This window comes from Dipteris shenzhenensis, chromosome 24 (assembly GCF_047967505.1).
Source record: "Dipteris shenzhenensis isolate YYH24624 ecotype China chromosome 24, Dip_SZ_1.0, whole genome shotgun sequence".
In the NCBI taxonomy this organism is placed as follows: Eukaryota; Viridiplantae; Streptophyta; class Polypodiopsida; order Gleicheniales; family Dipteridaceae; genus Dipteris; species Dipteris shenzhenensis.
Genome location: NC_141619.1, coordinates 500724 through 572812, shown reverse-complemented (window position 1 = coordinate 572812; position 72089 = coordinate 500724). Strand labels below are relative to the sequence as shown.

Sequence of the window (72089 nt, the reverse complement as noted above, 5' to 3'; positions counted from 1 at the left end):
TTTCTTGCAAGTGAGGAATTGCATCAGACTGATACAATGCACCAAGACACTGATTTCAATCCCAAAGAGGATTTCAGCTATCAAGTCGACCAAGTGGAACAGGATCCTTGGTACATCGACAGCGGTGCATCATCTCATATGACAAATCATCAGGAATGGTTCACAGAAATGAAGCCATTAGAAGGTCAAAAGAATGTCATCTACACAGCAGACAATACACCGAATCCGGTTCAAGGGACAGGTGTTATCCCTATGAACAATTTCACTGGTACAAAAGGATTAGTCAAAGATGTGCTCTATGTTCCGAAGCTCAGCAAGAACCTTTTGTCAGTAGGTCAAATGACGGAACACAACTACAAAGTCATCTTCGACGGTGATGAATGCACTATCAGAGACAAATCCAAAAGAGGTCAGCTAGTAGCAAAAGGTGTCAAGGAAGGACGCTTGTACAGGATGCTAGCTATCGTACCAAATAAGCATGCCATGTCAGCTCAAATGCAACAGATGCCACTATCTGCAAAATGGCACAAGAGATATGGTCATGTCAACTTCAAGTACTTGTTAGATCTAAGGAATCAAAATATGGCAATTGGGATTCCGAAGCTACAGTTTCTTGAAAAGGTTTGTGAAGCATGCTGCTTCGGCAAACAAAAGCGAACCAACTTTGTCAGAAGTACCTCTCGTGCACGAGGTATTCTTGATTTAATTCATACAGATGTATGGGGTTATGCCCAGACCCGCAGCATCAATGGTTCACTTTATTACTTGACCTTCATCGACGACTACAGCAGATATTGTTGGGTCTACTTTCTGAAAGAGAAATCTGAAGTGTTTGCCAGATTTCAAGAATTTAAAGCCATGGTAGAAAACCAAACAGGCAGAAAGATCAAGGTCATGAGATCAGACAGAGGAGGTGAATACATGTCTTCAGCCTTCATGAACTTTTGCAAAACACACGGCATTCGAAGACAATTCACATGTGCAGATACTCCTCAGCAAAATGCAATAGCTGAAAGGAAAAATGGGACTTTAGCAGACAGTGCTAGAGCAATGCTTAGTGAAAAGCATCTTCCGAATCAGTATTGGGCAGAAGCAATAGCTACAGCTAACTACTTGCTTAATCGGCTTCCTACCGAACCGATACAAGGTATGACTCCTTATGAAGCATTCACTGGACACAAGCCACGCATTGGGCATCTCCGCATATTTGGTTGCATAGCATATGCCCACATACATGATGATCATCGCAGGAAATTGGATGCTAAGTCACGCAAATGCATCATGGTTGGCTACAGTGAAGAAAGTAAAGCATACAAATTGTATGATCCCATCAACCGCAAAGTCATTATCTCCAGAGATGTAATCTTCGATGAGGAATCAGAATGGAAAACCTCACCTACACAGGAGATAGAAGCATCGACTTCACAGTCATCTACAGAACAGGTTGATGAAGAAGAGCAAGAATTGCCAGCAACACCCCAATCAGCGTCACAGCAGCTCAGACGGTCTACTAGGGAAAGCAGACCACCAGCCAGATTGACATATGCTCAGAAAGGCAAAGCAATTCAGGTGGAAACCACCAACTATGCTCTTATGACTACCATCATGGCTACAGAAGAGCCAGTGTACTTCGAAGACGCAGTAGATAAGCCAGAATGGCAAACTGCCATGAATGAAGAAATGGATACTTTGTATAAAAACAACACTTGGGAATTATGCGACCTTCCACCAGGAAAGAAGGCCATAGCCAACAAATGGGTATACAAAGTGAAGTACAATCCAGATGGCAGTATTCAGAGATACAAAGCCAGATTAGTTGCAAAAGGATTTGCACAACAATATGGCCAAGATTATGATGAGACTTATGCTCCAGTAGCAAAGATGGATTCCATACGGTTCTTGATATCACTAGCGACACTCAGCAAATGGAATGTGTATCAGCTCGATGTCAAGAATGCATTTCTCAATGGTTATCTAGACGAGGAAGTCTACATGCAACAACCAGCCGGTTATGTTGAACCAGGACAGGAGAACAAGGTTTGCCATCTCAAGAAAAGTCTCTATGGCTTAAAGCAAGCACCCAGAAGTTGGTACAGCAGAATTGACAAATATTTTGCTGATCTGGGCTACATGAAGTCCAATGCAGATCATACTCTCTACTCCAAAGTTCAAGGGGAAGATATCACTATTGCACTTTTGTACGTAGATGATCTGATTGTGACAGGAAGCAAGGATAGCTTCATCAGAAAGCTAAAACAAGACTTATCTGCAGAGTTCGACATGAAAGATCTTGGACTTATGCACTATTGTCTTGGAATGGAGTTCTGGAGAGATTCAGATAGCACATTCATGAGTCAGCTCAAATATGTTGACAGTCTCCTGAAGAAGTTTCATATGGCAGATTGCAAGATTGCAGCCACTCCCATGGAACAGAGTTTGAAACTTACTAAAGATTCAGAAAAGCCTACAGTCAATGACAGATACTACAGGCAACTCATTGGATCTCTTATATATCTGACAATCACACGGCCAGATATTTGTTATGCAGTAAGCTCACTAGCACAGTTTATGGCAAATCCAAAACAGTCTCACTGGAATGCAGCCAAAAGAGTCTTGAGATACATCAGAGGTACAAGACAATTTGGGATAGAATACAGAGGAAGTCATCCACGGTTGCATGGATACTGTGATAGTGACTATGCTAGAGATCATGAGACCAGGAGATCGACACAGGGATATGCATTTTTCCTTGGTCACGGTGCTATATCATGGTTGTCAAACAAACAGCCAACTGTTTCTTTGTCTTCAACTGAAGCAGAATATAGGGCACTCACTACAGGTGCATGTGAGGCTATATGGCTCAGAAGACTATTGTCAGAAACAGATTACTTTGATGAGTCAAAGCCAACAACAATATACTGTGATAATCAATCGGCTCAAGCATTGGCCAAAAATCCAGTATATCACTCCAGGACAAAGCACATTGATGTCAGAGAGCACTTCATCAGAGAAAGAGTGTTACTTGGTGACATCACACTGCAGCATTGTGATAGCAAAGAAAATGTTGCAGACATCTTTACCAAACCACTCGGTAAAGAGCTATTCGAGAAACACCGACTAGCTCTTGGTTTGATACAGAGGAAGGACATTCCCATTAAAGGGGTGTGATGGAATGTAATGCTCAGTCCTTCTTCGATTCCCCAGAATCATCATCTTGAGGGAAGGCCTACTTCATGATGTTGATCTTGAGGGAAGGTGTTGAGAGTTCACGCTCAACATCATGTGATCATGTGTGCATAGCACCATCACGTGATCATATGTGCATAGCACTAACCTTATAGAGTGCTATAAAGAAAAGGGTTAGCTCCCCTAACCCTAACCCTAAAAGGGTTTGTATATATTCTATTTTTTCAACTAATTCTAGTGTACAGTTAGTCATTTGTGGTGTGCTCTTTAGCTGTGCCCTCTCTCCTCATCTCCACTCTTCTCCTCTCCCCTCTTCATATTTTGTCAGATAGCTTCATTAGAAAATTGAAACAAGAATTATCTGCAGAGTTCGATGTGAAAGATCTTGGACTTATGTACTATTGTCTTGGAATTGAGTTCTGGAGAGATTCAGATAGCACATTCATGAGTCAGCTCAAGTATGTTGACAGTGTCCTGAAGAAGTTTCATATGGCAGATTGCAAGATTGCAGCCACTTCCATGGAACAGAGTTGAAACTTACTAAAGATTCAAAAAAGCCTACAGTCAATGACAGATACTACAGGCAACTCATCGGATCTCTTATATATCTGACAATCACACGGCCAGATATTTGTTATGCAGTAAGCTCACTAGCATAGTTTATGGCAAATCCGAAATAGTCTCACTGGAATGCAGCCAAAAGAGTCTTGAAATACATCAGAGGTACAAGACAGTTTGGGATAGAATACCGAGGAAGTCATCCACGGTTGCATGGATACTATGACAGTGACTATGCTGGAGATCATGAGACCAGGAGATCGACACAAGGATATGCATTTTTCCTTGGTTAAGGTGCTATATCATGGTTGTCAAACAAACAGCCAACTGTTTCTTTATCTTCGACTGAAGCAGAATATAGAGCACTCACTATAGGTGCACGTGAGACTATATGGCTCAGAAGATTATTGTCAAAAACAGATTACTTTGATGAGTCAAAGCCAACAACAATATACTGTGATAATCAATCGGCTCAAGCATTGGCCAAGAATCCAGTATATCACTCCAGGACAAGACACATTGATGTCAGAGAGCACTTCATCTGGGAAAGAGTGTTACTTGGTGACATCACACTACAGCATTGTCATAGCAAAGAAAATGTTATAGACATCTTTACCAAACCACTCAGTAAAGAGCTATTCGAGAAACACGGAGTAGCTCTTGGTTTGATATAGAGGAAGGACATTCCCATTAAAGGGGTGTGATGGAATGTAATGCTCAGTCCTTCTTCGATTCCCCAGAATCATCATCTTAAGGGAAGGCCTACTTCATGATGTTGATCTTGAGGGAAGGTGTTGAGAGTTCACGCTCAACATCATGTCATCATGTGTGCATAGTACCATCACGTGATCATATGTGCATAGCACTAACCTTATAGAGTGCTATAAAGAAAAGGGTTAGATCCCCTAACCCTAACCCTAAAAGGATTTGTATATATTCTATTTTTTTAACTAAATCTAGTGTACAGCTAGTCATTTGTGATGTGCTCTCTAGCTATGCCCTCTCCTCATCTCCACTCTTCTCCTCTTCCCTCTTCATATTTTGTCAAGAGTGCTCTCAACAGAAGCAAAAACAGAAGAGGGAGAGAGAGAAACAGAGAGCCACACAAGTTTTAGTGGATGCAGAACCACCCTAGTCTTCTTTTTCATTCATTTATATATGTGTTTGAATATTGTACATAACCGGGGTAAAGGGACAGTGACCTTTAACCCCCACAACCTCCCACTTAAAGGACAATGTGCCTTTAAGGGAGAACAACCAGGGAGCATACTATCCAATGCTTATCAATACACAACAATACTCAAACCGCTGACTAGGTAGACTCTTCGTCAGCATATCTGCAGGGTTATCTTCTGTATGAACCTTCACAAGCTCTATGTGCTTGTCCTCAAGTGCCTCCCTGATGAAATGGTACTTGACCTCAATGTGTTTGGTCTTTGCATGAAAGACCGGATTCCGTGCTAGCTGATAACACTCATGGAATCACTATGCAATGTCGGTACACCTGTATGAATCCCCAAATCTCCCACTAGCCAATCAAGCCATACAGCCTCCTTGCAACCCTCTGTGGCTGCAACGTACTCAGCCTCTGTGATAGACAAAGTAATGCACTTCTGTGTGCAAGATATCCACGACACTACACCACCTGCAAAGGTGAACACATAACTAGAAGTGGATCTCCTACTATCCATATGCCCTGCATAGTCTGAATCTGTATACCCAAGTACACGCATGTCTCCTCTACCAAAGCAGATGCACATCTCCTTGGTACCCTTCATGTACCTCATGATGCACTTAACTGCCTCCCAATGCCTCTTTCCTGGATTAGCCATATACCGGCTAACAACTCCCACTGCAAATGCAATGTCTGGTCTAGTAGCTATCATAGCATACATAAGACTCCCAACTGCTGATGCATAAGGAACCTTGGCCATCATGGCCCTTTCCTCATCTGATTTGGGACTACCTATATGACTCAGTTTCACATATGGAGGCAATGGAGTACTCACTGCCTTCCCCCCCTCCATATTGAAACGCTGCAATACTTTTGTAACATACTCTTTTGTGAAAGCCAAAGGAGTTTCCTACTCCGATCACGCGTGATGCGCATACCAAGAATATGACCTGCAAGTCCCAACTCCTTCATATCAAAGGCCTCGTGCAACTTGGCCTTTAATGCATCTAGCTCATAAGTATTCTTGCTAGCCAATAGCATATCATCCACATATAGTGCCAAGATTATCAGGCTATTATCCTTAGCCCTTTTAGTGTAGAGACAGTGATCAATTTCACTCCTTCTAAAACCTAGAACTGAATGAAAGCATCAAACTTCTGATACCATTCTCTAGGCGCTTGCTTAAAACCATAGAGACTCTTCTTCAGCTTGCGAACTAAATGCTCTTTACTCTTTTCTTCTAAGCCTTCCGGCTGCACCATGTAAATTTTCTCATGCGAATCCTATGCAAGAAAGCTGTCTTGACATCCATCTGCATGAGCTCCATATCCTCTGATGCCACTAGTCCAAGCATGCATCTAAGTGTGGTCATCTTCACAACCATAGAGAATATCTCATCAAAGTCCACACCCTTCTCTTGCTTAAACCCTTTAGCAACCAAATGGGCCTTGTACCTAGGCACATCATCACCTGTGACCTTCATCTTGTAGACCCATTTATATGGCAATGCTTTCTTTCCATGTGGCAAAGAAACCAAGTCCCAAGTCTTATTCTTTATAAGTGAACTCATCTCTGATTGCATAACATACTCCCACTTGCGTTGATCCTCGCGCATCATAGCCTCTCTGTAGCAAGAAGGCTCCCGTAATCAATAAGCATCACATAGTCTACCCCTGGAACAAACCTATCAGGCGGTCTAGACACTCTAGATGATCTTCTCAAGGGCATTTCAGCTTGTTGTCCCACCTGCATATCAACCACATTTGGTTCATCATCTCCACCAATAGACGATCCATCATTTACCCTTGATTGTATACCTGTGGGAGTACTTGGTGATACCATTTCTTGCACATTTGGTGCATGGACAGCTTACTGTCTATCAACATATGTAGGTGGATTCACACCCTGGAAAGTGATTCTCCTCATTTCCACATCCCTCATGGGTGCCTTATGCATCTTTTTCTCATTGAAGACTACATCATGGCTGCGTATGATCTTCTTTCCTTCTGGATCCCAGAGACGATAGCCCATCTCTCCACTTTTACCATAACCTAGAAAGATGCATTTCCTAGACTGAGGATCTAGCTTCTTTCGAAGCTCTTTTGACACGTGTGCACATGCCTCACACCCAAATATACGCAAATGAGAGTAAGAGGACTTCTTGTCACTCCATGCCTCTTCAAGAATACCACCATCCAAACTCTTATTAGATGATCTATTGATCACATGCACTGCAGTCTTCATTGCCTCAACCCAAAAACCACGAGAAAGACTTGCGTGATGGGTTGAAATGCCCTGATGGGCTGAAATACAGCCTTGATATACACTTCAAAGGTCGATCAATTGGTAGAAACAGATCATGTTCAAGGAGGAATTCCAAGAGCAAGTCTAGCTCTCCGACTTGAGTTAGATGTTTCTATTGTGGAAAGTATGGCCACATGAAAAAGTACTACTGGAAATGGCTAAGAAAATGCAAGAAGAAGAGCAAGGTTAAGAATGACAGGGAGAAGGAGAAGAAGCATGTTGAGCTTCAAGGTTTGGATACCAAGGTTTCCACTGACAGTAGCAGTGATAAAGGCATTCTTTTGTCTATGTCTGACACCTCCTTCTTGGCCATTGATGTACCCATTCTCGGTGATTGAATGTTAGATCCATGTGCTTCATGTAATATGACCCCTCATAGGTCATGGTTCAGTGCATATCAGGAATGCATTATGACGAGTGGTTTGATGGGCATTGATCATTCTATGGATGTCTATGGTTATGGGGATATCCACCTTGTTATGCCTAGTGGCTCTATTCTTGTTCTACATAGGGTTAGACATATACCAGGACTTGCTACGAGCAAGATCAGTACTGGACAGTTGGTTGAGGCAAGTTATCATGTCTCTTTGGGTGATCATGCATAGAAGATTGCTAGAGGCAATCTGGTTATGGCTAGGGGATCACGGGTTGGATTCTCTTATGCATTGCATGTATCAGGTGTCCAGGATAAGATGCTTATGATCCATAAGCAGCCATCAGTTAGTTTATGGTATGCCAGACTTGGACATATGTCTACTGCAGGTATGGAAGCCCTTACAACATTGAGATACATTCATGTTATGGATGTCTCTCAAATTTTATGTCATGATTGTGATGATGGTCAGTAGTCAGGGTCCTCTTTTGTGAGGAAGACAGTCAGTGAGAGGTATGTTGGCCCATTGCAATTGGTTCATAGTGCAGTTTGTGGACCTATGCCTACTATTTCCCTGGGTGGCGCCTCTTGTGACATTTATTGATGCTGCTACAAAGTACATATGGGTATATCCGATTCGGCAGAAGCATGATATATATGATACATTTTAGCGCTTCTTGGGTAATGCTAAAAATCAGTCAGGAAAGAAGCTATTGAGCTTGATGACTGACGATGATGCAGAGTTTACCTCTTTTAGATTTTAGCATCTATGTGATACACTTGGTATCAGGAGGGTATTGACCACTCCTCATCTTTCTGCTCATGATGCCTTGGCAGAAGGCATAAATTAGATTCTATTGGACAGGATTGGTAGCATGCTACGATATGCAGGTCTTACCGAATGCTATTAGGCTGAGACATGTAAGACAGCTGCATACTTGCTTAACAGGTCACCCAAGAGATCTTTGAATGGTAAAGTGCCATTTGACTTCTTCACAAGCAGGGCACCATCATGTTATGAGCATTTACATGTGTTTGGCTGCGAGGCTTATGCTCATGGTTCCCGATCGAGGACGTGTATCTTCCTTGGATACAGTGAGTCCAGTAGGGACTACAGGTATTGAAAAGCATCCATTGCAACCTTTCTTGAATGGTACGGTTCATCTTTTCTGCAACTGGATTTTGCTCTGGAGTACGAGGGGATGTGAGCTCCCTCTTAATCCCACATGTATCACAAAAATGCTAAAAGTCATGAGAGAGATACTCTCCACCATTGTCAGTCCGTAGGCATTTAAGCGTTCTACCTCATTGATTCTCAACCAAGACCAGCCATTTCTGAAATACCTGGAACACATCACTCTTCTGAGATATAGCATAAGCCCACACTTTCCTAGTTGCATCATCAATGAATGTCACATAGTATTTAGTCCTGCCTAATAATCGTGTAGGCATGGGACCACATACGTCTACAAACCTTAGCGCCCCTTTCGGTATTTCTTTATTATTTGGGGGACCCTGAAACTAGGTTACACAATGGATTCAATTCCACTTGCATCAAGGGCATTCCACATCCCATTTAGCATCAATGTACCATGCATATTCCTTGCTATGCACTACTCTCACCAAGCGCATCAATTTCTGTTGCAGAAGGCTTACACTAAATCTGGGATTGTTCCTAGCAACCTGCAATGAAGGAGAAGGGGTAAATTTTATGAAGGGCCAAAGATGGCAAAAAAGGAGGAGAGATAGGGGAGAGGAAGGAGAGAGAGAGAGAGAGAGGTTGAGAGAGAGGAGGGTGAGGGAAAGAGAAAGATAGAGAGAGATTGGGGAAGAGAGTGTAGGCAGCATGTAGGAGGAAGGAGGTGGGAGTAGATAGGATTAGATGTCACATCAAAAGTGTACAATAGGGGGTGGATGGGGACTTATATAGTCCCTCCAAATTTTTGACCTAAAAGGCTTGTAAATTGGCCCTTTACCCCCCTTCATTACATCCCTCCCTTCCCATAGAATTTTGCCCTCAAAATTTCACATCCTGGCTATCCAAAAAGTGCAGCAAACAGCAACCACTAATCAGTCCGGTAGTAGGAGATAGGGGACAATGCTCTCTGGCTGCCATGAATTCTCATCCTCAAAGAGTCCCCACCACTTGATGAGATACTTTATGTAGACCTTGTTTCGGAGTACATGGTCTCTAAAACCCATGATGTGCTACGGGACATAGAGGATGTGACCCATAGGTGGTAGCTTAAAAAGAACTTGGACATGTTGTCCTACACATAGTTGCATCCATACGCGTTCTCTACGGCCGTACGTGACTTTTTAGGAGGAGGGGGGATCGGGATCCGTACCTTAACCTGATTTGACGTCCTATTTTCTATTCCGTACGTGTCGTTTGTGAAGGCTTCCGAATCCGGAGAAAGGCCGTACGCCCATGACCCAACTCTCCCGCCTACAAACCGACCTTGCTGCCTCAAGAGCCTATATAGGCAGCCCTTTGCCCTCTTCTTCAGCACACAACAGGTGTCTTCTATTATATTGGGTGCTTCATTTTGGCAAGATGCAAGAGCCTATATAGGCAGCCCTTTACACCTATTTTGAAGATCCTTCGCCTAGCTGATAGGGAAGGGGCTACCATGGGACTTGTATATGAGCTCACTCATCAGATGGTCGAGAAGATGGCAACTATTGATGAGATTGACTCCTCAAAGCGGCTGATGTCAAAGCCTTGTGTGTTGAAAGGTGGGATATGATGCATTCTCCATTGCATGCGGCAGCTTTTGTTCTCCATCCTATTTGGAGAGAGAAAAATCCAGATGGTGACAAGGAGGTGCACGATGGGTGGATGGATGTCATAGAGCGGTACACTAAGTATGATGTTGACAACCAGGGCACCTTATGTAATGAGTTGGATATTTACAAATCCATGTCAGGCACATTTGCTCGTGCGATTGCAAAGGATGAAAACAGAATGCACCAAGGGGTGAAATGGTGGGAGACATTTGGGGCTCACCCACCAAATTTGCACCAGTTAGCTCTTCAAGTGCTCTCGCAAGGCACATGTGCTTCTCCTTGTGAGAGGAATTGGGGCACATTCTCTCTTATCCATACTAAAAGAAGGAATAGGCTGCTTTCAAAGAATACCGAGAAATTAGTATACATCCATACTAATTTGTGTCTCATTTCCAAAATCAAGGAAAGGGGATTTGAGAAGATAGAAGTGACCTTGAAAATGATCAACAAGGAGGATGATGATAGGCTGCTAGCGAGGCAAGCTGATATAGAGGGAGAAGACATTGCAGCCCCTATTGTTACACTTACATGAACGATGGATGTTGCTGCAGCTTCAAGCAGCTCTACGCTTTTGGAGTTCCATGGCGAGGCAGATGAGGATGATAGTGATGAGGAGGAGGAGGATGAGGCCAAGGACAACATCTATTGGGCCCATATCCAATACTAAGAGATCACCTGCAAATTCATAATCATCAAAGAACTTGATTCGTGCATCCTGGCAAACAGATCTCTTGATCATATGCTGTCCATTTGCCACCTCTACTCTCAGCCAATGATCTATTTCAGTAGCAACCAGTCCCACCTTCTGTAAGGTTTTGCAATTAATAAAACAGTGAGTGCTACCACGTCCACCAACACGTGAGCAGTCCTGCTATTAATAATCCCTTTCAATTTGATAGTTTCAGCACTTTTGGCACCCATCAAGGCATGAAAAGAGATAGCATAAATTGTTTGTTGCGCATCCCAATAGATCTCCTCCTCGTCCACAGGAGCATTACTATTAGCATCCTCAGGTGCATAAAAAAGTATAGCAACCTGATGCTCCACAAGAAAAGATGTAGGCCTACAACCTCACATGCCACGAGTGGGCTGAATGTCAAGTGATTGCATATCATGAACATCATGATTAGCAGTACCACTCGGATCGAAAGGAAAATCAGTTCCCTTCATGGCTCCAGTGTCTGGAGCCTCGTCCGAATCATGTGTTCTTGCCATCTCATCATGAGAGGCATCCAAGGACTCTGGCATCAACTAAATCTTCATCATCAGAGAGATCAATGAGCATGCTAAGCTTGGCTGAGCTAGTGTTCCACATCTTACACACATCCCGATGTACAGCGGTCCATTTCTCGCCACACTTAAAGCACAAGTTTACTTTCTCCCAGCTTCTCATTATGGCCCTGGTATACTGCTGAATTGCTGATTTTTCATTTCCAGCAGTAGGCCTGGTTCTTGGCTTGGCATCTGTTGGTTTGTATGGCTTAGCATAGGGCATTTTACTCCCTAAAACAGTAGGAAACCGTAGAAAAGGTGCTGCTGCAGATTTCGTATCATTCCAATCAGTCACCTTAGGCTTCACTAAGCCTCATTTGCATTCCCATATGCGCTGCCCACTACCATCTTATACTTGCTGGCATACTTGGGCTCAAACACCTCTGCAAATTGGGCTGCATGCTCAATTGTTTGAGAGTTCTATTCCCTCACATCCGCAGCCAAAGAAGGATGCAACCCTTGGATAAAACGCAGCAGCTTTCCTTCTCAGAAATATCCTACACAATCAATGATAGTCTCCAGAAGCGCTGCAAATAGTCCTAGTCTGCTGCAATGCATAAAACTCAGCCAGATATTGCTCCCGTATGAGTGGGGATACAAATGTGGTGATCATCAACTCCTTGAACTCCCATGTGGCTAGCCTCTGAGGCGAGTCCCTCATATAACGCCACCAAGTATGTGCATAGTCATGCATGTGCATACCCACAAAGATTATGCGGTCCTCATCCTGCTTTGGGTAGAAACAAAAATAATCTTCCAACTTTGTAAGCCACTCCTCCAACTCATTAGGTGCGCAAGTGTTCCCTTTGAACTTATGCACTGTGTGTTCGTCCTTGACATCCTTGGCTGCAAATTTGCAAAAGAGTGCAAATAAGGCATTGGGCAAAGGAACAATTTCCAAAGAAGGCTTGAATCCCCTGCAGGCTGTCCTGTTATCTGGCATCAACTAAAGAGAGAGCACTTGTTGCAAAACGAGAAAAGAGAGCAACCGTTGCAATTACCTTGAAGTTTGGAGCAGGTAGAGCGTAGAGGCTACGGGCTGCAACTGTACGGTGACCACTGACCTCCAAAGCAAGTAGAGGCTGCACAAACTCAAGAGTGAAGGGCTGAGGGGACTCGGGACTCGGGACTGTGTGCTGAAGAAGAGGGCAAAGGGCTGCCTATAGGCAGCAAGGTCGGTTTGCAGGCAGGAGAGTCAGGTCATGGGTGTACGGCCTTTCTCAGGATTCAAGAGCCTTCACAAACGACACGTACGAAATAGAAAATAGGCTGTCAAATCAGGTTATAAGGTATGGATCCCGATCCCCCTCCCCCCTAAAAAGTCACGTACGGAATGACGTATGTATGGCCGTACAAAACGCGTACGAAAAAAACTATGGTTCTGCATAGCCTGGCCACTCTGCTGCTCGAGCTGCTGTCCTATGTGGGCAAGAGTTGTATCCTGCATAACCATGGCTGTGGTAAGCTGGTGGCTGAACTCCTGTCTCATCTAGCAAAAAGCACCCTGGAACATAGAAGCAAGGGTATCCAATTATTGTGTCTAGGCTGCCTACGCTTCTCAAGATGCAAGAGAGAGAGGCTGAGTTATAGGGATCTCTATACCACCATTGGATGCACCCACTGTGGAAGGCATTTGCTCATGTTGAGCAACCATCACTATCATGCGATGTATCCCGAGGGGCACGCTTGGATATGCTAGCTATTTAAGAGAGAGAAGCTCAAATGCAGGCAAAGAGATGAAGTGGACTCAAAGGAGATAGCAAAACCTTGCTATAATGAGCACCTGATAGCGTGTGTAGAACCACTAAAAGGGTCGATGGCAAAGTTCGAGAGTACAATCAATGTAGAGGCTTCAAAATGGAGTCAAAATGGCTCCAAATGGGATTGTGAAAAGCCCCTAAAAAGAGGCTGAAAAGTTGACTTTTACTCCTCTTTTTTTTTGGGGGGAAGGGGAGACAAGTGCCAAAATCGAGGCTCTGATACCAATGCAATGAAGGATAAGGGGCAAATTTGGTGAAGGGCCAAAGATGGCAGAAAAGGGGGAGAGAGAGAGAGAGAGAGAGAGAGAGAGAGAGAGAGAGATTGGGGAAGAGAGTGTAAGCGGCACGTAGGAGGAAGGAGGTGGGAGTATATGCCATATCAAAACTTTACAACAGAGGGTGGATGGGGACTTATATAGTCCCTCCACATTTTTCCACCTAAAAGGCCTCTAAATTGGCCCTTTTTCCCCCTTCATTACACAACCCATACTAGGTCACAATTCAAACTGCTGCCCCAAGTGCCCCACTTGACCTTCTTATTTGCCTAGAGCAAAGAAAAAAAGCATAGGCTCTCCAAACAATTCAAGTAGGGTAAGGTACCTTGTGAGCCTAGCTTGGCTCCAGCAAGCAATAAGGGACGTGTGAGCAAACTTCCAAGGCCAGCCACGTAACCATGGTAGAGGGTGTCCTCAAATGGAGCTCAACGACTAGAGCACCCAGTCCAAACAGCTCACAACAGTAGGGGTCTAAACAGCCCCTCATGAAGAACTTTGCAGAGCTAGGCGTAGCTCTTGTGGGGAGCCCGGCTCCCACGACCAATCCATGTCCGGCCTTTGAGATCCACTCCACGTTTGGGATTCGGACCAACCCCAAGTTGTGTGCTCAGCCCGTGCCTCTAGAGAGGCAACGACCCCAATAGTTCATGAGCCTTCTAGACAACGTACGGACGAATTGCGGCCTTCAGCCCCTAACAAACATTGCCGTATGGACAGCCATGTTCCAGAACGGCCATCATGATGACCAGCCACGAAATCCCAACCAATTGCTAGTTCATGACAGCCCGCAATGCGACCATTAACTCTTGACAAGAATTGCTGTACGAAATGAATCGTACCACTCCTCGCTCATGCAACATGATCCGTCCATCCAGAAGCCTCCTGACTATTTCCATTTCCATGCACGTCAGGGGTTGCATTTGGAAAGTGACACGTACGTTTCAATTGCCCCTAGCCCCCTCTTTGGGCCCTCTTTGGACAACCACAATGGCCCAACATTTAATCCTAGGGGTCCTTTGCCCCCTCTTTGGACCAAACAATTAATTCACTCCCAAGGCCATTAATTCCTAGGGGGCCTTTGCACACCTAGCAACCCATGGTCTTGCCCACCATGCACGCTAAAGGTATTCACTAGTAAATCTCACAATCAAAAATCCACGCCCTCCTGACAATGGGTGTCACCTCAAGTGCGTTGGTTAGAGGTAACATCTAGTTTCTCGCTGTGCCAGCACAATGTATTGTCCTTTTCAGCGTCATATGTTTCCGGCATCTCAGCATGTCACTATCCCACTGCTGCAAACGTACACATTGTTTGGCTCTGGTCAGTCCACCAGCTATGCTCTGGCTTCTTGCATGCTTGAGCAATCTTTCCCATTATCCCAACCTTACAAGTGTTCTCCCGCATGTGAGCATCAGCATATATATTTGCCATCAACACATACGCTGGAGGAAGTTTTTCATCTAGTCTCAAAGCACTTTCAAAAGCATGTCTTCCAATCTCTACATTGCTCCACTTTTGACAAGCACCTAACAATGTCAACCACACAATGGCATTAGGTTCAAAAGGCATCTTCAGCACCATCACCACTGCCTCGTTTACTCGACCTACACGGCCAAGGAGATCAATCATGCAAGTATAATGCTCAATAGTTGGGATGATGTCATATTGGTTGCTCATAACCTGAAAATACTCCTGGCCCTTGCCCACGAGGCCCACATGGCTGCATACAGTGAGGACACATTGAAATGTGACGTCATCTGGCTGTATCTCTTCCCGCCTCATTCTCTCCAAGAAATGGAACACATGTTCAGTTTCCCCCTGGCGAGCATATCCTGCAATTAACACATTCCAAGCTACAGTATCCCTTGTAGGCGATGCATCAAACAGGAGCTGGGCATCAGCCATGCTCCCGCATTTAGCATACATGTGAAGAAGGCTCGTCATGAGAATTGCAATATTCTCAAAACCAACCCTGCTGACTTGAAAGTGCAGTTCCATTCCAGTTTCGAGAGCTGCTACATTGCCACACGCTTTCAGGATGGCAACAAAGGATAACCTATTCAATGATAAGCCTTGTTCTTGCATTTGTTCAGAAAGTCGAAAAGCCTCCTCACTATCTTCTTGCTCAGCATACCCTAGGATCATGGCAGTCCATGTAACCACATTCCGATGAGGTAATTCCTCAAAGACATGCCTTGCATCCTCCATGCTCCAACATTTTGCATACAAATTCACCAAGGCGTTTCCCACAAATGGATCTGAGTCAAAGCCTCTTGTTATTACTTTGGAGTGGACGACTCTACCTTTGGCAAGGCATCCCATTTTCATGACTTCCCTTTCGACTTGCTTGCCCTCTTCCAGCGCTGCCAGGCTACTGCAAGCCTTCAATGCACCAACGAACGTTCGATCATCTGGCTGGATACCTTCCCGGTGCATCCGCACGTACCATTCCAAAGCCAGTGCGCCATCTTCTTGTTCAGCAAAACCCAGTATCATGGCAGTCCATGTAACAACGTCACAATGAGGCAATTCGTCAAAGACACGCTGTGCATCCTCCATGCTCCCACATTTCGCATACATATGCACCAAGGTATTTCCCACTAATGGATCTAACTCAAACCCACTTTTTATGAGTTGGAAGTGGATAGCTCTACCTTTTGCTAAGCAACATGTTTGCGTGTATTTCCCTTTAACTTGCTTGCCCTCTTTCAGTGCTGCCAGGCTACTGCAAGCCTTCAATGCGCCTAGGAAGGTTAGGTGATTCAGTTGTACACCTTCCTGGTGCATTCGCCTATACAATCCCAGAGCCAGTGCGCTCTCTTCTTGCTCGGCATACCCGACGATCATGGTATTCCATGTAGCTACGTTACGACGGGCCAACTTGTCAAAGACACGCCGTGCATCCTCTAAGCTCCCACATTTCGCATACATAGCTACCATGGTCGTTCCCACGAATGCATCCGATTCGAAGCCACCTTTAACCACTTGGGAGTGTAAGGCTCTCCCTTTCTCCAGACACCCTGTTTTCTCGAATTTCCCCTCAAATTGCTTTGCCTCTTCCAGCAATCCCATGGCACTGCAAGCCTTTAATGCGCAAACAAATGTTCGATCATTCGGTGGGAAACCTTGCTGCTTCATCTGTCCGTACAACTCCAAAGCCCGCATACCCTCTTCCTGCTTGGCATACCCGAGAATCATAATATTCCACGACGCCACATTCCGCTTCGGCATGCTGTCGAACACACGGCTAGCATCCAGCATGCTGCCGCGCTTTACATGCATATGCATCAACTTATTTGCCTTAAACACTGGAAGCGCATCTACATGTACCCCTGCAAGGGTATGAACATCCGCGACTTCCTTGAGCTGAAGCAACCTCTTTTGGGCATCATCGTCTGCATCCTTGCCAGCACAAAAGGAATGACTGCAGAGAGGCAGCCAAAGCTGTGAGCCCATAACCGATGGAAGACGCCAGCAGAGAGGTCTTATTAGGCATGAGGAAGACTCTAATTTGCACTAGCCAACAAGGAGACTGCTAGGTACATCTCTCTTGGAGGGCTTCAATGCATTGTGAACTTTGAATCTCATTCATGTGGCCTGCCCGAGAGATGAGAGAGACAAGAAGAAGAAGAAGAAGAAGGCTTTCAAGGGATACAAATAGCAATGAGTACTCTCATCCGGTAAGAAATAGTTTCCTCAAGTCTATGAGGTTTGTGCATTTCACTCGTCAGGCGGCGAACAACATGCTTTTGAAAATGGACGTGGCATCCAAGTCATGCCCAAAAGAAGCAAATTGTTGACCGGCAGCCCAAGGTCGCCCAACAACTTGGGAAGAGGGGAGAAGCCAATCAAAATGACGGTTTGTAGGCATACAATTTTCATAAGTCTGTCCATCGTTTGTGAATGAAAGAATGGACGACGTCGACTTTTTGCTTTAACAATCTCCGAGCGTCCACACCTTCAAATGAAAATAAAATTATTTTGAATTTTTCCTTTCACAAATTTAGCAATAACAAAACGTCACTATACCCTTCCAATAAATAACAAAGAGCCTTGTCCTTTTAAAATGAACAAGAGTGCATATGGGGACCGAGTGTTTGATCATGATTTCTACATGGCGTTCCACCCACCGTATGAATTCATGCCATGTACGTCATTGGGAAGCCAAGTCACTCAGTTTTGTAAATCATTTGGAAGGATTAGAGCAAGGCATCATAGAATCTCTGAGCAGAGAGCTCGTGAAAGTATTAACCTTGCATTTGATCACAATCCACAAGATCTTGTTTGCTCTTGAGTTTTACCTTGAGCTATTAAGCACCAAAAACTTGCTTCATCTCACATTCAGGCTAGACTAGGGAAATTGTCTCTCATAGTTTTTCTTCAAGCATCTGAAGGAAAGGAAAATTAAGGAGGGCATTGCAATAATTTAAAAGAATGAATTTCATTCAATGGGCACACCTCTGATTTTTGTTATATTGATTTGTGGAATTGTAGTGTAGATAAGGGAGTGGTTCGTAGTTGTAGTCAATATTGAAGTCTCTCATGATGTAAGTTTTTGTGCTTTGTAGTATTTGGTGGAGCTGTTCCTCAATTGATTAAAGAAGGGCATGTACACCTACATTCGGCGATTTGTACACCTCAATTTAATGAAAAAGGGCATGTACACTTGCCTTTGGTGATTTGTATATGTTAATAACAACTATCCTTTGTGCTTTGTAGTATTTGGTGGAGTTGTTCCTCAATTTAATGAAGCAGGGCATGTACACCTGCCTTTGATTTGTATATGTTAATAACAACTATCCTTCCTATTGGTGCAGAGTGGAAAGTTGTGAGTAGTGTCTCGATGTTTTCATGGTGAGGTAGTTACTATGCAATAGCTTCATTTCTTCTTTGTAGAACATTGCAATCCCTAGTCCTTGGATGGTAGGACAACCTCCAATCCGTGTATTGATGTAGTTGTTGCTTGTTTGTTTCGAGTTTCTTGGAGACAGAGTATTGTTGATGCTAGTATCCTTTTGCTTGAGAGAATGTCTTGTTCATGTGATTTGTAAACCCTTGTGTTCAAAGATTATAAGTGATATGTTGCGAAGTTGACTTGCTATAATTTCCACGAGTGGATAGCGCGCATGCGGTCAATCTCTTATAAGACGATTGTGTCCGCTTTGATGTGTTTTGGTTCTATTGTCTCCAAAATATAAAGGTTTTCGGGTTCACCTACTCGCAAGAGTGCTGTGTAAACTAGTCCATGTGACTTTATGTTGGATGGATCAAATGCTAGGGAGTCCATGGATAGTCCTTGTGATCAATGAATTGTTATTGATGTTGCTAGTTGTATTGGGAATTGATAGCGAGATATGGTGTTCAGGGCATTTTTGCCTACCTGGAATTCACATGCGATTTGTGTGATGGGGGTCCAACTTCATGGTGTGCTTTTGGAATATAATGGGATGCTTTGATCCTTGTTTGCATTGGTGTTACGGAATTGAATCCAAACCACTGGTGGGTTTTTGTGGGTTTCTGACTTCTTGAGAATTCCATTAGCTCCATTGACCAAACCATCAGCTGTGTCTAACGTTATTGAATAGATCTCTACTGTCATTCCTGGTTTTAGTCTTAGCTTTGTATGTAAACCTCCTATGGTACTAAATGTGGTGTTCCTTCAAGTGTATGGAAGATCTCATCATTGTGCTTGTTCTTTTTGGTATTTGCTTGCTTCACTGTTGACAAGCGGTAGTATAGGTTGTTTAGTGCTTTGAGGTTGTTTGATGTTTGTGCACACACTCTTATCTTATTTAGGACTTCTATGAAGAAGAAATTTTTTTTGTCGCATTGGGGTGATTAGTTCGTAGTATTGAATGTGTTCCTTCCATATAGAAGGCATCATCACAAAAGAAGAGCAGGTTTCTAAGAAAATCCAACTATCTTTAGTTGAGTTGGCTTGACAAAGTATGCAGTCCATGCCCTCGTCGAAAGGCTCCAAAATTTCTCATAAGTGCATGTCAACTGCAATAAAGGTGTTGTGTCTTATGAGAGACACTTCATCCAGGACAACGAGCTCAATGTTTTCCTAAATGCTCAAGAGTCCTTGTAGCTTGTCTCCCATCAAGCCTTTGTATGATGATGCCAATAGATGTAGATGAAGTGCTGAGTGTATGGTTGTCCCTCCTATGTTATGTGCTGCTTTCCCCGTGTGTACCATGAGGAGTGCTCTGGGAAAATCAATGCATGTGCTTTCATTGTGTGAGTAATGGCACAACAGTCCTTGTACGAAGAGTAATAGTATGAATGTTCATCCTCTACCGGGCATTTCCTATGATGAGGATGTGTATGTACTGAAGGATGCATATGTTATTGCTAACGATAATATTTTATTGAAAGCCTATCTATTTGTTTCAATTTTATGTTTATTCTCATTGTATGTGTCATGCCATATGGGAAATTCATCACTCAATGTGTGCACTTCTTGAATGAATGGCAAAGATAGCAAGCATAACTACCTATAATGATTGTCAGGGTCTTTAGTGTTGTTGTAGTTATTAAATCTTATTATTCTTAGTTTTCTTCTTTTCTTAACATGTGTGTTTGTTGTTGTGTATTGACTACTATATGCAGCTAGACATATGTCATTGAGATCATTTTCTCATACCTTGTATTTTGTTATGATGTTTGTAAAGAAATTGTCATCACTTTGTGGGTCCATCCTCTCTAACTATGCTAGTTGGTTTAGGAGAAATGTTTGCTGATCATGCGGGCTTGTGTTAATGTAGCAAAATCCCCTAAAGCTACTTGTGAGGGACGACGATGCTGCAGCTTGCTACGTGTTCAAGATTGCATTTCCAATTTTGTGTACCTACTCATTCGTAGGGGCATTTGTCCAATTTTGTGTACCTACTCTGTATGAATGCAACTTTCGCAACCTCAATTTTGTTCTTGTCCATTATAAAGGTCTCGTGCCTGTTGTACATGTCTTTTATGCTTTCTGCATTGTGTTTCATGACTACCTTCAATTGCTACTTCATTGGGAGCATTTTGTGGGGCAGCCACATTCACATTTTCTATGTGTAAGGTATTTGTAGTATTTGTTTCTTTGTTATGATTTGCTTTGACTCTGTATATTTTCTTGATGATACAGTGAAGGAGATATCTGGTCTTGGATTATCTAAGATTGCAGCCTGCTTTGCTGTGAGGCTAGGTGAAGATTGCAGCAAGCTCAATAGTTTCTATTCATCATGCGCATTCCAGGACTTGTATGCTTTTTGCCCTCCTAATCAAGACTAAAGGTTTCATCAAGTAAAAGTGTGTGTGGATGTTTATTAAATTTGCTACCAACATTAAACACCTTGGAATATCTTTTGTCCCTAAAGATTCACATTCAAAATGCACATGAAAAACCTTGTCCGAAGTGTTCCAAGTAATCATGTATCAATGAATCACATAACTTAGATTTTATGTATCATTATTGCCTTAGGTTGTATGGAGTTGCTAAGTAAAGCAGACCATGGTGATGGTTTGTTGTAACTATAATTCAAGATAGAATTCCATAGCATATGTATGGGAAGGGAATAACTCAAGTACACAACTCAGCACATTTGCGTTGTTGTGGTGATTTCTTTTTAATATTTCATTTCTTGCAAATTCGTATTCCTTTGCAATGAATGCTTCCATTCTTTGGGATTCAATCAACATTACACAGTCATATTAACAAGAGTTATGGAAATGTTTTGCTCATATGATGTCAACAAAGAATTTAAAGGATAGTTAATCAAGCACTTGTACATGAGAAGAAAATAGATAGAATAGGACACTTAAATGTCTTTATTTGAAATCAAAGAGAACAACTAATGGAGCTATGCACTATCCTCAAAGCCAATGACGTAGTCAAACCTATTGAATGAAAGAGAAACAACTAATGAAACTATGCACTCTCCTCAATGCCAATGATGTAGGCAGAGCTACTTATGGTAAAATGTCTTGATTGTCTGGTCTCCATGAGTATGTTTCGTGTGGCCACCACACTACATGGATGAAAGTCTAGAATCAGCAAAGCATGCATAGCAAGTCTCCCTCTGACCTGAACATCAACATATGAACCATCACAAAGCAATACACGTCCCTTCAATGAGGACACTCGAACAATTTGTTGGGCAACGTTGTAAGTATAGCAGAATGGCCTGATGGGGTCTGAGTGACTCGAGTGCCACCACAACTCGAGCAATGGTACTCTACGAGTGGGGCATTGATATTCACAAACTACAGCCCACTAGTGAATTGCAGCAGCAAAGTTTGCGATAGAGACGTTAGTATATGTTAGTGACATTGCAACTAAATACCTTATGCCCGTATCCTAGATCGGGCACGTGACGCTTGAAGGCATCTCATAATGTGTCACAAAAGCTACCCTCAGGAACATCTCCCAAGGTGGTGAAATCAAACGCCCAAGAGATTCGGGCCATCTGTAACAATGATTTGGTCAGATGATGTAGGTCCATCGAGATCAACTTTTACAATGACAAACACAATGGTGTCCATCCTTGATGTGAAAGAAGCTCCAATAGATTGCAATTTTGCTGGCCATGGCATATACACACTGATTGGCATGTCAAGGTGGAAGCAAATATTTCCATCAAATGGCTTAGCCTTCAAGATGCCGGTAGTGGCATCAATCCGTAAAGATACATAATAATTGCCACTCTCTCTAGAAACTTTCTTCTTATTAGCAGGTCCCTCTATCTTATAAAAGCCATCGAGTTGAAGAATATCCTTCCTCTGGAGGATATGCATGAGGGACATGCAAGGTTACTGTTTCACAACACTCCTTATCAATTAGATCAACCCTCAAGTAAACAACATGGGAGGGATTATTTGCCTTGTTAGCTAGATCAACCCTCATGTAAACAGCATGGGAGGGATTTTTTGCCTTGAAAGTGCCATACTTGACTAACACGTTCCCCTCAAATGTGAATTAATAATTAACAAGCTCTGTCAAATCCCTAGTGCATAACACAGGAAGGGCATTTGAGTTCGATGCTTTAAAGTAGGTTGGCAAAAGGACTCATGAACCCCCGATTGCACTATGTGTTGGCTCCTCATAATTTCTGTAAAGGGTTCTTTGTTGCTCATTATGGCTTGTGCTTGCTGAAGTAAAACATTGACTTTGGAATGAAAATGTGTATTGTATTTAAAATGTGAACAATTACATGTTTTCATCACATCTTAACAAGCATTTACAAATGGATTCAATAGAATTGCAAAGGCTAATGTTTGCCATTATTACATTTCAACAAAACATTTAAAAAATATAAATGTGTGATTAATCACATGCTATGGGATTATAAAGTGACATTCCATTTAGATTGGAATGGGAATGAGCCTTGATGTTTAATGTTTGCTGTGTGATTCACAATTTCCTAATCTAAACAATTATTAACAAAACACAACAAGAATTTCACCTTTCAATGATTAGCAACTCACAAATACACACCTACGTGAAACAAACCAATATATGCAAGAGAGACTTAGAGACAGCAAAGTGACAGAGCACATATTGCTCTTGAAATAAAAGGGAGAGCAGGAGGCAAGAGCACATAGGATAAAGCAAAACACACCATCTCATAGGAGGAGGGACGGTGACATAGGGGCAACTATTGAAAGTCGCCTCCCACTACATAAATAGTGTGCCATCCAGTCCAAGGTGGGTTGATTAGCAAAATCCCACCCTTTGCATCATCATCTTCTGGCAAAAAATTTGAGAGTCTCTCCACTCTCAACGGCAGCTTCAAGCTAAGTAACACATAAATGCTAACTTCCATTGTTACCATTCTATCCATTTCTTTAGCCTACCTTACGAAACTTTAAAATTTACACTTAAGGATGCTAGCAGCAAGCATTTTCATGTCGCATCGACTCCAACATCTCATCTTCTTAAGCATCATAAACCCAATCTATTTCATAAGACTATCCAAGAGACCACATACGTAGTTGCTTATATGGGAGAAGAAATCCAAAGAAACATTGATTGGGGCCTATCCATGAGAAACAATGGGGATTATATAGTATAAAGTACAACGTTGAACCTACAGACTATCTGTTCAATCACTACGTCTCAATGTCTCTGGTGCCTACCAACAAATACATTTGTCGCTTCCCATCCCAATTCCCTATTTTATACACAAACCTTCACCACATTAATTTAGCAACAAGACAAGAAAACCACAAATGAGGAACAAAACAAGGTTCTCTTCAGTGTTTAGCTAGAAGCAAATGAATAAATCAACAACAAATACTGAATCGCCCTTCCTCCAACGACAATGCCTCCTGCACGCATGAATAATATATAGAACAATAGAGGGACAACTTAGTATTCTCGTAGAAGTAGCATGCGAACAGTCACCTCAGTCAAGGAATAAAACAACATCTACTCGGCCTTTCACACAAGTCAATGTTCTCGACAACACAAGTAAGGAAATTCTATGGGAGCACTAACTTTCGGCATAGGCCCCCCCTCTAATAGCCTGAAATAGTTTCCGCAAAGACCTTGTACGACTTTTGTTGATGGTTGACTACTTCAGTAAACTAACTTTTCCCTCGATGATTTAGTGGGAGCACGCAAAACGGCAAGTTCAATCAAGCATCCTGATTGTCTTGCAGAAACTGCCTTTGGTGGCGATCGTGATCTTCTAACAAATGTCTTTGACGGATGAACCAAAACCACATACACTTAAGATTTTAGGTCATTGCTATGGTCAACGACTCCTACTTCCATTTGTTTAGCTTTATCATCAAAGTGGACATCTTTCCCACATCTTTTTGCAAGCTTTGCATGTAAACCACAAACTATTAGGTGAAACCAAAGACTTGGTGAAGCAAAGCAAATGAAACCGAAGACTTGGTGTAGCAAAGCAAAAAGCATGCTCACAAAATGGAGAAAGGAAGTATGAAAGAAAGAAATCAAAATCAAGAAATCATAACAGCCAAACCTCGACCGAGGCTATTACTGCCTGCGCCCATGGACTCGTGAGAGCCTTGAGATGCCATCGTGTTTCTCAAACACTCCAACAAGAACAATGAGTGAACAATTGCCAATCAAAGGATTGTCGATGATTTGAATACAATAGGCAAGCCATCATTATAAACACCTGTGGAAACCCAAATGAGAAAATCGCAAGATCATGAACATTGTGAATGCAGTCAACAACTGACAAACCAGAGCCATGCAACAACTTCCTCCATGACATCAGTGGAGGGGCATGCAGCTAGAAGTTAACTAGAGAGGACACAAGAGCCATACTGCACATGTGGTCCAACCACATCAAGGACAAATGCCACATGGGCATGCCAAAAATTAAGCATGTGAAGGAAAGGGAATTTAAAAAATTAAGATGGTTAGTCTACGGTACAAATCTCACGCTACTTTTGAATCATTGTTGAAAAGTCCCCACTCAGTTAATTTTGGAGTAATCAAACTCATTCCTAAATCGGTAACTATCTATCCCTTGTTGACTGGTGACCCCTTACTATGTTGAATGGGACATACAAAATCTTGGCCAAGGCTTAATATGGCTTAACCTATAAGCAGATATACATGATGTTGTCTTTAACTTGCTGCTATCGATTGATTTTGCCATGGTGCAAAATCAAAGGTTTCTCCTTCTCAATCTAGACATGGAAAAAGACTTCAATCGTGTTAATTGGATTTTTAGCAATGGTTTTTGTTACATGACAAAGGTCTTATTTTCCAATGCCAAAGCATATATCTCCATTAATGGTTATTGCTACAACACTTTGCCTCTAAAACAAATTTTTCACGATGGATGTCCCTTCGCACCACTTTTGTTTGCCAAAGTTACTGAGGCCCTGCTTCATCGATTGGATTTTCATGTTGCTCGATGTTTGTTAGGAGGCTTGCCACTTCTCCTCACAGTTTTTACTAATGATAATATTTTGATAGCTAATCAAGAAAATCTAGACACCCTTATGGATATATATTTCAAGTTTGCCCAAGTGTCAGATTCGAAGATCAATGCCACAAAGACAACTATATTGTACCTTGATTGGCATCTGACTCTAGGCTTTCAAACTAAGCCATCATGAAATTTCATTAGGCAACGCTTTCCATTACCTTGGATGCCCTCTGGGTCTTGGGATCATAATGAAAGAGTGCTTGGATTGGGCACTCACTAAAGTTTGAGGTAAGTATCATAAATGAAGAGACAAACGGCTCTCCTTTCTTAGTCATGTTACTATCTTGAAGCACATCCTTTTTGCAATGATGGTTTACATTTCAAAAATGCTTCCCTTTTCTCAGCAAGGATTCTCAAGTGTCAAGTGACTACCTAAGGAGTTTTTATGGAATAAACAATGGCACTCCTTTGCATGGGAATTTGCTACTACTCCTAAATCTATAGGTGGGCTGGGGTCGGAATCTCTCAAAGGCAAGTGTGATCGCCTGTGTAATAAACATGCATTGAAAGTGTACTCCCATCAACCATGGGGAGTCCTTGCTTGGTTTTGGATTGAACAATAGGGGGTTTTGGTCATTCAAATGGAAGTGTGAAATGGCAGGAGGTGCTATTATAACTTCTTGATTAAGATACCACAGTCTGAGATACTCACTCAATTGTGGAAAAAGCGATTGTGATGGTGCGGTTCTTAATGTCTAAATGGAGATGGTTGTTTGGGATTTAATATCTAGATTAATAAGTTCCCATTTTGCAACAATGTAGCACCCATTCATATCATCCCATGATGCTCACAACCATAACAACAGAGTGTGTAGATGGTTGAGCTCATGGAATCAAAGATCAATGGCTAGTATAATATCCATGATCTAACGAAGTGATATCACCTTTTGTTGAGGGAGTAGAACTTCTTTCCTTCGTGCTAACTTTTCCAGATTGAAGCCATCTTGGCCTACTCTTATTTGGCCATGGGATTTCATAGGTTGGTTTGACTACAAAGGAAAAGTCTTGCAGAGGTTGACCCATGTTGACCCTTAAAGACCTTTTTTCTCCTCACTCAATTGTATTGCATCTGTAACAAAATGGGCTAGGACCCTTACAATAATTATGCTGTATGGGTGCATCATCTTCGCAATACCTAGACCACCACACCTTCTCACTGGCTCAATTTTATGTTATGGCATTCACTGGCTTGAAAACTTTCCACCAAGGATCGTTTCACTAAGTGGAAGCACATATCTCCCTTGTTTTACAAGTTCTGTGTGGGCTCAATTGATTTCCCCCCTTCGTTGGATGCAAGTTTAAGTTTTCCTGGGTGATAGAGGTGCACTTAATGGATATCAGCTTCTAGTGTGTCACTCACTAGGGCCACCATCATACAACAAATTTGGAAACAAAGGAATTTGTTATTGTTTTATTAAGACAGAGTACCACTGAAAGTTTAGAATACAATTTCTTCGTAGTCTCCTTTTTAATATCATTTTTTTCTTTTGCGCAAAAAAAGGTACTTTCAAGGTCTTTGACACGTAGGAGCACCCGCCACCCCCACTAATATTTGGAAATGCTCAACAAAAGTGGTTATCCAACTAGGACAATCTCATACGAATGGTTTTAAGCAAGGGTCTTATCAAGGTTTTTCAATATATGTGAGTGGCTAACCATTACTTCTTGTGTCAATGCAATAGAAATCACATTATCAAGATGACAATGTGATGAGGCACTCCCTTTATGTAGCTAATCAAGAGTGATTGAATACAAATCATAGCGGCTAACCATTATTTCTTACGTAGAAATTCTATTGCCTAGCTAGTACTTCTCTAAGGGAGTCATTGTGAGCTTCATAAATGACTAGAGAGCTATACGCATAATAGTAGCATTTCATCTAGTACAGTTCGACAAGGAGTAGCTAACCATTATTTCTCGTGTCAATGGAGTAGGAATCCCATGGCCTAGTTAGTACATCTCTAGAGGAGCCAATGTGAGCTTCATAAATGACTAGTGAGCTATACATGTAATAGCAACATTTTATCTAGTACATCTCAACTCTTATATCCCTCTATACATGCACTGGTTTGTGCTTGATGGTCATGGGTCTCATGTGAAAGTAGAACTATTGCTTGAGCTAGTATAGGGTAATGGCAATAATCATGCAATGATGAATGTAATCAAAGAAAGACCTTCTAAATATTAAATTTAAAACCGAAAATTGACAATCTACCACTATTAGTATGCAATTACTATCAATACATGATAAATTACTCTTGGTAACTATATATTTACTACCGATATAGAAGGACCACCACCTCCAATGAGGTCCATAAGTACCATTGATAGAATTAGCGAGAAATCGGACCATCGGTATTACTGACGTTGTCGGTGGTAATAGGTCTACTACTACTAATATTGGTACTATAGCCACCCTTAATCGACCTAATACCAAGAGGTTGATAGTTCTATTGTCGGAAGTATTAGTCCTGCGCTGCTAGGGAGCCTGCCCCACCTACATAGATGCTTTGGATTTGAGAGGTAATTTTCCTCTCTTATCTTAAGCCCAGCCAAAGGCCTAGCCTCGAGAGTGGTTCCTATTCCCTATGCCCACAAGGCAGGGGGCTAGATGGGACTACTCCTTTGCTGTGTTCACCAAGGATCTCCCAAAGGGAGATTTTTCTATTATTTTTCATTTGCATGCATTAAATGCATGATGTAACATGTTGCATGCATTGTCTATAAAATGTATTCTGAATTATGCATGTTTCATATATCATACATGGGTAACATCATGTGTATGTGTCATCATGTCTTAGAAGTGAATGCACTTTGCATATGCATATCGGGTATGTTAGTTAAGCACAATGGAGGACATCCATTCAACAGACATCTATGCACCACAAGATGCAATAACATGTTGATCTTGTGGTGATCTGCATCAGATTTCATGTATGTTTGCTGCATTTCCTCGTTTGCAAGAAACATATTCCCATGTTCATTTGCAAAAGGACTGTGACTAGAATGTCCACCACGATGATTTCCTCTGCCGTGGAAATTCCCTTGATTACTACTAGATTCACCGCCTTGGTTGTACTGCTTCTTGCGGGCGACAATCTCTTTCATAGTGTCCAAACTTATGACAGTAGTTGTACTGGATTTTTAACACATTGGTGGATGCATTCCCTCATCCTTGGAATCTTTCTCGATTGGAATGATTTCCTCTTTGTTGATGCTATTGCTGAGGATGATGCTGGTGTTGATGCTAACTTTGATTTTGTTGCTAATGATGACCACTTCGCTGGTATGATCTATCTCTGCCTCTGCCTCTCCCTCTGCTTCTATCTGAAGCTATGAATGCCTGATCATTAGAATGACTTTTGCGTGCTTGAATGGCTTGAGTCCTAAGTTCTTCACCAAGTAAGACTGACTGGAGCTCTTCTAATGTCAAAATTTGCCGTTGGACTCTGGACTAGATTCTTGTATCCCTCTCCTAGTCCATTCACGATGACTTGAATTATTTTTGCTAGATTCATGGTCTCTCCTGCTGTTGCGAGTTGATTGTTGTAGTCCTTTATCCAAAGTACATAAGCATGACCGGTGTCACTGCTGTTGCGAAAACTCTGGTTGATTTGCTTTCTCAGTGTGAGAATCCTAGAAATGTTCATGGACTCATAGCGAGTTGCGAGCAAATCCCATGCTTCTTTTGATGTCTTGAGTGTATTGAGCTGTCCTAGCATGACATCTTGCACATTCTACTTGATTAGATGATATGTGTACTTATCTTTCTTATCCCATTCTGCCTGTGCTCGGGCAATGGTAGGATCTGCTACAGGTGCGAAAGCTGTTTGTGTAGCTGTAGATCCCACTACTAGTGCTATGACAACAGGTGGAGTAGAGCTACTCCTGGCTGCATCATCCAATGGTCTAGGTGTAGATCCATCGACATACTCCCATTTGTCCTAAAGTACAAGATTCAAATCACAAATAAGAGTACTCGAGATGGTGATCAAAGAAGAAACCTTCGATAGGGCACTAGCAACGATGCTAAAGAAGGGGACAACCAAGAGTGTAAAAAATGCAACATCCAATGAATTCTCAATATGTTTGTAGCCAGTTATCAATATCTGCTAATGCAATAAGAGAAAACCCTAATCTCATTTACAAAGTTTTCAACAAGATGGTGGCAATTTTGCAAGTCAATACAGAGAAGAGTACCTAATTTACTCTCCCACCACATTTGTGGACAAAGCCATCGAGTGGTATGACTACTAACCCGATGACAAAAAATATTGGAAGCTACACCTTTTGCATGAATTTAACAAGGAAGATGTATTGCTGAATCTCAACCAACTAAACCAACGAGCAGGCAAGTTTGTGCATGACTTTGGGGCATGATACTGACTAATCAACTAAACGCTACTCAATATGAAACAATGTTGCGAAATTGGTTGATGAGTGGCCTCACCAATGGCACAAATCTGCACGTGGACATAATCTATCTGAAAGAAAGAAGAAATTGCTGCTCTAAGAGCTGGATAGCGAAGCAGAGGATGAAGATGAATTGATGATTAAAACAAGACGAGTTGAAAAAGAGGTGCTGAAAAAGCTTCTAAAAGAGATGGGAATGAGAGGCACCTAGCAACTAAGTGTCCACCCTTGAGATATTATGGGCAGAATCCAACCACGACTGTTACATGTTTTTAACCCTATCCAAGACCCACCTCAACAAAGAAGAAAAATGATACTCGTCTTGTCTGTTTAAGCAAATTCCTTTGATCACACAGACTATTAGCTTGAATTCCCCTCAGTAACAAGAGGCTGCCAGCTAGAACAGCTGAGTACCTCATGCTTTCATTAGACCCACGTGCCATTAATGGTCCCCTTTAAAGCCTCCTCGGATAATATTGACTAGAGAGAAGCTGTGGTTTGTTGTTGCGTAGGTTCTTTTGTGCAAGAAATAAAGGTGGGGTAACATATGGCTGCAAGCCTAGTTGAAATCATTATGCCTCCCTCAAATCTTAAGCATAGCTCTCTTGTTAAGAGTAAGAAAGCGTGTTACCATTGGTTCCCTTTTTTTTTTGCAAGTTGTCAAAGTGAGAATCCTATTCAGTGTACCAGTTGAAGGGGGTATAGAAGAAAAACGAAAAAGGGAAGGGGGGCTGTGCATAAGACAAACAAAACAGGGGGAGGGGGCAAAGGCTTAATAGTTGGATTCCTTCCTGTAAAAGCATCCTTGACTGAAACAGCTTTGCTCTGTTTCAGCAAATGCACAGCTGTCTTTAAAGCTTGCGAGAGGAAGGGGGGAGGAGGCGCACAAAAACCTGGTTGGGAGATAAGCCATACGTCTGGAAGCAGCTACCCAAATTTCTCTCAAATAAACTTATTGAAGATTGAACAAAGAAGCTTTGCCTCCCAGTCTCTTCATTAATCCTGAGAGCTTCAATACAAAATTGCTGCAGTGTCCTCTCTTCTTCTTTCTTAGGATACAGACTTCCTAAAGAGTCACTGCACTAAAAGAATCCCACCCCCGGAATCACGTGACCGTTTATCGGAATCAATGCCATGCTGTTCACAGAACCTGCTTTCCCCTTCAAAAAGTAAGATCTTTTGGGTTCTCAACTATCTTTGCTAATGTTTGCAAGAAGGCTGCTAGATCAGCACCGTATATAATTCTATGGTCAGCTGTCACATTAACCTGAGAGAACATGCATCCAGTTAGCACGCTAACTTGTAGCCTAGATAAAACATCACAAATGCAGAAGTTTCAAACTCTCAAAACACCGAAAAAAGTTTGACATCATTAGGACTGCACATGCATGATCTTACTCTGCACGCCTGCAACCGCATGATATTGTAAACTACATGCATTTGACAATTGAAAGAGCCCAGAAGTGCTTTTGTTGGAATTTACAGACTATTAAAAAGGAATAAATGCGTTGCCACTAGAGCAACAGAATTACCTGCATCTGATTTTTCACCCCAATGAGACCATCAGCAGTGGCTACAACCGTAGGTTGAGACGCTCCAACAGCCATTATGGCACCCTAAGCCAGAGAATCAATTTGAAATAAAAATCAGGTCCTATGAAAGGCACGTCCTTAGTCGAAAGCTATGAAGTTTGGCACACCATCATATCCATTACAGCAAAACAATAGGAGAGGGGTGGCAACTCACTGTGCCGGGCGGCAAGATTGCATCGAAGCGGTCTACACCAAACATCCCAAGATTGGATAGTACAAAAGTTCCTGCAATCAAACAGTCAAAAATTCTGCCGTATCAACTATGTTGCCCAACATATTTCTCAAAGGAACATCGTCATCGCTTGAAGATCGAGGAAAGGGGGTAACCTGTGGTGTATTCTTGAGGCTGCAATTGCTTTGCCCGAGCCTTGTCTACTAGCTCTTTCCATCTACGAGATAGAGAATAGATATCCGTCTGACAGAAAACACACGCAAATTCTAAGCAATAAAACAAATGAATCGAAAATCTGTTCTTTCCCTCTATCTTTGTACTTATTATTTTTAGAAAAAATCCAGAAGAAGGTGAAGAAAAAGAGAACCTTGTCTGCGTTTTCAAGTACGGGAGTGATGAGGCCTCCATCCATCGCTACGGCCACTGCAATGTTAATGTTATTGTTATAAGTGAAGCTTTTCCCATCTTTGCAGCTGGCATTCACAATCGCATGTTGTGCTAGAGCGAGAGCAGTTGCTTTAGCCAGGAGTGCCGTCATGGTCACGCCCTTCGATTTGATCTGACATACGAAGGAGTTGTAAATATTTGGTTGAGAGAACGGAAAACTACATGCACAGCGCTCAAGAAACAGGCAAAGGGATAGACAATTATGTTTTGCGTCTTGAAAAAATCACCTTCTTGTAGAGGCTATCAAGTGCATCCGTCGTGATGGTGTATCCCACCCGGAACGTTGGTACGCTGAGGCTCTCGACCATATTCCGAGAAACTGCGCTCTGCATGGTTGAGAAAGGAACGGCAGTTCCAGGGACTGCTAATGGAACAGCAGCAGGGGCACTCTGAGTAGGCGTAGCGGCAAGGGGAGGAGCCACAGCTGGGGTTGCTGGGGCTGCAACAGCTTTTCCTACGGCGGCCTCGACATCAGCGGCAACGATCCGTCCCATAGGGCCAGTTCCGGCGACAGTGGCAAGATCTACCTTGAGATCCTTGGCGAGCTTTTTGGCATAAGGGGTGGCAACGATTCTCTTGCCTCCGTCGGAAGCAGGGTGAGAGGAGGCCAAGACAGGAGCAGAAGCCACAGGGGACTGGGGTGGAGGAGGAGGAGGAATGGATTGCGAAGCAGGAGCTGCAGGGGGAGCGGCTGAGGGGGGAGGGGGAGAGGGCACTGCTCCTCCTCCGGCAGCTGCTGCTTTGGATCGTGCTTCGTGCAACTCCTCCTCGTTCTCTGCGAGAATTCCAATGGCAGCCCCAACAGGAGCCACCTCGCCCTCCCCGACCACAATGGCAGCCAGGATGCCGTCGTAGAAGGTCTCCACGTCCATGTCCGCCTTGTCCGACTCCACCACCACCACGCTCTCGCCCTTGTTCAGACGGTCGCCTTCCGATTTCATCCACGAAACGATCTTGCCCTCGGTCATGGTGGAGCTCAGGGCAGGCATGAAAATCTCCCGGACCTTGGCATGCACGGAGGGGCAAAGGCGGGGCTGCTGCGGAAGCAAGCGGATGGACAAGGGGCAAGGCAGCTTCTCCCCGAAGAAGGCAGAAGAAGGAGCAGAGGAGGAGGAGAGGAGAGCTTGGGAGGGAGCCATCGCCATAGCCCAAAAAGCGGGGCTTGTGCTGCTGTGCGCCCAAGGCCTCTTGTTGTTGTTGCTTGTGAAATGTGAATTGTGATGAAGATGACGGGGCCTCTTTATATCCATCCTCTCCTTTCTCACGTGGCTCATCACCACCGTCCACGTGGCGTGGAAAGCAACAAGCCCGCAGCATTTTCTACGTCCCACGGCGGATCCTCCCACCCCGCGGCCTCTTCCCCAGCCAGGTTCACATGTGGGCGTGTAAATGTTGGGAAGCACACTGTGTTTTGCTAGCATTGCAGTGCCCTAGTTAGCCTTGCTCATCCATTATGCCATTGGCTCATCAAACTTTGCTAAGCAATGCCATGGATGCTACATATAGTGGGCATCATAGCTAACACTAGGCTCTTTTGCAACCTCATTTTGAAACTTGGCATGTAAATCTTTAGTGATACACATGGGCAACTAATCCACATTTAGAGAGCAATGCAAATCTATAACTTAAGAGCTATTCTTCTTCTTTTTTTCCAACTCACACACCCACTCACCCTATTTAGGGGCACCACGCCCTGGCTCTACCCTGCAAGTAGGAATCGGTCTCGCAGGCCACCATCCGAGTAGGCAAGAAGCCCTACCATTAGGGTGCCATGGCTTCCACAACGTGAGAGCAATACTCTAAATAATTTTCTTAACAGTTTTAAAAAATCTATACCTCCAAGTGAATGATGTAAGGCAAATCAAAAGGACAAACAGGCCCACTTCCTCTTCCACATGTCAAACATTCTAACTAGCATGGGAATCAACTCTAATGCTTGTCTTATTAATTTTGTACCCTTTCTTCACTATACTTCTTTTGGTTTTGCCCATAACCCAAAACACCTCTCAACATAACCCATGTGGATATGCCACTTCTACTAGTCTCGCTCCATTCCTTGTCCCATACCACCTACCTTACTCACTGTGCAAACCTCAATGAGTATAGAGCAATCACAAATTTTTTCCCCAATTACAATAACCCACCAAAACCTTGTCACACCAAGAAGGTCATTCATCACAAATTCTTGTTGTCCATAATCAATGTTGGTTTCTGATTAAATTGTGTCAATATGTGAGCAAGCAAGCTCAAGTCAAGATTGCTAAAGGGTATGCATTTCTTTCTTTGAAGCAAACAAAAAGATGAGAGGGCTTCTAAGGAAACCTGAGATTTGACTCAACAAGAGATATCCCTTCATTCAAGCAATGATGAGTCTCTCCATTTAATGATTACCAACTCAACAATTTTGTATCCACACCTACTACCTATTACACCATGTCATTGTAGTAGGTTAGCTACCCTCCACTCAATAGTTAATGCATTTAATTGATTGTCATTACCCAAAGAATGATCTCCAAACAAAGTAATAAGCAAACTTTAGCTTAGAGGAAGAAAACAATTAGGGAGCATGCTTTCACTTTCACATGGACATGTTTTCTTTTTAAAATAATGATATGTAAAAAGTTATGAAAGACATCAAGTATTAGCAGAAGATTCAAGCACTTTAAGAAATCAAAGTATCAAACTTAGGTACACAAGGATTGCCAATGAGTAAACTAAAGAAGTGGAGCTACAATACTGAACATTCTTTCACTTGAGCATGGACATGTTCTCTTTTGAAAATAATAATGTGCAATGAAAAGATATGGAATATTAAGCATTAGCAAAAGATGCAAGAAATTCAACTTCTTGCAAATCAAACTTCGCTATGAAAGGGTTCTCAATTAGCAAACTAGGGAAGTAATACAAAGAGCATCAACTTTGTGTGTGTGGGGAGGGTATGTACATACATACGTTCGTATGTATGTGTCTATATATAGTAGGATTATTTGATTGTTACAATTTCCCTTGGAGCTCCAAGATTATTATTATTTTGTTTGGAGCAAAGGAACTCCAGGAAGATATATACCTTCGCGAAACTCCTAGAAGTTATATAAACCTAGTGTGCATCCTATCAAGAGGATTTTTATGGTCAACCAATTATGCTTCATCTTGCAATTGCCTTTAACAAGAACTTTAGAAACGAAATGTTGTTTCTAGGAAAACTTGTAAGTCTTACTAGTTTTGTGGAAAAAACATATCGATGTGGGGATGTTTTACTTCCTGTGAAAAGCTATTACCCAATCGCATTATTGTGCATCATACCTGTCAAGGGAGGAGGTTTATAAGAATGTCATAAACACACTACAAAAAAGACATTTTCAAGATAGAAAATGGCAAGAGAGTGGCAACACAAATTTGATACAATAACTCATAACAACTGAACACTTTCCATAAATGTGGGTTGATAAGGTCAATTATATTCAAGTTATGATGTCACCAATAAAAGTCTCAACAAGAATAGAAGTTATTAAGAAATCAAAGCACAAACAAATCAAATCTTGGAATAAGAAATATATCTTGCTAGTTTTGGCTTCTTAAGGTTGGAGCTAAGTCATCTTGAATCTTCACCTTTTTACCTTTCATAAGGGATGGAAAATTTATAGAAGACATTCCTCCCGAGTCTAAAGGATTTGAGTCTGGAGGATTTGATCATCTCAACTTCTAATCATTCTTTTGTTAAGGATTTCCTAGTAAAAAACAAATATTCAAACCCATTCTATATCCACTTGCAAACTAATGAATTCAAATGGTTTCTATGGTTGTCTTTAAAGAGCTTTCAATTTTGAAGAGGACTTTCTCAGGTTCACTATAGTTATATTGGGTACCTGTTTTACCATGGGAAATTTGTTATGTGGTAAAAATATAATTAGTGTCTCATCACATCTGGTTGTCATCATAGGTTGCATTGTAGGTCTACAGTTTCTTGGAATTTTGGTATTTGTTTCTCAAGACTCACGAAAACAAAACCTCAAAGAGATGGCTTAAACCAAAATGCAATCTATCAAACATTATGTTTATTAATCTCAAAATATGAGAGCTACTCTTAACATTTGTTGGAAAGCTTAGAGAAGGATGAGGAATTTATAATGGAGCCCTTGTTGCTAGATATGATTTAGACAAACATGCAGAAGCCATCTAGGAAGACAAGTTTTCTAGCTTCATTCCAATTATGTAAAAGACATGAATGCAATGTGATGTAGATGCGCAACCTTGTAGGAGGATGAGGCTTTTGACACAATGTATTGAAACCAAGTAGATGATATTGCAAATAGAAACACCGCTTAAACAATTAGAGAGGACAAGGAACCAAGCATGGAGAAAAAAGGCTCTCTGCTCGAGTGGCAATTCCTTCGTAATTTATAACACATTCTAGTAAAAGTGTTCTTCTTCATCTACTACAAACAAAGCTTCTTCCTAAATAAAATGTGAACGTAAGAAATCCCTTAAAATTTTCAACGATCTAATATGGAATGTATTATGGATCCTCTAATCCCCCTCCAATGTTCAAGTAATTCAAATTTATATGTAAGATCATTAATCTTAAGCCAATTGATGGCTACCAAGGGCTAATGTCATTGTGTAGTCCTGATGGTGACTCAAGTATTGTGGGGTTATTGTCAACACGCTAGTGAGCTCTACTCTACCCTACTCCTACTTGGGAGCAATGCAAAGGCTTGTCAACCGCTAGTGTCACTTAAACAGCTTCCGAACTATTGCAATTTAACTCCGCGAAGAAGGAAGGGGACGAGGAGATGGGGAGAGAGAAGAGGAAGGGGATGGGAAGGAGGAGGATGAAGGGACAGGGAGTGGCAATCACAAGGGCACTACAATGGAAAGAAGGGAACACTCAAAATAACTCATTGAGACAAAAGAAAGCTTGTATTCCAAACTTGTGCAAACAACAAGTGAAGACCAAAGTCAAACTTTTAGTCTTCTACACATCTCACCTTTTGAAGGGAGAGCCAACCCTTTATCTCTTTTACAAGTCACTTGGGCCTATCTGGCTCCAAGGCATAATCACCCATACATTCTACTCCATGATCCTATTAGATCCACAAAAATATCATGATGCTTAAATGGCGCCTTTGTTAACCAATGTGGTTAGCATGCCCCCCTTCCTGTTTGTGACTCATCCATGGATTGCACCCTTTGAAGAACGTTGGAGCTGATGGTGGCCTACATGAGAGAATATTGGTTGACTTGTCGAGGCAAGATTTGCAAAATTGAGGCCGAGGCTTCCAAAATGTATGCCATGCATGTCCTCATACATTAAGATATGCTAGCCGTGGATGTTGCAAACATGGAGGTACATGTGAATGTCATGGCCTTGCAAGAAGGACCTTCATTCATGCCAAAGATGACCTTGGAGTGGAGACGAAGGTGGCGCTCTTCCGCTATTATTTCTCAGTCTAGTATATTTTAGAGTAAAATAATATGGAGGTGGAAGAAGTTGCCACAAGAGTGGGATCTGGGATGATGCCATATGTCTCATTGAAATTCGAGAGTTGATACACTAGACCGACGACGGTGGTGACCTGAGGAAATTCAAAGTGAGAAAATTAAATAAAACATTGGGGTTTGTCAGTATCTTGTATTGGAGGTTTGGAAGGGTCCGGTTCCTAGTATCCAAGGCAGATCCGACGTTGATGCTTTGCCCTCCATGGTTGATAGCTCTTTCCAATGAATGGTGTGAGTGGATTGACTTCCATCACAAAGACAAGTCGGAGGTGGGACCCTTCTAGCCAGTAAGGACACACGGGAGCACACTATTGGGGGCTGGTCTTCTTCGTTGATGGGAAATTGGTCCTCCTCTTTGATATATGGGTCAGTTTGAGGGGGAGGCTAGGGAGTTTCATTGTTGAAGAGAGTTGGGGCAATATCTGCTTGATTAAATAATTCATTGGCATTTCGGAGCTTGCATTTGTAGGCTTGAGCAACACGTCCCCCACCTTGATGTGAGTGATGGTGGGTGTTTGTGAGGTGGAGGGGTGTGGGGTGTTAGTGCTTGGAGGTGGAGTGTGTGTGTGTGTGTGTGAGTGAGTGGCATGAGTGAATTGTGAAGTGTTACCCATGTAAGTGGGCTTCCCTTTTTCAAGGCTAAAACCTCAAGCTTCGAGCTTGCATTGCTACGATAGCTTCAAAAAATACTACTCTTTCTTGGAAAAAGGGTGAAATATATGTCCTTTGAAGGAAGTACTCAACCATGCGCAATGTGTGTCTTGAAGTCTTGGAGTGTTACCCAAGTGCAAGAGTCACCCTTTACTATTGTAATTATCATAGGATGTCTTTGGAACAAGATGCTCAAGCATCTTTTTGGGCTTCCTATTCGGCACACAATTTGGCTGCTTCACGCTCTGCCTTTTCTTTCTTATGTTGCTCCACGTGCTTTGTATTCTTGTTTGGCTCATGCCTCCTCTGCAACTTTATCCTTTGCGCCCTCCTCTCAGCTTGGTGGCCTTCTTTTTATTCCTTGTGTTCAATGTGTGGCTGGGAGCCTACCTTGAGGTGGCTACAGAGCTTTCTAAGGCACCAAGGATAAAATCTTTGGTGGCTAGACCATAAGCCTTATAGGGGGTCCTTGTTCTTGATCATGTGGTAGATGATAAGCATGAGAATCCCGGGTTGCCAATCTTTTGATCATGATGGGAGCAGAGGTTGCGAACCACCTTGACGAAGTACACAGCCCAATTGGTGAGCTCAGGTGCAGGCCTGGGGTTCAGGCCAGCAGATTATAGGTAATACTATTGGGAGCTTCGTTTGGAACTGAAGTGCCCATGTGGGTTTGACCAAGCTTGGGATCTGGATTTTGTATCGAATGGTGCACCACCCTTGTGCTTCTCTATAGGTATGCAATCATTCCCCAAAGTCGTTGGCCCAAATTTTGGACATTCTTGTACCCTTTTGCTACAACTAGAAGTTGGTACGCCACTTGCACTATGTCAATGTCGAGGTGGTGAGGGTTAAGCTGACCCTTTGCATTATGGATGAAGGTTACATCCGTTGTTTTGTTGTAGTTGACAAGAAATTCTATAATCAGAGACATGTTGATGTAGCAAGGTAGTAGATCAGCAAGGCCTTAGAGTCCTAGGTTCTACAGATGTACTTGGACTTCTCGGTCGCAAAGGGCCTCGTAACATTGTGCCACATGGTAGTATAATTTATACTCATCCATGGCGTTGTACTTGTATCTAGTGTGGATGGCTTCGCCGCCTAGATCGTTAAGCCATTTTATGCCCAAAGGGGAGTACATTGTCTTGTACTTGGATACATAGATTCAAACTATGCAGGGCATGTGGATAGCAAGAGATCCACTTCTAGTTATGTGTTCACCTTTGCAGGTGGTGCTGGATGCCTCGTGCATAGAAGTGCGTTGCTTTGTCTACTATAGAGGCTGAGTATGTTGGAGCCACAGAGAGTTGTAAGGAGGCTATATGTCTTGATCGGCTAGTGGGAGTTTTGGGCATTCATATAGGTGTACTGACGTTGCATAGTGATTCCATGAGTGCTATTCAACTAGCACGGAATCTAGAGGTTAGGTACCATTTCATCAGGGAGGTACTTGAAGACAAGCACATATAGCTTATCAAGGTTCATACAGATGATAACCCTGTAGATATCATGTCAAAGAGCCTACCTAGTCAGTGGTTTGAGTATTGTTGTGTATTGATGGGCATTGGATAGTATGCTCACTGGTTGTTCTCTCTTAAAGCCACATTGGTCTTTAAGTGGGAGGTTGTGGAGGTTAAAGTCCACTGTACCTTAACCTTGGTTAAGTGCACTACTTAAACACATATATATATGGATGACATAGAAGATTAGGGTGTTCTGCACCCACCAAAACTTGTGTGGCTCTCTCTTCTGGCTCTCCCTTTCTCTCACCTTCTTTTGTTCTACTTCCATTGTTGTTGAGATCTCTCAATCTCACCCACAACCTTACCCTTGAACTCTTCTTCCATCTTGCCTTGGAGACTACTCCCATTAACATTCTTGCACTCTTCTTTCATCTCATAGCCTTACTCTTGCACTCTTCTTCCATATCACCTTACTCCCTCACTTTCTCTTGTTCTTTCTTCCATCTTCTCTCAGCTCAATGCTCATGGATCTTTTCAAAGTCATATCCACCATGGAGGAAGCCATTGGCAGCAATAAAGATTGGATCACCGAGAACGAGGCAAATGGAGAGCAAATAAAGAGACAATGAGCTCCACTAACCTAGGATGCAAAAGAGGAGTTTGCTCTTCAGAAGTGCCTAGAGAGGGAGGAGAGAGAAAAAATAAGTAGGTCTACTATGAAAATAAATAGCTTAATTTCCTAAGGAAAGAACTAGTAGACTTTCTAAGTGAGGTTACTTCTCGTAGCACTCGTTACGGGAGATTTCCACTTCATGAAGTGCAAGCCATACAAAATTGAGAAAGTGCTATTGAGGAAAGAATTAATAATTACTTATTTCTCTTCTATAGTTATAATTACATTGATCATGATGAGATGGTCTGAGCACAAGAATGAGTTGAATCTCGGATAGAAATAGCAAATACTAATGCCTTCTAGTGATAATAATTTGAGGCTTATTGTAAAGTTTTGAATGTGTTTGTTAACACCATTATAGATATTATGAGAGTTTACAACTGCTTCTTATCTTTTGGTGTAACTTAACTATGTCATGTTGAATTTTATAATTTTGATTTCATTTCCTTCAAACAACTCTAAATTTTTTCTTGTTTTTATGTTTTTATATGTATTTTGAAGAGTGGGATGTTTTCTTAAATTTTATTCAAACTAGTCCAAAAGTACGTATAAAATAAATTTGTATATTGAAAAGTCTAAAATTAATGAAATAAGTGTTTTTTTTGCATGTAATATGGTTAATTTTCTTGCTAAGTTCGATTATGTAGTGATGCCCATGTTTTGAGGCATCCCAGGTTTTATTTTCACTAGCAGTCATTACTATGGGGCCATGATTTTTTTAATATACCTCATGCAAATCACTTTGGTTGTAGTCTGATCCTTGTGTGTGCTCATTCGTGGTTTGCATTGGGTTGCATTGGATGCTTTACCGGCCATTTGAATGCATTGCAATTTTTGTTGGATGCACTAATAGGCTCGGATTACCTTATGGGATGCTTTATTGATGGATGTTTAGCATACAGATGCTATTAAGAGTCTTTATGGCCTTAAGAAGGCACCTAGATAATGGTATCAGAAGTTTGATGCTTTCATTTGGTCCCAAGATTTTAGAAGAATTAAGATTGATCCGCTGCCTCTATACTAAAAGGGCTAAGTATAATAGCTTGATACTCCGGGCACTTTATGTGGATGATATGCTATTAGCTAGCAAGAACACCTATGAGCTTGATGCATTGAAGGCCAAGTTGCATGAGGCCTTTAACATGAAGGATTTGGGACCTGCAGGTCATATTCTTGGTATGCGCATCATGCGTGACCAAAGTAGGAAACTCCTTTTGATTTCACAAAAGGAGTATGTTACAAATACTAATGCCTTCCAGTGATAATGATTTGGAGGCTTATTGTAACTTTTCTTTTTTAAGGTGTTTGTTAACACCATTATAAATATTATGAGAGTTGACAACTACTTATTATATTTTGGTGTAACTTAATTGTGTCACATTAAATTTTATAATTTTGATTTCATTTCCTTCAAAAAACTCTAAATTTTTTCTTGTTTTTGTGTTTTTATATGTGTTTTGAAGAGTGGGATTTTTTCTCAATTTTTTTAAAAAAACTAGTCCAAAAGTACCTATAAAAATGAATTTGTACTTTGAAAAGTCCAAAATTAATGAAATAAGTGTTGTATGTGAATTTTTTTGCATGTAATATGGTTAATTTTTGCTTTTTTAATCATAGTTAGCATTCTTACACTTATTATTGTGAGACTATATTTTATTCCTTCAATATTATGTGAATGAATGTTTCGCACCTTGGTAAAATTTGAGTTCTTAAGTTTACTATTGAAAGAATATATATGTATTCTCTCAATTTTATGTGGATGAACTTTTAAGTATTGGCATTATTATGAATTAATATTTTTTAAATTCTTAAAATAATATGTGAATGAATGTTTTACAATTTGCATTCTCATATTTGATAAAACTTACATTCTTACATAAACCCTCGAAGGAATAAATTTATTCTTACAATCGGATGTGAATGAATGCATAATTATTAGTAGTCTTAAAATTTGAGTTTTTACACTTATGATTGCAAGATTATACATGTATTCTTTCAATCTTATGTGGATGCACTTTTAAGTATTGCCATTTTTACAATTACTTCAATCTTATGTGGATGCAAGTTTAAGTATTGGCATTCTTACACTTACTTTGAATAAATATTTTTTGTTCTTGTGTGTGAATGTATGTTCTACAATTTTGCATTTTTACATTTGATAAAAGCTACATTCTTACACTTAGCCTTAGTATCCCATAGCCTCGATCAGCTCTAAGAAGAACCAATAAGCCTTGATCAGCCAAATAGGGAGAGGATCTCCCATTACCTATACAATTGTCTTTCTCAACCTGTAAGCTTCCCCAAGAAAAAAAAGCACCAAGTAAACCCTACTCTTCGATTGCTTTGTGACTAGTTGGAGCCTTTATGATTCCCTTCATAAAAAGAACAATCAAGATGAGGTGCTTTTGGACTTCTTTGATACTACTTTTTTGTCACTAGGGGCCATGATAGGTGAGTCTGTTATGAAAGAGATCAGTGTGTTATGAGAGAATAGCTAAACCAAAATGGGGCCACTTTAAAATGTGCTACAGATGTCCTATATTTCTTGAGGACATACTTGTCTCATGGAAGCATGCACCTAACGAAAGGAATGTAGTGTGAGTGTTTTGCAAGGTTAAGTAAGGAGAAGTTGATAGATTTATATAGTGGGACTATCAACCTATGCTAAAGATACAATCCATGCACTGTGTAAGAGGAGGTACACAAGGGGCTAGTAGCAAAATAGCACTGAAAATTTTGTCATGCTACTACAATGCTTGTATCCATTTTCTTGAAGGAACTGCACCAATAGAATGCATGTGTCCAACTGGGAATACCATATCATTGTTCCTAATCCATACGATTTGAATAATGACGAGGATCTCATTGATGAGCCTATGTTTGAAGGGCATCATGATGCGGATTGCGATGCTCTTTGAATGAGGGATGACTTTGCAATGAATGCAAAGGTAGACAATGACGAGGGTGCATGATTCTACATTTTTAAAGTTTACCAAAGCTAGAGAAAGGAGCCAAAAGACTATGAAGGATGGTTGGGGCAATGTAATTGCAACAAGATCCTATGTTGTAAGGGGGATTTTCTATGGCAATCAAGGTGACTGCCGCTATCAACTTCTTAATGTTTGACTTGAGGACTTATTATACTCTCATCTTATAAGGTCAATCAAGTTTCCACTAGAATCCATTGAGGTAGAGCACAACTTGAGCTTTCACTTGAAGTGTACAAGGTAGTCTACAATAGTATGCCTTATGAGCTTTAAACTATATTTGGATAAATTGATTTACCTACCTTGATTTCATTTCCTAGGAATGTTCCATGTTGGACAAGGGTGTTGGCTCATCTATGTGCCATTATATATACTTTCTATGGATATGTAGTCACATAATAGTCATAAAGAACTACCAAGTAGTCTCATAAAATTCACAAATCACTATCAAGCAATCTCATAACAATCACAAAGAGCTGACAAAGCACTCACATAGCAGTCACAAAATAATAACAAAGACGTGTCAAAGTAGTCGAAAAGTTGGTCTAATTTATGGTTTGATTGCTTGCAGAGTCCACATGACCCCAAGCATATACAAAGCAGTCTCAATGTAGTAAAAAAGTACCCAAAACTAGTAGCTTGATTGCATGTGCTCTTTGGTATGGCCAATAGTAGCCACAAAGCATTCTCAAAGTAGTCAAAAAGCACCTCAATCCAAAGCAATCCAAAATTATGTTAACTTTATGGTCTGATTTCTCGAGTTCGTTAACATGGCCTCAAGAAGTCACAAAGCAGAGTCAAACCAATTATTCCCCCTTCCACCTACCCCCTCCTCCATCTTTCGCTAAATTTGCATGCAACTATGCTTCGGCCAATGCCTCCAACAACCCTCTGCCCTGAATTCCCCCCTAAAATTCAGAAGATCCCTTTGACTCCTCCACGACATGACATGGCATAGCACCGTCTCTCATGATGATGGTGACCTTGAACTAGAAGCAGATGGGAATAATTTCTTTAACCCTCGTAACAATTTTGGCTACAATAACAATAACAATCAAGGTAGGGGCCCCCTGGGCAAGCTCAAACTTCCCAAATACAATGGTAGGGGTGATTCAGCTCAATTCCTCTAGCATTTTGATGCCGTATGCCGAGTTGGTGGAGATCAATCATCCAATGAAACCAAGGTCGCATGATTCCCCATGGCCTTAATCGATGAAGCCTCAAAATGGTACCTAGAACTCCTAGTAGAAGAAAGAGCCACATGGGGTCTGCTGCGAAACTGAATTCAAGCGGTGCTTTCAAACAAAGCGACTACAAGATGATCTCACTCAGCAAGCTCAAACAAGGTCGCCAAGAAGATGTACGCATGTACGTGGGCAAGATGATGAAATGCTTAATTGCCAAATGTGACCCATGCCCCGATGCTAAGTACCTCACATCCTGGTTCATTGGAGGCCTAAGGAAAAAAATCCACAAATACATGAAAAAGATTAGTAGTTATGAAACATTCAGTGCTGCTCATGTGCCAGCCATTGACATCGAGGATGGCATGACTGACTCTGACACTAGTAGTGGATGGAAGAGCCAATGCACGAGATAAGCACTCTAAAAAGGAAAAATCCAAGTCCACTGCAAAAATGTCTAATGAAGATCGCCTAGAGGCAATGACCATGAAGCTAAGAGAAGAAATGATGCAAGCCATGGAATAAAGGCTTCACATGTCTCAGCCACTACCACCTCAAACTTATCCACGATGAGAAAATGTATGGTATCCACACTGCATGGCCAATCATATGACAAATGAATGCCTTGTCCTAAGAGCCAAGATCAATGCGCAAGAAAATCCTCCTCCAAGGTGGTGGTGCCACATCTGCATAGTCGGTGGGCATGATGAAAATAGTTGCATCTTCAACATGCCCAACAACCCGCCTCAACCTTAACAATACCAACCGGCACCCATCCCAGTGTACAAGCAACTGGCACTTGCACAAGCACCCCCAGCTCTGAGGCTGAATATTGTTCTCATTTGGACCCAAGTTCCACAATTACTCAAGAATTCAAATCCACAACCATATCCAAGAGCTCCAAATCCAGCTCCTCTGGTAGTTCCAATACAACAACTTCAAGTAGAGGAAGTGGATTTGCAATTCGAGTATGAAGCTGCATACCCAGTGTACTATGTGAAAGGAGCAAAAGGTTTATGCGAATCAAGTTTAGCCCAATACATATCAAGCACCAATCAAGCGCTATTGTTGTGGAGAGAATCATCGGATCGTAAAGTGCCCTCATCACAGTAAACCCCACTACTTTCTAACCACTCTGTAGAGATTGTGGCATTGGCCATGCCTGTATGGATTGTTCCATGAAAAATAAGGTCCCATAAAAAAATGAGGCTAAACCTGATGTCCCAATTGGCATTATTGGGGTGGACCATCAAAGTCTAGGGCCGGCAAGTATAATATCACAACCCATGAATGCAATTACATGCCAGCAAAAAGAGGCCACCAAGGACCCTAATATTCTAATTCAATCAAGAAGACCTCTTTAAAAGAAAGCACAAGTGCCTATACCTCCATGAAGCAATGAGAAACCAAGCTCATCCACATCAGCTCCCAATCCTCAAATAAAACCCATAAACCCTTTCTCAGACAACAAAATATCAACAGTGCAAAAGCTTAGCTTTTGGAGTCACAAACACCTCCTCCGGTCACGTAGCCTACTCATGGGGTAATCCCACAGCTGCTTACGACTCCAGTTATAGCGTATGAGCCCTAGCATCTACATCTGCTGCCAACTACCTTACTGCATTAATCTTCTCCAAAGCAACGAATGGCCCTTCCACCAATCTAGTGCAATGTCCATGCCTGTCGACCACCAGCTCTAGCTACATGTAAAGCCAAAGCAATAGCCAGCCTCCACGAACGACAGCTCCTCCACTTACCAACAGCAAGCTCCAACAGCCTCTAGCCTTCACACCTTTGAGCTTTCTAACTCCACAAGCAACCTGAGCCATTCTACCCACAGGCGCACTCCCTCACTCCACAACAAATGCAGTTCTCCAAAGTCTCCTACTAAAACGGGCCAACGGGCTACCTCCAGCAGACACCTCTATTGTGGCTCCATCAAGCTCCAAGCTCCCTCGATGGACTACGCCTTCTCTGCCTTTGCTCCACCTACGGCCTCTGTGAGCTAAACCTGCAGCAAAAGACATGCCAACAGCTCTTGGGCAACTCCATTCGACCTCCTCCGTCCACGGCAACCTCGGCCTCCCACGACGACAATGTGCCATCTACGTTTATTAGCTTCTCCAAGGTCTCAAACCTTAGGAAACACCACGTGGTGATAAGGCTTTACCTTGGTTAGAATTAGACAACCTTGACTAGCCAAGGTGTGGTTAATGGTCAGTAGCTTGCCACGTGGCACATAGACCCAAGTCTCAACCCACAGTAGACCATGGTTAGCTTTAGGTTTAGGATTGGTTAAAAGATTATCATGTGGCACAATGCCACCTAAGCACATAAGCCCTTGTTAAGCATAGTTTGAATTTTCCATGTGAATCCCCTATGCCACATCATCATCGAAGGCCTCTTCTTCATAGAAACTTCAACAAGGCGTAACTTACAATCCAGGAGGTATCTGCACATGCTCCAAAAAAAAAAAGTGATCATCTTTTTTAGCTCTACATGCCTATCAAGTAAAAACCACTATACGCAATTAGACACTACCAATATTGAAAGAAATAAATTGGTAAGACCTTTGCAACAAATGACAAATCAAAGCATGAATGCATACATCGCTGCCATAAGCATGCCAAAAGCACAAGTGCATGAGATGACCATAGCATAGAACATGGCATCCACACATAAAACATTAAGGCACATGGAAGAACAAAGCATCATGCATCAAGCTACATCAAGCAAAGAAGAGAATGCCATTGACAACATGTATTGAAAAGCAAAAACCTTGCCACCTTTAGCCCACACATTTGTAAATCAAGCTTGATCACCTGAGAGTAGCTATGAAGGCACCCAGGGGAGGTATTAACATGTAAAAGCCACACTTGACCACCTTAAGTAGCAATGCATGCACTAAGGAGAGGTGATGGAATGTAAACTCACATCTGACCATCTTTCGGTAGCCAAAGGATCATGGCACCAAGGGGAGGTGTTGAGATATGGTGCCATGAGCACATAGATTAAAGGCTAAGGTATGGTATAGGAATGAATTAAAGTAGCCACCCTAGGATGTAGACTACATGATGTGGAGATATGGATCAAGGATATCCACAAGGAGAAATGTAGATCAGAGGATCCCACAAGTGTTGACTATTCAAAGGGCACTCTCTATATAAGAGGCATATCATGTATTGTTGATGAGTAGAGAAATGCACATTCACTCAAGATTATGTTTATGAGTCCAAGCTAATCTATCTTGGAACCTAATTGACTTGAGGTACATGTCATGAGCATTCTCTTCATCATGTTTCCACATAGGTTCCATCCACCTTAGAGCGCTCCATAGATCTTGAGGTATGCATGTTTTGACACATGCAACTTAGCGATTGGCTAGTGCACATAGCTATTCAACTAGCCAGTGCATGAGAAGACACGTAGCATGAAGAGGGATGAAGGTGGTGCATGGATTGTTCCAAAGGCAGTGCATGACTCCTACAAATCTATGCAACAACAAAGAGCTCCTACCTTTTGTCTAGGTCATGAGAGCTTGTGTGAGCACTCTTATGAGAGTCGGGTGGGAGGTTCTTTCTCGGGTCTGTAGTAGTTTATAAGAGCAGCTGTTCTGAGTGTCTTAAATTCTAGGGTGTCCATTATGGTTGTACTCTATAAAAAGGCCGATAGGCATGCGCAATTGCCTTTAGTCATCCAGAAAGGAGCTGCTTCGCAATTCTTCTCGTCCACAAGATATAATGCAACCGAGCAGTGGTTCCAGAAGTTATGTTTCTGGTCTAATTTTTGTTGAATGCGTCAATTTTACGAGCAAAAAGTTATGAGCAGGTTTATTCGAGCATGTTTTTCAAGAGATTTGAAAAATTGTATTTCTTTAGGAAACATGGTTTTTACACTTTTATTTTCAGTAGAACTAGATCCCTTTATCATAAGAACATACAAAATTGTCACTCATTCAATTTTACATAACTTAAATTTTCTTCTTCATAGACATCCTTTGTACCCCTATTATTATCTTTAAAAAGTGTTGTAAAATAATTCCTTTAAGAAACATCCCTCATAATCACTCTTAATGTAATAATATTATACATATATAATTACTTATTAAACACATTTATATCAATATGACAAGAGATTTCTAGTATTTTAATAGCATAAATAACAAGATATTTATGGATATGTTTCTAAAGAAGTTTAAATTACTATAAATAAGTATTAGCTCGGGCTTATATGTCACATTCATAAAATAGATGTAATATTTAATACTATATGTGCAAGATTTTCCAAAAATAAAAACCCTGTAGATGTGCTCAAATGGGATTTTTCGATCAATTTGAGTGGTTGAATGAATATAAAATGTGAAAGTTATGCCACTTTTTAAAGTGTTGTCCATGGTAGTTTCACCAGTGAAAATACCTTGGAAGACCTACTTCAAAAGGGTTTTGCTAGTGGTAATTCTACCTTGATGGCTTACTTCTTTGGATTAACCTTTCATGAGGCTAGCTAGGTTGAGAGAGGGTTTTCAATGTCACCCTCTATTAACTAAAAGTTGTAAGACGGATCATAAGGAAAATTTCATAGAGAAGTCTACTCTACATGTGGGTTTCTTCAAAAGCCATCCCATTATGTTACTCACCATTCCCAAAGATTCATGTAAAGATTTGTGTATAAAATAGGCATTGCTATAATAGTTTCCATATTTCTAAGTGAAACTATGTTTTGTTCTGATCTATTTTTGCCATTTTTTTACATAGTTGAAAGCTTTTTTTTTCCTTCACTCGGACGCTCAGAAGATTTCACTCAAATAATGCTCGTCCCCATTTTTGTCAATCACTAGTCATTGCTTGCTTCTCTAGGATTTACTACTAGCTAATGTTTTCATTACATAGGTTGAAAGATTATCGGTCATCTGTTTACTGCTAAAGATATTTTCTTATTGTTCAACATTTTGTTTGTGGGATGCCAAGCTCTATCTACATCTATTCAATTGTTGACAATTTTTAGATGCTACACTTATCATTTTGGACAGCTCGGACACTATCTAAAGTTGTCTGGATTGCTGGAAACTATTGTTGAAGGATTCATGAAGCTAGAAGTGTTCTCTGTGTTTTTTTATTCGTTGCCAAAGGCTACTAGCTGTTATGCGAGACAAGTTTTTTGCTAGAGATCCATAATATGTGAGGTCTTTTCTAGTCTTCTCAAGTGATGAAGACGAAGGCTTCTTTGGATTCCTTTGGCCAAATTTTTGGCTAAGGATTTGTGCTACATAAATTTATTTTAGAGGGACCTTTGTTCTTGAGGCATTAGTGCTACGAGACTACCTATCTTATCTCCAAATCCACCCTTAGGCAGCAGCCGTCCATGAAGCATTTCTCTACTTTCATCATTCGTGATTAGTTAAAGATGTTGTTGCCATGAGATTTTGGAGGCTTCATCTTATGTGGCCTCTACATCTCTTTTGTTTTTCCTCAAAAAGCTATTGTTGCAAAGGATATTCATCACAATGATACCGTAATTATTTGTGATGACTTTTTCTTTCTTTCCAAAGTAGCTTTATCTCTAAGGTTTCGAAGATGATTCTTTGTTTGACATGTTGAAGTTTTAAATGTCTTTCTAAATTCTCTTAGCTTAACTATAATGTTGATCTCTCTATTTTACCCTATTTTTCAACTTGCTAAATTTTTTATGTGGGCTAGTTTGTGACCTTGTATTGGCAAACTATCCTCTTTATTTCTTGGGCTTTAATGGCTCAAGCATATTTTTTTGGCAAGATTTTATTACCAAATAGTCCTTTTTCATCCATTAAGGACCTTGTTTCTTTGGGTGATAATGGCTAAAGACGATTATCATGGCAAGTTATTTCACATATGGCAAATCATTATTCATCTATTGATAATCAAGAGCCATGTTTGCCATATTTTCACGGGAGAAGAACGATCCGGAGAGTGCACTTTATTTCTCACACCATCATCTTTTTGCTCTATAGACTCATTCAAGTTTTTGATGAGATCTCAATAGCAAATCATCATGGGAATCTATGGAGAGGTCACTTTTATAATTACCTGTATCATTTTTTAATCATGTGACATGCCTTTTATTTCTGCACATTTTGTAAAGAAGTAGACATTGCCCTTGACCTTCATGGAGTGCAAGTGGTAAGACCCTTCTTATTTCATGTACTTCCATCCATATTCAAGAGGAATGTCCTCACTACCATTTGAAGGAGGCTTTGCTATCCTCTTCAATTAGTGTAGGTATCATATGATGAGAAAATACATGCATGTTCATGAAAATATGCACCTTTTTAATAGGCCCTCCTAGTGTATTATGCTAGATGAAAATGGTTTGAATAGCTTGCCCCAACCCTATTCCATTGGTGTAATACCCTTGGAGGGCCTACAAAGAAGGGTCATAACTTTTTCTCCTCAGCTCGAATTGAGGAGCTATAAAAAGGAAAAGTGTTCAAAAAAATTTCATCTATGCAATGGTGGGATTTAAAGTATAATTTTGATAGGCATATAGGAGATGAATTGGTAATTTCAAATGTATATGAGAGATAGAACTTCTCCTAATTCATTTTATAATAGGAAGGAGTTCAATAGGGACCACATGTCCTTAAAAGTACTTAGGTTTGGAGAATTGGCAATATTTTGAAAATACCTCCCTTGACTTGCCATATTTGATAATATCATAGAGGTAAATTTTTACATGATAGAACAGCTAGCGCTAGCGGAATGCAAATCTCATTTCAAGGAAGATGGATTCTATTGTAATTATACAAGACATTCCTAGAGTGAATTTTATATAGTTCAAAGTATTCATCTTTGATGTCAAATGGTACAAGGCCACCTATAGAGGGGCTAATCTACAATGAGGAAAGTTTTGAATGATTTTTTTTGCCATTGAATCAACAAAAATTTGGGGAAATCTTATAAATCTTCTAATTTTGAGCAAAACATTGTCACAACCATGTGAGCCATGAACTTATCATGGATTGGTCTCTTTAATTCATGTTGTTTTTCAACCCAATTGCATCGATGGTAAGTGGTGGTATGTGATTCAAGTTGCACCTCAAAAACTCCATATATTTAAAGATGTGGAAGTGGAGCACTCCATGCAAGAAGGGGAAATAGAGGGCATGGAAGCTAGTAGTTCTAATACCTCTCCTACACATTTTTTTAAGAATGAGGATACTTTGAGCTCATTGGAGGATTTCTCAAATGACTATGACTTGGGAGATTTGCATTTGAATTCACCATGGGCCTTTGCTATGGATGATAGAGAATAATCTAATGCTTCTTTGGAATTAATGGTGAATTACATCCAAATATTTCCAAAAAATGTCCTATATGATAGACATGAGCCACAATTTATCTTTTTTAAAAAATGTTTACCAATTCTAGACCATGTATCAATGCTTTATTGTGGACATTTTTTTAAACGTTGTGGAAGGACTTTCAATGTGTATTTGGACTTTTATTTCGACATTATATTGATGCTTATGTTGCCAAAAATAGAGATGCTTATACTGACACTCATTAAACAAAAAAATTATTTCAACGGTTTACATTTTCTATGTAAGAAGCATCAACATTGATAGGATTTCATAGGAGCAAATATTCCATTTATCATTACCTTTAAAGTCAAGGCATGACTACTTGTTGGATTTTACCACTTCTATTTTATTCCCATCGTATAGCATAGAATTAAACATGTCTTTCTTTAGTTTATTCCCATCATACGACATAAAATTACATACATCTTCTTTTACCTTAATTTTGTCCATGTTGACATTTATACATATATATTTGTAGAAATTAAAAGCACATTCAAGTGTTTTTAGAGCTAAGCTACATTTTTTGTAAAAAGAACAACTTCATGTACTTAAATAAGCAAAATCATCACATACCTAGAGATTTTAATATTAGCTCCTCCCTTTTGCCTTACCCATTCTTCTAATTCATCAATGAAGAGTCCAAATAGTGTAAGGGATAAAGGGTAACTTTTTTAAATCTATGTCACTAACAAAAGATGCTTTGGAAGTCCCACTAGGATTGTTGATGGGGTGGGTTAACCTAGCCAAAGCTTTTCATATAATCTAGCTATAGTAGCCCTTATTCCTAAGGGGGCTTTATCTTGTCCATCCTTTCCCAAAGTTTTGTTTAGGTGCCATGTTAAAAAACTTTGGACATCCAAAGAGCAATAGCAAAATGATTTGTCTTGGTACCTTTCATTTATTATAGGCTTTTTTGCCTCTATTTTCAATCTCAAATTCAATTCATAAGTGTAGCCATACTCTTGCATTCTTGCATATGGAACTTCTTCAATAAAGTATCCACACTTTTCTACTAACTCATGAAGGTGCTCTCTAAACCTGTCCAAAATTTGATACCAATATAATAATGCATGATTCCAAGGTTTTTCATTCCAAAATTAATCTTCCCCCTACCACAAACTCACCACAAATAGCCATATTCTAGCAGTAAAAAAGAAAGACTTGAAAGTAGACAGTCAGCTTTGGACACTGATGCTAAAAAAGCTCTCGCTCATACCATTTGATTGGGAGGTAGATGTATCATCACCCTCTCACTTCTCAAAATTGTCATCGAGAGACTCTAATGCTTTGCATATCCAATGTTCGACCTTCCCATCAAGAGCTATCAAGGATTGCCTCTTACTTGTGTGAAGACACTCATAATGGAAGCAAACTAGGATCAAGAGAAGGCTCTACAAGAGGTGGAGGCTCAAGGGCAGTGTCATCATCTTCAAGACCCATCTCCTTGAGGGTCCTAAAGGAATACAAGGGAAATTTCTTTGCCAAGATGATTCATGATTGCTTTCCAAGTACTAGAAGGGCTCAGTCATTTGCATTAGCAATGGAAACAAGAGATATTAGATAATATCATATTGGAGGGAAAGAAATCCAATGATCGGTAGCCAAGACAAGGTCTTGAAGGTGCATCCCAAAAGGATAATGCATCAACCCCAAAGAGAGGCACTACATACTCCCCAACAAGTCCTCTAGAAATGAAAGCAAAACAAGGGGCAATGAAAAATGTGGGTTTGCCTTAGGCAAAGGTACAATAGTGCAAGAGTAGCAAATCTCCCTTCAGGCTATCAACAAAGCACTAGAAGATGCAACAAGTTCCCCTTTAGGATTACTAGTGGGATTACCAGGAGAAGTTGCAATAGGTACCCCTTTAGGATTAACAATAGGTTCCCCAACAAATGGATCTTAGAGCTCAAGGAGTGGCATTGGATCTACCTTCAAAGACATAGGAACCTGAAGATGTAACCATGTCTCTACCTTCAAGGATAAGATCTTCATGATAACTCTATGAATTGGATTTCTTCTCATGCTCTTATCGGGTTCCTTCTTGGTGCCTACCCCCAGCCCTTCACATAAAAAATTGGGTTAGAGTTAATTGAGTGAGAAAAGGATTAGTAGGGTCTAATGCAAGATTTTTTAGGAATGGTTCTATGTTTTCTCTTTGAGAGGGATGAAATGGACTTCAATGCTTTGAGCTAGGGACTATGGACTCTGATAAATCAACCCCTCTTCTTGGAGACTTGGATCATGGACTTCTCTCCAAATAGACCAAGATCCACCAAAATACATGTGTGGGTAGAACTCCCTGATCTCCCACTTTCCTTGTGTAATTAAGCTGCTAGGTTATGTGAAGATGTTGGAAAGGTTGGGGGATTTGAAATAGAATAGTTTATCAATGTTAGAGCGAATCCACAGGCTTGTGTTAAGATCGATATTTCCCTTGACCTCCTTAACACACTCATTATACTAAACAAGAATGGGATTGTCTATAAGGAGTAGCCTCTGATTTAAAAAATCTTACCACACTCCTTCTTTCTCTATGGGCAACCCACCAATAGAGTCAAATATTTCCCTCTAAATAAACAAGAAAAAATCAGTCCCCCATCCCCCTCCACCTCAGGAGAAAAGCCAATGTGGGTGGTTAAACAGAAAAACATAGAAAAATAAGTGCAAGAGAACCTTCATAGGGAAAGAAATAGGAAACCAAGGCAGACAGAAAGGGTAAAAGCTAAGAAACGCCCTTTTTATCAAAAAATTATTATGTGACCTTGATACATAAGGAGACACAGGATTGGATCATGGCAAATCAAGACAATGTGGAGGATTCCAAAATGCAGCCAGGTTGGTCCCCCGACTTTGAAAATGATGTGAAACAAAGTGAGGCCATATCTTACTAAGGATCATGATTGTAAAGAGGAACTCCCCCCCCCAAAAAAATTGTGGAACAAGACTTTATAGTTAAGGAGAAAATTGTTGCTATCATCCAAAACAAAAGAAGGCTATCCCAAATAAAGGAAGCCACTCTCTAGCCAAAACTCAAACTTGGTACTCCCTTTCAATGTTGGGAGGAGCTATTTGAACTCCCTTTCTTCAAGACTTTGAAATCCTCTTTTGAAGACAAATTAAAGGTTATACAACATCATTTTCAAGACCTTCTCTCCACAACTATTGAATCTAACACTGATGTTCTAGAAGCAATGAAGAAAAGAAAGAAAGCTAGAGCTAGAGGTGTATAAAACATTGAAAAGTTGCATCTTGAAAAGCCCCTCTCTTTAAAAGAATCAAAGGTATTTGTTGACATCATGTCAAATGGTTAAACCATTGGGGAATATGGCCTTCTAATAGAGTATTATAAATTCTTTTGGAATCATATTGGTCCTCAATTTGCTTTGGCATGAGGGCCTACAAGCTCAATGCTTACCTACCCATGTTAATGGAGGCATAATCAATGCTTACCTCAAACTTATTCCCAAGGATGATGACAAGCACAAATCAAAAAATTGGGACCATTAACTATGCTCAATTACAGCTATAAAATCTTTGCAAAGGCTCTAACCCTAAGAATTCAAAAAAAAAAAGAACTCTGGGATACTAGTAGAGCAGAAGGGATTCATTAAAGGAGGCATTTGCTTGAGGCCATTTTCAATCTCTAGGAAGGGTATCAATATGCCAAGGACACATCACAAGACATTTGTTTTTTGAAAGTTGACTTTGATAAGGACTATGACAAATTGGAGTGTAACTTTCTCATTCAAACTCTTCAAGACCTAGGCTTGGGACAAGTATTTGTTTCCTTTGTCAAACTATCACTAGCAAATTCTTCTACTAATTTTGTGTGAATGGGGAGATGATAGAGGATTTTGTGCTAAATAGGTCAAAAGGCAAGATTTTCCACTGCTCCCCAATTGTTTTCCATTCCTGCCAACTCATTAGGTTGTCTTCTCAATGAAGAGAATTAAAAAGGCTTCATTAAAGGGATAGAGTTTCCCTCTGGAAAACAATTGGTCACTCAAGAACTTTATAATAACACTAACTTGACTCCACAAAACACAATGCATGATATCTCAGAGGTTTGAGAGTGCTTGAGTGTCTTCTGCAGTGCATCAAGCTAAGTGTGGAAATCATTCTAAAATAGGGTATGCCACTCTCTCTAGGAAAGAAACTTGACTCAACTTGGGTGCCATAGAATTCCCAAAGGCATTGCCTTTGCTTGGTATCCCCATGGGGTTTCAAGTGTCCATGAGGGAAAGATGGGATTGGTTCCTTCAAGAGAAGATTCCTAGCAAACCTAGCTAGTAGGAGATTGGTTCACTAACCACTGTATCTACCCTGTTGTCATCTCCTGTCTCTCTTAATGGTGCCCTTCAAATTTTGGTCTTGAAAAATTCAACAAGATATATAGATCCTTTCTACTCTGGGTGGAAGACAGTAGCAAAAGAAGGATCTTCAAAGTTAGGTGGGATTTTTTCCGTAGACTCAAAGAGGAAGGAGGGATGGGAGTAGTTGAGATCCAATCTTCTACCTTTGAACTCTCAGCAAGATGGATCATCAAAGCTATACTCAATGCTTGTGATGACTACGCTTAGCTTCTCCTCAAAAAATTTCATGCTAGATCCATCAAAGCCACTAGGTGGAAAAACTACCCTATTGTGTCTGCATTATTGTGCAACATGAACCCTCTTCAACTAAAGGTAGTGCACTATGGAAGTCGATATGGAAGGCCTTTAAAGCCATTAAGTGTAATATTCTATATTCTAGTAAAGGGGGTTTTATGAGCCTTAACTCAATACAGGTATCTGTGGGTGTTAAAGGCCATTGTACCTTAACCTCAATTATGTACAATACTCAAACACACATATATATGGATGACATAGAAGATTAGGGTGTTCTGCACCCACCAAAACTTGTGTGGCTCTCTCTTTTGTCTCTCCCTCTCTCTCACTCTCTTCCATTCCACTTTCATTGATGAGATCTCTCAACTAGTATCAGAGCTGGAAACTGAGGCCATCACCAACTCACAAGAGGAAGCTACAAAAGATAGTCTATTTTAGACCCGAGAGTCTTTGAGATGAAGATATCTTTCTCTAAAAGCTTAATCTTGCCCTGAGATTAAAAGCAAAGTTGTAGAAGACTTTGAGTAATTCATTTTTTTAATTTTACATCTTTGTCATCTGAGTTTTTGGTGAAAAGTTACATCTCCTACAAAAAGTGACAAAATTCAAGTTCCTGTGTAGATTTTGTGTGTTGGATCTCTATATCTAGCCCACGATTTGCAGTTTCGACACTCCTAGTGGATTCAGAGTGGTCCAAAACTTCTACCTATGAAGCTGCTTCTGATTTTGTGAAGTTTTGAAGCTGTGGTAAAGCTCTATCTACTCCAACATCTTCATTTCATCATTTCATGTGTGGTTGGGATCTCAACATTTGGGCCTCCATCTGCAAAGCTGTCTATCCCGTTGGATCCGGAATGCCTGAAACATTTGTCTTGCCATTCCATGAAGAATCGAGGGAGTTGTGATTCTCTATGTTTTTCCATCGTCTCTTTGTAAGAAATTTCTCAAAGTTTCCAAGACCTTCTCATTGATTGCCACATGGCATTTTGGCTAAGGTTAAGTTTCCTAAGGTTCATTTTTACAAGTACATGCAAGGGTTGACTAGCTCTTACTCTATCATTGGATGAAATTTCAGAGTTGTGGCAGAAGAGAGATATTTGCATAGTTTCTTGCTGAGTTCAATTATGCAGTGATGCCCATGTTTTGAGGCATCCACTAGTGATCATTACCATGGGGCCATGATTTTTTAAATATACCTTATGCACATCAATTTAGTTGTAGTCTAAGCCTTGTGCACTCATTTGTGGCTTGCATTGGGTTGCACTGGATGCTTTACAGGCCATTTGGATGCATTGTGATTCTTGTTGGATGCACTGATAGGCCCAGATTGCCTTGTGGGATGCTTTATTGATGGACGTTTAGGACATAGATGCTATTAAGAGTCTCTATGGCCTTAAGCAAGTGCCTAGAGAATGGTATCAGAAGTTTGATGCTTTCATTTGGTCCCAAGGTTTTAGAAGATGTGAGATTAATCACTGCCTCTACACTAAAAGGGCTATGGATAATAGCCTGATACTCTTGGCACTTTATGTGGATGATATGTTATTAGCTAGCAAGAACACTTATGAGCTCAATGCATTGAAGGCTAGGTTGCATGAGGCCTTTGACATGAAGGATTTGGGACCTGCAGATCATATTCTTGGTATACGCATCATGTGTGACCAGAGTAGGAAACTCCTTTAGCTTTCACATGAGGAGTATGTTACAAAAGTGTTGCAGCATTTCAATATGGAGGGGGGAAGGTAGTAAGTACTCCATTGCCTCCGTATGTGAAACTGAGTCAGAAAGATAGTCCCAAATCAGATGAGGAGAGGGCCATGATGGCCAAGTTTCCTTATGCATCAACGGTTGGGAGTCTTATGTATGCTATGATAGCTACTAGACTGGACATTGCATTTGTAGTGGGAGTTGTTAGCCAATATATGGATAATCCAAGAAAGAGGCATTGGGAGGCAGTTAAGTGCATCATGAGGTACATGAAGGGTACCAAGGAGATGTGTATTTGCTTTGGCAGAGAAGAGATGCATGTACTTGGGTACACAGATTCAAACTATGTAGGGCATGTGGATAGCAAGAGATCCACTTCTGGTTATGTGTTCACCTTTCCAAGTGGTGCAGTGTCGTGGATGTCTCGTGCACAAAAGTATGTTGCTTTGTCTACCATAGAGGCCGAGTATGTCACAACCCACAAAGAGGGTTGCAAGGAGGCTATATTGCTTGATTGACTAGTGGGAGATTTGGGGATTCATATAGGTGTACTGACATTGCATAATGATTCCATGAGTGTGATTCAGCTAGCACAGAATCAGGTCATCATGCAAAAACCAAACACATTGAGGTCAAGTACCATTTCATCAGGATGATGGTCAATCGGAGAAAATTCAGATAACAATCTAAATTGACGGTAGCCCGGGAATGGGACGCGACTCCTAGATAATCTTCCGGTACGCATTCGGTGAGGGTGAAGCCAACAGGACGTACTTGAGGACAAGTGCATAGAGCTTGTCAAGGTTCATATAGATGATAACCATGCGTATTGTCATGTATTGATGGGCATTAGATAGTATGTCCACTAGTGATTCCCCCTTAAAGGCACATTGGCCTTTAAGTGGGAGGTTGTGGGTGTTAAAGGCCACTATACCTTAACCCCAATTATGCACAATACTCAAACACACATATCGATGACATAGAAGATTAGGGTGTTCTGCACCCACTAAAACTTGTGTGGCTCTCTCTTCTAGCTCTCCCACTCTCTCACTCTCTTCCAATCCACTTCCGTTGATGAGATCTCTCAGTATCTATGATACATAAGATCCCCTCCTCTAACAAAGATTTTCTTAAGGCCAACATGCTCTTTAAAAAAGGACTTCAAAGTTGAGGTGAAGGGGGAATTTAGATGGAAGAGCTAGCTTGGAACAAGAAGAGAATTTGAACTGACAAACTAAATGAAAAATAGGTAGTCATGAGTAGGATAACATTTGGAAAGGTGAGGTGCTGTGGAAGGGAGGGACTACTCTTGTTTATTAGAAGGAGTTTAGTTGGGTGGGTTCAATTCAGTTCCTTCCTATCTCTACCCAAAAACATGGCCTAGATGAGGTCTACAGGGGCCTCAACTTAGGGTGGAAGACTACAGATAGACTTTTTTCAATGGAGAAAAAGGTTCAAACTCATTTTGGTCAAGAGGATTCTGAGAAAATATCAGCATTTTATGTGGTTGATTCTTCAGAAAGCAGTATGGACTAATAGTAGGGGTGAAGACATTGGCAAAGGGGATGGGAAATGTAAAAGATGTCTTGGTCATAGGGAGGATACATTCCACTTGTTTGTCTCATATCCTGCAGTAAGAAATGTATGGAAAACAAATCAAATTCAACTAGGAGAACCCATTAATTAGAAAGCTACTCTTCTAAACACTTATTTCATTAATATTGGACTTGTCAATGTACAAATTCATTTTTATAGATGCTTTTAGACTAGATTTTCGATAGAATTTAAGAAAAAACCACTCTTCAAAAAAAAGATGAAAACATAAAAACAAGCAAAATTTAAGAGTTTTTTGAAAGAAATGAAATCAAAATTATAAAATTTAACGTGACATAGTTCAATACATAGAAAACACTTGTAAACTCTCATTAATAGTTACATTAAAAGACTTAATTTTTCTTAATTATTTACTGAATTTATTATAATTAAAATTAATAAAAATAATTTAAATGCATTAATAAATTAATGTATGTATGTATGTATGTATGTATGGCCCATGCATGACATTAATTTACTATAAGAGTCCTCTAATGTATGTATGTATGTATGGCCCATGTATGAAATTAATATACCATAAGAGTCCTCTAAAATCTTCAAGATATCATAATGGTATCAATAAACACCTTTTGAGAGTTTAAAAATTCTAAAATCTTGTAGATATGGAGTCACACATGACGAGCAGCACATGCATGCATGGAACATACATGTCCTTGGTTCATCTATGGAAGGCCATTGATACATATGGTGGGACCAGTGCAATGCACTTGTCCATGTGGCATAGGCATGCCCGCAAGGCTTTTAGTTGATCCGTGTCGATGTGGGATTCACGCTGCGACTGTTGATGGAGGGGAGGGAGGGGGAAAGAGAGAAAGGGAGGGAGGTAAGAAAGAGAGGAAAAGAAAGGGGAAAGGGGAGGGGAGGGAGAAAGGAAGGGAAGGGAAGTAGAAGGGCAAGGAAGAGGAGGGAGGGAGGGAGGGGGAGAGAGAGAGAGAGAGAGAGAGAGAGAGAGAGAGAGAGAGAGAGAGAGAGAGAGAGAGAGAGAGAGAGAGAGAGAGAGAGAGAGAGAGAGAGAGAGAGAGAGAGAGAGAGAGAGAGAGAGAGAGAGGGGGGGGCGGGGGGGGCTTTTTTTTTGAAGAGGGGCTTGGCGACCGTAGCCACCAGAGCAAGTATTTGTGAGTAGCCTCCCCTCTCCTTCCCTTCCTCACCCCTCCCCCCCCGTTCCCCTTTCCCTCCTCTTTCTTTCTATTGTCTCTTTAGGCGCTCAGCGGCCGCGGCCACCAGAGCATGCATTGGAGGCCCCCTCCCCACTCTTTTCCTTCCTCACCCCTCCCCTCCCCCCCCCCCCCCCCTTCCTTCTTCGCTCCCCTCCCCCTCCCTCTTCCCCCTCCCCTCCCCTTCCCCCTTAACAGTGTAACATCTAATTCGAGAAGTGTAACCTCAAAATGAGAACTCTAGGGGAATCTTTCAAAGATTCCCTTCTTTTCATGTGAAATTTACATATTTTTTAAAAAGATGGCCATTTTGCACAATGTCTTTTGACAAAAGACATAAAAACCATCTTTTTTTGAAAAAAAATACGACAATGGTATTTCAAAAAACCGGCATGAAAACCTTTACTTAGAATACAAAATCCACATAAAATACAATAAGGTCTCAAAACCATTACAGTATGGACCTATGCATCCAATGCAAATAAAAGGGCCATGGCATGACATATTCTTACATGCTAGAAATTACATTGCTTCACAAATATACATGCCATTGATTCTACAAAGAATAGTACTCATCCTCGGATCCTACATCTTCAAATGCACTAGAGCTAAAGCTTGGTGGGGTAAAAGTTATAAGAGCCTTCCTCCTCCAAAGTATCCACTAGAACATTCTCTGAGTCAACCTAGCCAAGTTGAGATGCCATGGCGTGTCTTGGCTTTAGCTTGTGCACTGCATCCAATCAATGTCTTTGGAATATTTCAAGATAATGTTATGTATTGTGTCACCTTCGGCAATTGCCCTGCTTGTCTCAATTGAAATGCATATACCAAAATATCTAGCCCAATTGCTCAGTCAATGATATCACCTACCAAGCTCTACCTTGCTTCCTTTATGCAACCAAGCTATATGCTTGGTCAATGATATCATTGACCGAGTGAGCCAAAATCTTTGAAAGCTCTAAATTATTTGGAAAAATATTTAAACTTTTTGTAGATAGATATTCTGGTGCTTTTGACATTAGAAATGAACTTGAAAGGCCCCAAAACCCTAAAAATGACTACAAACATGGATACCTTCTGATGATTTTTTTAAAAATCCCAAAGAAAAAAGCATGCACCCATGTGCTAGGTCGATGATATCATCAACCTAGAGCTAGGTGTATGCTTCCCCATGTGAGATTTTCAAAAAAACATCGGAAGGTATCCATGTTTGTCGTCGTTTTTAGGGTTTTGGGGCCTTCTGAGATCATTTGTAATGTCAAAAGTACCAAAATATGAATCTACAAAAATTTTACTTTTTTTCCCTCAAATAATTTAAAGATTTTGGCTCACTCAAATAAAAGTTTTCCATTCTTTCTTTATGTGATTTAAAAAGTGAGTGAAAAGTCTTGTTTGGACAATACTGAGTAGAACATGCTATTAGGTGCAACAAGTTAAGATAATAAAAGTTATTTTTTGATAAAAATACAGAGGGCACAGGAAGGAAAAATCTTTAAGACTTTGAGAATATAGAAATTGAAAGATATTTTGCGATATAGTGGAGGCCCTTTTTAATTTATAGGCATGATGTTTGAAAAATGTATGAATTCTGTAAGTTTTTAGTTTTTGACTATGAAAAATATAGCTTTTTTTTTTTTAGTTATAATTTTAATGAAATTTTGAGGGAATCTTAAAACGGGTACCAATGTTACGTACCTGAAATAGATGTTACACTATTCCTTCCCCTCCCCTTCCCTTCCTCACCCCTCTCCCTTTCCCTCCCCTCCCCCTCCCCATTCCCCTCCCCTCCCCTCCCCTTCCTCCCTCCCCCTCCTCTCCCCTTCCCTCTTCCCCCTTCCTCACCCCTCCCCTTTCCTCCCTTCCTTACCCCTCTCCCTTTCCCTCCCTTTCCCTCCCCTCCCCATCCCCATCCCCATTCCCCTTCCCTCCCCTCCCCTTCCCTCCCTCCCCCTCCTCTCCCCTTCCCCCTTGCTTACCCTACCGTTCCCTTCCCTTCCACTTCACCTCAGCTTACCCTACCGTTCCCTTCCTTTCCACTTCACCTCACCTCCCCTCCCCTTCCTCCCCCCCCCCCCTGCCCCCCCCCCTCTCTCGCTCTCTCTCTCTCTCTCTCTCTCTCTCTCTCTCTCCCTCCTCTTCCCTTCCCTTTCTCCTTCCCTTCCCATCCCTTCCCCCTCTCCTTCCCTTTCCCCTTCCTTTTCCTCTCTTTCTTACCTCCCTCCCTTTCGCCCTCCCTCCCCTCCATCAACAGTCGTCGCAGCATGAGTCCCACACTAACATGAATCAACTAAAAGCCCTATGGTCATGCCCATGCTACATGGACAAGTGCAATGCACTAGTCCCACCATATGTATCGATGGCCTTCCATCCACAAACCAAGGACATCACATTCCATGCATGCATGTGTAGCATCATGTGTGACTCCATATCTACCAAATTTTAGAGTTTTTAAACTCTAGTGTTTGTAAATACCATTATGATATCTTGAAGATTTTAGAGGACTCATATGGGAAATTAATGTCATGTAATACAACTTATGGCTATTGTGTTCTCCATCCATGCACTCTCAAGAGAGAGTGACATGGACAGATGCTAAATGGAGAACTATCAGCAGTAAAGATCAAATCAACTCAAGACAAAAGGGTTGGCTATTATATAGTGCACCATGTAGGTTGATCAGACCAATCAACTATAAATCCTTTAGAAATTGTATGTCAAGCCCTATAGATTGCAAACAAGTCATACCATTGGGTCAAGGGCCATCGTTGAATGCCCTCAGACCCCAATCAAGGGGGTTTTCCCCCCCTGCTTCTTAAGGGGGCTAATGTCCCCCCAAACCCCCCGTTGAGGCTAGTTCAAGATCTATCCCACTCGACTAAATTTCAAGTCCACATTGTCATCTCATAACCATTTGGTCTACAAAGTAAGACCCCTTCTAGTGTCTACACTAGGGGCCCTCCCAATATCCATTGCCCAATGGCTTCTCCTTATATGGGGGCCTAACAAACGTCGAAGTACTAGTGGGAAACTTACATGGGACATGGACATTTGAGATAACTCTAACATTATTAACATATAATTAATACATATTCCATTTGTCAAAGGTTGCCATTAAAACTAAAATATCTTATAGTTAATTTACATTTGCCTTATTTCCTAGTGGAAACTTACATAATTCCCAAGTATTGTTCTTATATACATTCATTTCTTCATCCATCAATTTCTACCATTCTAGCTATACTGAACTATATCTTTGATATATATTGCTCTTCAATTTGGATGATTGTTGTCATAAGAGCATAATTTATGGCTTTAACTTGGGCTCCTTTCCCATTTTGAACATAAGTCAACCTTGCTGGCTTTTTACTTTCTTTGGTTGATCTTCTTAGATCCTATTGCCCTTTCTATTCTTCTCCTTTGTGGTAGCTCTTCAGTATATTCTTTTGTTGATACTCTTATTTCTTGTGACACGGATGTTTTCCACTTTAAGTTTGAATCAAACACTAAAATTCTAGAGAGTATAGTTTTTCTTTTGATGGGAGCATACAATTTGTAAGCTTTGCTTTGTTCCATGTATCAAACCACAATGCATTTTTCTAATTTGACATCAAGTTTCTATCTATGGTTGTCATGAATATGGGCATATGGAATGCATCTAAATGCTCTGAGATGCCTAATTATTAGTTTGTAACCAAGTAATGCTCAAATGGCATTTACCTTGTATAGGTTTTATAGTAGCCTATCTAATCAAGTAATTAGCTGTATTGATGGCTTCTATCCAATACTCAGTTGGCATATGCTTCTCATTAGGCAAGGCTCTAGCATTGTCTAGAGTTATTATATTCTTTCTTTTTGCAACTACATTTTGTTATCATGTATTTTCACAAATAAATTGTCTTTTGATTTCATGATCCTAGAAAGAATTCATAAATTATGTACACATATGAGCATTCAATGCAACAATTATAAAAAATTTGGGCATTATGAAAGAGATTATTAAAAAAATAGTTTGATCAAAATGGTTGACATACCACCAATAGAGGAAATTATGATGAAGCTAGAGATAGGCAAATGTAGTTCATAATAGAATTAAGGTTATGATGTAGTCAAAACGTCATAGAAGAAAATGGTCAAGACCCATGGTATATTGATAGTGGACCAGGTGCATTATCTCCTATGATAGGACATAAGAAATGGTTTACGATAATACAACCTTTAGAAGATTCAAGACTGTAATCTATAGAGCTAAAAATACACCAAATCGTATCCAAAGAAAATGCATTCTACCTATGGATAATTTTATACAACACAAAGGATTAGTAGCTAATGTACTCTAAGCATGTAAACTTTAAAAGTTTAACATGACTTAGAAATCAAAATATGGAAATGGGCTTCCCAAGACTCAGATTTCTTAAAAAGGTTGGTGAAGCATCTTATTTTGGAAAGCAACTTAGAACCAACGTTGGTAGAAATAATAGGAACTCTTGACTTGATAGACTCTCATGTATGGGATTATGCACAAACTAGAAGTGTGAATGATTTTGTTTATTATATAGCATCTGTGATGACTATAGTAAGTATCGAGTAGGTATTGTTGGGTCTACTTGTTGAAATCAAGGTCAAAAATCTTCAAAAGTTTTAACAAATTCAAAGGTCAAATAAGTAGAAAAATCAAAGTCTTTCTAGTAGATAGTTGAACATTCTTACATTAGAAAGCGAATATGAATAAGATATATTTCTAGAAGATTTCCTTTGCCTTGTAATTTTTCTTTATTTGAATGACTTTCTCTTGGATCTTGATAATTTCTAGGGTTTCTATTTGTTATTGATGTTGATTATACATTGGTGATGTTGTTGATGTCCACTTCCTCTATATGTTGATCTACCTTTTCCTTTTCTCTTTTCAGGCTACAGAAGCTCATTCACTTGTTTGTTCTTTTCTAGGTTGGATTGCATGTGCTCTTAATTCTTCATGTTGTTGAAATCTTCAATTTCTTTGGTAAACCCTCGTAGGGAGATGAGCGGTGATTTCCTTAGGTTAGGCCCTACCTACCATTTATCATTCATCCATGCAAGATGTATGTGTAGATTGTGAAGGCAGTTTCAGATCTTCTTGTGGAGTGGTTCATGACTTGTCCTCTTTGAATTTATCATGAAGGTATTATGTCTTTCAATATCTCATAAGAGTTGCCTAACAACTATTGGATAGATGCAGGCATGTAGATGTTCGCTGCATCAGAGCTTGTATGTGATAGCTTGGATTTACTTGCAATAAAAGTCAATAGGATAGTACTTGTATGTATAATTGCAAGTCACCATGAGCTAGAGTTAGTGTGTGTCAAGATTGTGAATATTTAGTATAGTGTCTTTCATATCTACTGGCTTTTATAAGCTACAACAAGCATGTAAGGATGACCAACATGTCTTGATGTCTTTGGGTGTGTTGTGATTCATTGCAATGGTGAAGGCTTTGGTGGATTTAATTTCTCCATGTCAAAATCCTTGAAGTGTTCTTTGATCCATTTAAAGTTGCAAACATATCAGATGCTTCTTTTAATGTTTTCATTGTATTCAATTGCTAAAGGTTAACATCTTATACATTTTGCTTTATAAAATGATAGGCATATTTATCTTCTTATCTTATTCAGATTATGCTTGTGCAATAACTTCTCTCTAGCTTTAGTCATGCAGTGGTTTGTTGTATTTACGAAATGTGCTCTAGGTAGGATTGAGCCATGTTGATCACGTAGAATGACACAAAACATAGCAAGACACTAAAAGAGACTATGCAAGGAGGAAGAAACTCACATACCAAAACCTTCATAAAATACTTAGAATCTCTCTCTCTCTCTCTCTCTCTCTCAATGCTTATTCACATGCGCAAGGAATGAAGCTCAATTATGTGAAGCTTCAAATATCATTATCTCTCACTCCATGTGGAGCTTCTTGACCACAATGAAGAGGGCAAAGTCCTCTACAAGATGGAGGGAAGGCATGGACATGCTCTGATAACGTAGGGAGAGGAGAAGAGTAGAGAGAAGGAAAGAGGGCATGGCTAAATCACACCATAAATTACTAATTGTCTTCTAGATTACTTGTAAAGAATGAACATATACAAACCCTTTAGGATTAGGGTTAGGGTCAAGGTTATAATTTCCAATAATTTTTTCAATTTAGCACTCTTATGTGCTAGTGCTTATCCATATTATATCACATGAGAAGTACTCTATGAACTTTATCACAACCATGGACACTATAAACTTCCCTATGCCGAAGGCTTCACTAATCTCCACCATCCTTGTCTCACTAGCAAGATGAAGCACATCAACAACCACTTGTAACAAGGTGAGACCACTAGTTATTACAAGAGATGCTAGTATAGGCCCTTGCTACAAATGGGGACCAAGCAATGCACACAAATCTTGAAAGAGAGATAATATTAGCTAATATAAACTTAGCATTGTCACCCCTAGTGGAAGATGTAGTGATTCCATCAATGTAAGGCCTAGGCTTGACACATAACTCGAAAATGTGGTCCACAAGAATGAACTCGAGTACATGAACATGAGGAGCAACGAGATGTGCAAAGGGGCCTCGAGGCCATGGTAGCTCTCTTCATTATGTGGGCATCTATAAGAAAAATGAAAGGGCAAGCCACAGGCCTCCCCATGGTAGTTGACTTACGAAGTGCTACAGACACGACGAGCCCATTTACAACTAGCATGTGTGGCCTGGCTGCCTCCCAAATGGCATGAAACCCGCAGTGCCAAACTAACTCCGCATACAGTTTCTTGTTACACTTTCCCCTCAAATGTAAAATAAAATCTGCTAAGCTTCAATTTTCTTCGAATTGAGAAGTTATTTTTGCATAGGAGATGAACATTTTCATTTTAATAAATTATGAGGAAAAAGGGCCCCTCATTCAACCAACCATGTCACGTTCTACAATGTCTACCAAGCCTATTTTTTCAATTCTGATGACGCATCACCCACACCACTCCATCTAGCTCTTTATATTTTGAGCTTTTATTTTTCTCAAGTTGTACATGTACTCCTTTAGCCTTCAATGGGTCCTTGCTCAAAGCTATTGACGCATCTCAACGTGTAATTTTTAATTACCAAATAGAGGAATGCTTTTAAAATCTGTCTAGACTTTTTCAAAACATCCTGTAATATCCGATCAGCTTTCACAAGGGTGGCTCTTTTTTTTGTCAAAGGACGTGTTTGTGTACAAAGACTAAGCATTCTCTTTCTAGGAGGATTACGGTAATTGCTGCAGACATTCAGAACATTTTAAGACAATTATATTTAGCAACACATACAGCTAATAAACAAAGCTAGATATTGTCAGGAAAACCACATGTTGAACTGAGGTAGTACCCTCGAAACTGGTTGTCGAAGCAACTTCACAGATATTGACTTGCTATTTTTCCTTCTCTAACTATGTAGTATGCCTCAGGAAAGCTATCCCCTCTAAAGTATCGGTCCAAAGTGTCCTTAACTCCTGCAGAATACCTTATCTGTCATCACCACAGATTAGGCAGAGCTCAAACACTCAGTACAAGGTGTTCCCCCAATCTACTTTCTACGGTAATAGAATTAAATGATGAAACGTTGGTGCATAAGTCCCAACCTCAGGCAAATGTGACTAGCTGAAACTCAATATGACAAGCATGCATACCTGGCCATCAATACTTGTACCAGAGACGTGAGGTGTCATTGCATGGTAAGGCATATAGCGCCATGGATGATCTCTTGGAGCTGGTTGGGGATACCACACATCCCCACCATAACCTGTTTGACCAAGATGGAATTGTAAAAGTTGATAAATTTTTACGAGCATATTCGATCATAGAAGAGCCTCCGGTTATGCTAAAATAACATATGAGGTAAAACAAAACGCCACGTCTACAAAGAAAGTTTTTTTCCGAAACTGTTTTGCGATGCACAATAATAAGGACGTTCAACGTTTACACTTTTAGATATAGCAGTGAGTCGTGACTGTATCATACCTGCCAAATGACCGCTTTTCAATGCTTCTACTACAGCGTCCCTATCCATGAGAGCTCCACGAGCATTGTTAACAATTATAGCTCCTTTCTTCAGCTGTCCTATCCTCTCTTTGTTCATCATGGACCTAATTGATTTTTAATCATGCATTAAAGGTCAGGCACACTGTTGAAAAGAAAGAGCACATACTTGGTAAGCATATCGGTGGTCTAAAATAAAGATCCTCACTTTGTTTTATCTGTAAGTGGGACATTCATCACAACCACGTCACATTTAGGCAACATTGTATCTACGTCTTTCTCCCACGTTGCACCTGTCTCCTTCTCAAATTCCTCTCCCATAGAAAACTTGTCATAATAGAGGAGGTTGCACTTGAATGCCTGGTTTGATACCAAAAAAACCACTGTGAGATTCTCTCACCTTTGAATTCTTCAAATTTCAATTCCTAAAGAAATATCTGTACAAATGCTGTCATGTGCCGTCTCACAGAGGTTATATTTTGTTCAGTGGAACAACCTAGCTTCTCAAATCTCAGCAAAAATCCATTCCACTGTAGGAAGTCTCAACTTATGATTACTTTTAAGCGCCTCAAGAGCTCTTTCCCGATACGACCGCATCCAACAGTTCCAACTGTTTTTCCTTCTAAATCATAAGCTCTGTATGCCTGAGCCGCCACATTCCAGTCTCCTTCACATATTTGCTTCCAACCAGGCAAAAAGTTGCGGAGGAGGATCAATATACGCATCAGTTCATCTTCTGCTACAGAAACAATATTACTACCTGGAAAACATCCAGCGAGCAAATTTTTAGTAGAACAGTGGTTCCTTTAGTGCAAAAATAGCTAGACATATAATGTAATACAGGATAACGAGCGTAAAACCTCGTTGTCATGTTAACAGAGTGGGAAAACTTTTAGTATTTGCATACGGTACATTTGTCCCTCAATTATTTTCTACGTCACGTACTCCCATCTTCTCATGGAAAGCCTCTACCTTAAAGGACCTGGAGAACATTCAGTTAGCTTCACATTCAGACACTAAAGTAAAGTCTTCGTGTCTTTGCCTTATGGGACCCTAAGAACATTCAAACCACCTTCAGATTCACGACACCTCGAACGTTCAGCATAGATTTAGTACCTGTGATTTCAGCCACAGTAATCCCTGCAGCGGCTGCTGCTTTAAGATCGATGTGATCAGATCCCACTCCGGCAGTCAGAAGCAACTCTAAGTTTTTCGCCCTCTTTATCCTTTCTGCTGTCATGTATGCCGGATGGAAGGGTGTACTTATCAGAACGTGCGCATCTGGGATATGTTTCTCCAGTTCTGGTGAAAACCACATTACGGTATGTTACAAAGAAGTTAGCGGCTAAAAGCATACCATTATCCTCTAATATTTTACAAGTCAATAAAGAGTTTTCGACAGTGCATCTATAGCTACTGATCTACAGAGGATATTTACCACTATCTGCTCCTTCTTTATCTGCGGTAACCACATACTGGTGGCCCCTTGACTGCAACCAGTCTCGGATGCCAAGTGCATTTTCAGTACAGCCCAGAAATTTGGGATTCAACGCAGCATATTCGTTACCCTTGTACAATACAGCAACTATCTTCTTGGATTGCGCACCGCTCTAGTAATGATACAAAGAAAAGAAAAAATATAAAAGCAGATTACCCATCAATTCTCAAGTAATTGATTCTTTCTGTGTGATAATATATAAGTAGACGTTCACTAGGATTTAGAACGACATCAACCAACCAAATACTGACAACTTTAAAATGGCACCGGATGCGGAAGAGTAAAAGAGAAAAGGTTCAAGATGTATAAGAGTGATGAGAGGACAATGGCTAGAGACCACAACGAAAATAATCGAATCCCCCGTGTGTCAAATTGCTTGAAAAGCTATTCAAGATGCTCGTTTTCGTCAAACACATCAGGTGATCACTGAAGGAGTGCCCTCCTACAAAATTAAAGCTGCTAGTTTGCGACCATTCGCTAAAAGATTTCCTGGATTGTGATCATTGCTCATAGTTGTAAATAATCAAAAGAACTCTACCCGTTTTCCGAGTGTGTCTTCGGTTTCTGTTTCTACGTAGTTTCTTGTGAAAAGAAAAACAATGTATACATCCACATGAGCATATTAATCACAACTTTTTAAGGCTCACTAAGCACCTAGTCGATATCCTTCAAACTCCATCGAACGACGTCTGGATCCATGAGCGTCGCCCACCTGGATCTCACCCCATTATTTATTTACGGCTTGGGATTCTTACCGGGCTGCCTAATTACGCAGCACGAATGATTCTACGATGCAACCCGTGAAAGATGCGGAGAGAACATTTGCAGGCGCGTTACTAAGCCGGGCCTATGGACCACGAACTTGAAATCGCGAAGCTGGCCGTAGCAATGATGAGGAATGCGCGATCTGAGGCAAAACAGGTAGAGCGAGTGGGAAGGGGACGTACGTGGATGGAGGAGGCGGAGAGGCGGGTGGGGTTGAAGGCGCGGAGGGCTTTGAGCAAGGGCGCTGCTGAGGAGGAGGAGGAGGAGGTGAACGTCGCCATAGCTAGCTTACTAGTTGCTGGTGATGGTGGTGCTGGTTATGGTGCTGCTTTATAGACTTTTACCAGTCCTTGGATTTGTTCACATCGATCCAATTACAATCCAACAGAAAATCAAAGGTATGCAATCACAAAGCTAAAATATCAAGGCAAGAAAATAGGGATATATTAACCTCCCATTAACTTCTCCTATTTCACCTCTCCCATTCCATCCCATTAATTAATTGTTTTTGGTGCATGGAGTCTTAATTAACCTATTTTTATCTATGGCTTAATTTATTAATACTTTAATTAACCTATATTTCTCTACATTAATTAACCTATGTTTCTCCATGGCTTAATTTATTTTACGCATGACTATGTCCA

At 40.8% G+C, this 72089-nt stretch overlaps 3 protein-coding genes across 3 annotated transcripts; all 3 read right to left on the bottom strand.

Annotated features, from left to right (window-relative positions):
• Positions 1-14974: 14974 nt before the first annotated feature.
• On the bottom strand, positions 14975-17149 carry LOC147886075 (pentatricopeptide repeat-containing protein At3g02330, mitochondrial-like). The gene has a single exon (XM_087395054.1). It carries the CDS (start codon positions 17147-17149, stop codon positions 14975-14977), a length of 2175 nt encoding a protein of 724 aa, XP_087251180.1.
• Positions 17150-31155: 14006 nt separating this feature from the next.
• Positions 31156-33471, bottom strand: EMB3003 (2-oxoacid dehydrogenases acyltransferase family protein). Its single transcript, XM_087395167.1, has 6 exons — positions 32505-33471; positions 32198-32389; positions 31986-32073; positions 31813-31883; positions 31599-31682; positions 31156-31333 (listed from the first exon to the last, which is right to left on the bottom strand). The coding sequence occupies exons 1-6, from the start codon at positions 33420-33422 to the stop codon at positions 31229-31231; spliced, it is 1458 nt and encodes a 485-aa protein (XP_087251293.1). The 5' UTR covers positions 33423-33471; the 3' UTR covers positions 31156-31228.
• Positions 33472-68506: 35035 nt separating this feature from the next.
• LOC147886073 (formate dehydrogenase 1, mitochondrial-like) lies at positions 68507-71763 on the bottom strand. Its single transcript, XM_087395673.1, has 8 exons — positions 71628-71763; positions 70621-70792; positions 70299-70484; positions 69740-69942; positions 69391-69542; positions 69165-69289; positions 68834-68946; positions 68507-68672 (listed from the first exon to the last, which is right to left on the bottom strand). The coding sequence occupies exons 1-8, from the start codon at positions 71724-71726 to the stop codon at positions 68559-68561; spliced, it is 1164 nt and encodes a 387-aa protein (XP_087251799.1). The 5' UTR covers positions 71727-71763; the 3' UTR covers positions 68507-68558.
• Between the last annotated feature and the right edge of the window lie 326 nt (positions 71764-72089).

Coding starts and splice junctions, on each gene's coding strand:
- LOC147886075 (XM_087395054.1), bottom strand. CDS start 17,149: ATGGGCTCACAGCTTTGGCTGCCTCTCTGCAGTCATTCCTTTTGTGCT.
- LOC147886073 (XM_087395673.1), bottom strand. CDS start 71,726: ATGGCGACGTTCACCTCCTCCTCCTCCTCCTCAGCAGCGCCCTTGCTC. Junction 69,543..69,739: donor AGCTCTTGAGGCGCTTAAAA/GTAATCATAAGT, acceptor GTATCAAACCAG/GCATTCAAGTGCAACCTCCT. Junction 68,947..69,164: donor GAAAAGCGGTCATTTGGCAG/GTATGATACAGT, acceptor TTGGTCAAACAG/GTTATGGTGGGGATGTGTGG.
- EMB3003 (XM_087395167.1), bottom strand. CDS start 33,422: ATGGCGATGGCTCCCTCCCAAGCTCTCCTCTCCTCCTCCTCTGCTCCT. Junction 32,390..32,504: donor TTGATAGCCTCTACAAGAAG/GTGATTTTTTCA, acceptor TTCGTATGTCAG/ATCAAATCGAAGGGCGTGAC. Junction 31,683..31,812: donor CAATCTTGCCGCCCGGCACA/GTGAGTTGCCAC, acceptor TCTCTGGCTTAG/GGTGCCATAATGGCTGTTGG.